Source organism: Diceros bicornis, chromosome 32, assembly GCF_020826845.1.
Source record: "Diceros bicornis minor isolate mBicDic1 chromosome 32, mDicBic1.mat.cur, whole genome shotgun sequence".
NCBI lineage: Eukaryota > Metazoa > Chordata > Mammalia > Perissodactyla > Rhinocerotidae > Diceros > Diceros bicornis.
The window spans coordinates 8,667,223-8,739,311 of NC_080771.1; the positions used below are offsets into that span (position 1 = coordinate 8,667,223).

General features: G+C 43.3%; 1 pseudogene; it reads right to left on the reverse strand.

The window, feature by feature from the left end:
- Positions 1-16,034: 16,034 nt before the first annotated feature.
- Positions 16,035-49,842, reverse strand: LOC131396002 (liver carboxylesterase-like; annotated as a pseudogene).
- Between the last annotated feature and the right edge of the window lie 22,247 nt (positions 49,843-72,089).

Here is a 72,089-nt window from a genome sequence, read left to right on the forward strand (position 1 = left end):
AGGAAGTGGAGGAGGCTGAGCCAGAAGGGGAATGGGCAGCCCTTCTGGGAGTGATGGGGGATCTGGCTCCACCCTGGCCCCTAGGCTGACAAATGTGGTGGAGAAGCCCCACAGGTGAGCCTCACTTGAGGCAACTGGTGGGCTTTTGAATGTCCTACCTTTGGAGAAATATAGCTTCATTTCTATCTCCTTCCAAAGTCACTGTTGTGTGCAGGTTCTCTCTAGGCATCAATCTGTTCACCTGTACAATGAGTCAGGAGTTTCTAAAAAAAATTTTCATGAATGGGATTCAAAAAATTTCAGAGTCTTCTGAAATTAAATGCATATTTTGGGGAGCATGAGTTCATGTTTAATTTTCTGGGAGAGAGAATTCATACAATCATCAGATTCTAAAATGTTTAAGACTCACAGATATATATATATTACATTTGAGGGCCTCTCTCTTCTGATGATACTTGTTGTCGGTCTCTGTTCTCCACCCAAAATAAGTGAGGATGACAACAGTGCTTATTTCTAAATTTCCATCACCCCATATAATGCTGACTTTTCATTTTAAACGGAGTTCTCCTGTCCTCCAGGGAAAATACATTTGCTGGCTTTCTCCAAGCACACCCAGTCTCATGTTCTCTGGTTCATTACGCCAGATACAGGTTCTATCTGGGCTCACTATCAAGAAGCAAAAAGATTACACATACGGTGTATGTGTGTTAGGATGACGAGTGGCTTCATGTGTCACATCTAACTACAGTCTCTTAACAAAGGAGGTTTTCTTATTCTCTTGTAATAAATAGGCAATGCGTCAGGGAGAGAGCTGGTCTTCATAAGAAAGAAGGGGAAGAAGTGTCCTTGGTTCCAGAGAAAAACTTTCTTCACCTGGACATGCCCAAACACCAAGGAAGTTTCTGGAGATGCTTAAGTCATCAAGGATTTGAACTCCTTATAACTTCCTTTTTGGTATACCATCAATAGCATGTGGTTCTCATGCTTATGGATAAAAAGTAGCTAATCCACCTGCAGACATCTTGCCCACCGTTCAGCCAGGAGGCAGGGAAATAAAGAGAGAGGGCAAAAGGCAGAGACCAGCTGAGTCTGTGTCGCTTTACTCTGGATAAGGGTAGAATTTCTAGAACACCATCCTATGTCTGCCTATATCTCACTGGCCAGATCCGTGTAGCAAGGCAACTTCTTTCTGCAAGGGATTCTTGGGGAACAGTTCAGAGTTTGTAACTGAGTACATTGCTTCTCTGGACAGAATCTGGGTCTCTTAGGAAGAGGACAAGAAATATATAAGGAGGATGCTGATCATTGCCTCCCTTTCCGTGGCTTCCTCACCCTGGATTCCATCATCTGCTGAGAAAGGTGGGGAGGGATGTTGTAGAAATCACCATTGTCTGAGCAGCCATAGATAAGGGCTTCTCTGTCCCATGGGCTCAGATCATTATTCTCTTGGGCTCCAGTTATGGGGACTCAGGACTCAGGTCTTGCAGGTTAAAGACAGACAGACCTGGGGTTGGCATTTCCAGAGGCATCTATAGTCTGGCTGAGTGGGTTGATATGTCTGCTGAGCAGAGCATTTCTCCCCATTCCACGTTCCCTCTCCCCTTCTCTGGCCTCACAGGACACCTTACAATGGAGGAAGCTGATTAAAACAGAATATGGCATTGTGGCCACCAGATGGCACCAATACAGGCTCCTGTTGCCAAGCAGAGGCTGAGGGAAGACAGAAGGACTAAGGGTCTTCACCTCTGGACCCAACTCAGAGACTATTTGAGCCCTCAACCAGGGAGTGAAAAGTGGTTCTTGTTTGGATGAGACTATCCATTTGGTTTTGTATTGTTATAACTTGGGTGGATTCATTCATTCATTCACTAATTCATTCATTCATTGATCAGAGTCATACCCAGTCCTACTATGTACGAGGAAGGAACTAGAGAACACAAAGATCAAATAACCGTGACCTCAGAGAACTGTCAGTCTGATGGGGGAGACAGCTGGTGTGCTGATCAGGGAACATACATTGAGCACCTACTGCATGATTTTTGGAGCCCTCCCATTGAAGGCTCCCCTTTGCCTTCAGTGTGAATCCAAGTTCCTCAGCCTCCCCGTCCTCATCTCACCCCACCTCTCTTCTCCAATCACCATAGACTAGCTGCAGGTGTGACCTCAAGCACACCCTGTGCCCCTGGGCCTCATGCCTGAGCCTTTCCCTGTATCTCTGAAACTGGAAAAGTCCTATCTGTCCCTCAAGATGTCACCCCTAAAAAAGCCTTTCCTAACCTTCCCCTGTCACCGCACTTACCTCAATTTGTTGACATAATTTTTCAGTGGGCCAGCAACTTGGGGCAGGAGGCACAACCACTTACTTCTCTTTATACCTCCAGTGCCTAGAAGTGTATCTAGCACATGGCTGGCCCTCAGTGGGTGGTTTCATTACAGAGATGAATGAGACAAGGCCATCTTACAACCTCCCAGAGAAATCATGTACAGAAGCCCCCTAGGGACATCAGGGAGGGGTCCCCACAACAGGTGTCCCTTGAGCTGAGTTGTGAGGGAAATTCCAGGCCATGAGATAAGCAAAAGCGACAGCACAGAGGCATGAAGCAGTACAGGCAGTACAAGAGTCTGCAGAAATTTGCAGGGTTCAAATGGACGGGCCACAGGGGAAAGTAAACCAGAAGATGAGGGCCCTCCTATGCTGGGATAAGGAGGTGGAACTGTTTCCAGGGGCCGTGGGGAGCCAGTTGGAAGTTTTCTATTGGCTGTGATGTGATCATACTTGGGTGTTATATAGTGTATCAGTGGGCAATTGCTGGGTAACTAACCACACCAGATTTTAAAATAACAACCATTTATGTAGCTCATGAGTCTGTGGACCACCTATCTCCTGTCAAGACAAGGCTCAGCTGATGTTGATCAGGCTCACACATGTGTCTTCAGCTGTGGTTCAGCTGGAGCCTGTCCTGGAATGGCTCCCCTCGATGTGGTCTCTCACTCTGCAGCAGGCTAGCCGGGGCTTGCAGACACAGCAGGCATTTGGGCTCAAGACAGCGAGTGGACACGTTCAAGTCATCTTGAGTCCATAGCAGAGAAATGGAACACCATCAATTCTGCCATATTTTACTGTGAAAGTGACTCAGGAGGCCAGCCCAGACTCTGAATGAGTGGACCTGCAGAAGCGCGTGGCAAGGGGTGTGTGTATAGAGAGGTGAAAACAGTTGTGGACCTTCAGATGCATCACTGTGGCTCTGTAGGGAGGAGAATAGTGGCAGGGAGACTAGTTAGGAGTCTTAGACCAGCTCAGATTACAGGCAAAGATAGATTCTTTGCAGAGAAATGCTAAGTGAGTGGTTTCCTGAGCACTTCCGAGGTGCCGGTAACTAGATTAGTTCTGTCTTAGGGGCTGGGGAGACCACCTGGGCCAGAAGGCGTTTAATCTCAGTTTGAAGGAGGAATAAGATTTGGGAAGATCCCACCCAAGCACCCCCTGCGTGGGTAGGATCTAGAGGCTTCAAGAGCTAGGGGACCAGTCTGAATGCTGCTCCTGGATGTGTCAGCTCAGGCAAGGTCACCACTATTTGGGGACATAGTGGGAAGTCTTGTCCTGGGGTGGCAGTCCTGGGTCCATCCCTGAAGCAGCTGTGGATATATGGACACTGCCCACAAGACGGCTCAGAGAATCATCAAATGGGTGCCTTTGGGCAGAATCAGTTGATGAAGTTAGAGATGAGGACAAGCCCAGGTAAGGATTTTAAACAATGTCCTGTGTAGGAAGGAAGGATTGTTTTGCACTTAAGGACTCTGGCTGTGGAGCCAGACTGCTGAGGTTCGTATCCAGCTCTGTCACCAGGGCCGGCTTCATGGGCGTGAGGCCTGTGCAGTCACACAGAGCCCCGCCCTCACAAGGCCTCCAGGCTTCACGGTGGCTTTAATGCTCTGCTGTCACCATCCTGAAATTCTTAATTTTTAAAATAGGGAGTTATATTTATTTTGCATAACAAAATTATGCAAATTACACGTTTCTGTTTCGCACAGTCAATTATGTAGCTAGTCTTGTCTTTCACTCACTAATTGAGTTTTCTTGGGCCTTGTGTTAACCTCACAGCGCTGCTGTGAAAATTATTTGAATTAATATGGAAAGTATTTTATTATGAAGACACATAATAAATATTCAATAACTTTTAGTTACTATTATTTGTATAGAGTTCAAAGATATAATCAACAGGTCACTGAAGCTGATGTCCAATTCCACTTTGGAAAGATCCATCTGGCTGGCCATCTGTCAGTCTGTCTATCTAGTCCCATTGCCTAGCACTTGCGAGGGGACCCTGAAAATGAATCTGACCTTGGTCCTGACACCGAGGAGCCAACAGTCTAACAGGAATGCCTCTGGTCACTAGCAACTTTGCCTTAGTTTTTATTCCTGGTGCCAACCTGCAGATGAAGCTGATGGCCACAAGGACTGAATGGACAGGGCCGTGTTCACTGGTTGTGGGCTGACCGTCCACTCCCTCATTCAGTCTCTCACCTCCTGAACCGAGCAGGTGAAGCTCGGGGCAGGGCCTGCAGTTATGAGGGACCAACTTCAGAAGACTGCCCTTCCCACAGTGCCCTTCTGAAGGGTGAGATGTCGGTTGATCTGCTGGACCCCGTGGGTGTGGGCACAGCTGAGCAGTCCAGGGCAGGACCCAGACCAAGAAGGACTAGTGGGTGGATCCACACCCTGGTCAGGGAGGATCTCTACTGGAGGGTGACTGAGACAACCCATCAGACCTCCTCTCTTAAGAAGTTTGAACTGAAACTGTGCAGAGAAAGCCCGAGGTCAGGAGAGGGGACAGAGTGTAATGCGAGGTAACAGTGAGCAGAAGCCCTGAGCAAACAGACCCAGAGGACATTGGCAGGAGCTGTAGAAGCAGATGATCCGAGGGGCTGAGTGGATGTGAAGGGGATATCCAGGTCAGCGGGTGGTGGGGGCCACTGCAGGGGAATTGACAAAATGACCATGTTGTCATAGCTTCCTCAGGTTCATCTCCCAGACAACATTCCCGTCTCCACAAGGCCTGGTCAATGAACTGCTTTCCTTCTTGCTTCCTGCATTCTTACCACAATCCCCGGATCACTGAAGAAATCCTGGATGGGCCTACATTTTCTACAATCTCCGGGAACCTGGCAAAAAACTCAATTACTCACCTGCTTGGGCCTTCAGCCATGCAGGCATGCATGCATTCTGCACACACTCTGTGCAGGGCATTGGAGATGAAGAGACCTATAGAAAGGGTCTGTGCCTTCAGGAACAGACTGAGCAGATCAGTGGTTCTCCACTGTGCTCTACACCATCTTCAAACAGGGAGCTTTTAAAAAATCCTGATGCCCAGGCATGTCCCCAGGAAAAAGGAATCAGAATCAGGATGGGGCCTGGGTGATGGCATTTTTTAGAAGCTGCTCCGGTGATTCCAATGGGCAGCCAGGACAGAGAAACTCTCATCTAATGGATTTCTTTCAGCCTCTGCAGGTTTTGCTTCTTTAATTCTTCCTTCATTTTCTTATCTCTTTCTTTTTCAAGTTTTTCTCTGCTTTCTTTTTCTGCTTTCCCTGTCTCTCTTTTAGGTCATGACTTGAACTAGATGAGGCATTAGCTTAGGCCTCCGTTTCCCCCAAAGATTAGTTAGTCATAATTTTTCAAGGGAAATATACATTCATGGAACTTTCAAAGCCCCAGACCTCTCACAGCTGCCCAGAATGTTGGGGAACCCTGTTTGATATAGTAAGTTTCTGTTGGAGGAGGTGGTCAAGAGGATATGATCACTATTGACCCTCAAACTGGACCCGTGCAATCAGAGGCTTCTCACCCCCAATCCTGTTCTTGGAATATACATTCTGCCTACTGTTTCCACAGTGGGAGCTGCTCCAAGGACATAACCTGGAGAGAGTAAGCTGTTGTTGACACCATCTGGACTGAATACATGACTAAACCTGGTTAAGGCCTCTACGCAAACTTTGAAGATTCTGGCAGGCAAGTACAGAGGTCTGTTTGTTTTGGCAGCCATCCAAGACAGGCCTCATAAGTAAGTTCCTTTGCTTATGAAAAGAGCCACCTCCAATCTGGAGTGGTCTGTCTCTTTCTTCAGTCTCTTCTTGCCTTCTACGTTTGGGGGCTGGTTTTAGATTATACCCAGGATGCTCCTCGGGTTGCAAACCAACAACTGGTGAGCCAGCCAGAAGACAGAAGAAATGGGCCTTGGGCAAGAGGCATCTGTGGGGAAATCCCAAGCTGGCCGTCGACCTCTATGTCGGGACAGGTGGCCCATATGTTAGCTGCTTGTGGACCACTGGATGAATGTGGGGATGCCCCCCTATGCCAGCAGCTCTAATGTGCTTGTTAGCGGAACTGCATGGAGCACGCTATGGCAGAGAAGGGAAACGAATGGCTGTTGCAGTGAGCTGGCCTCTCCTGTGGGCAGTTCAGCTGGCCGCTGTTGTCTCAAGAGGGGCTGAAGCTTGAGTTAGCCCGTTGGAAGAGGAGCTGGACTTAGAGAAGGCCGTGCACGTGTCCACTACTCCACTAGCTTCAGGGCAGGCGGACACGGTGGAAGAACCAAACAGTACGTTGGAAATCGTAGCCTGCCACTGTGCAAAGCTGGGCAGGCACCAGCTGTCTGAGCGCTGGCTACAGCCTGATTAGGATGCAGAGAGGAAGAATCCCTGGCAAAGTGAGCAGAGCAAAGGGGAGGATGTCGTGGCAATTGACAATGAAACAGACAGAGTGCCTCATGCCATCTGGCCTCTAATACAAAGGAATTAAAAATAGCAATTCCCTAGACTTCTGATAATAGAGAAATATAACCTAAAACCCACAGGAGAAAACTTGCATTCTTTCTCTGACCCTTGAGGTTGTAAATCACATCATGTCTTTGAGATATAAACACCACAGGAGATAACTAAAACACTGCCCACAGAAACTGAAAAAAAGAAAGGAAGGAAAGAAGCTTTTTAAAATACAGACTGCTATAGACGCTCCCTTGCCCAAATTTTAATCCACAGCCTTCACAGGATTATTCATCAAGGGCAAATACAAATCTTAAAACTCTTCTCCACAAATATTAGTAAAAAGCTTTAGCCATATGAGTGGATACCTGATTCACGGGTAAAGTTTTGGAATAACAGCTATGGGGTCTCTGTGTCTGTCTGTATGTTTATGTATGTCTATGGATATATGTTATGTATGTGTGATATTTTCTACCTCTGGAGTGTATTGACAAACTTTTTGTAAAAGAGCTCTATTTAATTGGCCTAAAGAAAAAATAAACTTTAATATTGATGATGTATTTATGTAAAACTGAAACTTAATTTTCTTTCATCTGCTGAAAGGAGAAAGTTTTTTTGGACTATTGGTCTTTTCTTGATAAGATTGTGAAAGGTTTGTCTTTACCTCATAAGTGATTTGCCTAGAATAAAAATGTATATTCTGTGTTTTATCAAAATAATTTCTTCTGCTTCATGTTGTCTTTGTCAGGTCTTTAATTACTTAAGAAAACGGCATCTTCTCTACTAATGAACTAAGTTTTTTTTTACAACTAAGTGATTTCCTGTATTTGCCTTTGAAGTCTTTATCCTCACTTTGGTTAAATGGATAACTAAGTGTTGTTGCGCAGTGACCTATGATCCTATTTAATCAAGTTTTTTAAACATATTGATATTTTTGACAAACCTTCCAAAAATCAAATACTAAATAAAGGTATTGACCTTGAACTAACTTTGGGATTTTCCAGAGGGCCTCCGAAACATCTCAAAAGATGTGTTCTCTCTCCTAATAAGAGATATTAAACTAATTAGGCTTATTTGATATGTCAAATAACATGGGAAGCATTGTCAAATAAAAAGTGATGCTAAACTATCTTTATTATCTTGTATAAATGTATGATATTATTCTAAATGTTCCTTCCAAAGCGCATCTTCAAGGAAATTCATGGAAAAGACTGACAATTACAGGTTTCTGATAACTAAGATCACTTTGCCTTCATGTGGGAAGGACTTTCAAGTGCTTCCCAAGGCTACCTGCACAGCCTACAATGTCATGGACAGTAGCCCAAGACCTGTCCCTGTTCTCTGTCCCCATATCAGTAAAATGGTCCCATTACATTGATGCTATAATGTTAACATGTGAAGACTTGCCTCTGCTGCAGTACACCTCAGCAGACTTCCCTGGAATATCTGTGACGGAGAGGATCAGTGGTGAACCCACAGAAAATTCAAGGCCCAGGCACTGCAGTAAAGTTTTTGGGAGTCATTTGATCAAGTAAGACGTGAATTGTCTCAGAAGCTGTGACTGATAAGGTGCAAGCCAATCCAACCTCTAAGAACAGGAAAGAGATACAAGGCTTTGCAGGGATTTTGGAGTTTTGGTGAACTTTTATTCACCACCTGGCACAATGCCTCTGTCTCTTATACTGCCTGTTGAATATAGCATGCGTGTGGAACCGGGAATCAGAGCAGCAAGCCACCTTTGAGGAGGCGACAATACTAGTGAAACAGATTAAAGCTCTGGGCATCACCCAAGCAGGGGTACAATTTCAGTTGATGTGTCTGTGATTCTGGAAGATATGGGTTGGACACTGTGGCAGACAACAGAAGGACAGCATACCCCTACGGCTTTGATCCCAGCTCTGGAAGGGGGCAGAAACCCAACATGCCTCCATAGAGCAACAGCTCCCAGCAGAGTACACAGTGCTCCTCCAGGTAGAGCTTTTCATGTAGGAACAGCATATCATGGTAAGAACTTCCCTTCCTCTCAGGGGGTGAGTTGAGAATGTGTTCCATCTACCCACCTCTGCCATGGCTCAAACTCCCACTTGGACTGGGTGGCATGCCTATTTGCAGCAGAGGAGCTCCCTGTCCACCAGCCCACTGTCTCTAGAAATGTGGGTGCTACTAGCCCTGCAGAGTATGTAGAGCCTCCTAATGCCCACCCCTATTCCTGTGGTGGCCCCTGTGTCCTGTAGAGGGACAATGGGGGAAATTATCACTGATGCTTGGTATACAAATACCTAGAAACAGGAATAAACCACAGCAGCCAGTGGGCAGAAGTCAGAGTGGTTTGGCTGGTGATCACTCATGAGCCCTGGCTGTTAACACTTTGCACTGATACTTGGGCTGTTCCAAAGGGATTACTCCTATGGCTTAGACAAGGGAAGCTGAAGGGATCATGAATTAGCCCTTGTGGTGTCAGGATATGTAGAAATATATTTGGCTTTACCTGTAAGAGCCTGAGGCAGTTCTCAATGTCTTCTGTATTCCAGCTCCTAAGGTGCTGACACCCCCTGGCAATCAGGGAGCTGATGTCCTAGCCCAGGTATGAGCCCTAGCATCTGACCTTCAGTAGATACAGCAGATAGGGTGCATAGAAAGAGCTGCCACCATAATGCCCAGGTGGGTTGGCATATTGCCCAAGATGCCAGATTGCCCTTGAAGTACAATGACTTGGTTAATGCAATAATAGTATGTCCTGTGTGGTTTAAACAACACCAAAGGCAATTGCCAAAGGAGTCTGGGGGCATCCACCAGATCCCTGCCATTGAGTGATGGGCAGATTGATTATATTGCTACTCTTCTTCTGAGTGAGGGTTCTAAATATGCTTTGGTTTGCGTGGACACGGCATCTGGCCTAACCCAAGCTTTTCCCTGTCATCAAGCAAACCAAACTGCCACCATTAAGGGATTAGAGAAGGTAAGTACCATGTATAGATACCCTCATCAAATAGACAGTGATCAGGGGTCACATGTCAAAAATCATGACATATAAGATTGGGCAAAAGTACATGACATTGAATAGAGGTTCCATCTCCCCTATCAACTACAAGCAGCAGGTTGGTAAAAAGGAAGAATGGAATATTAAAGCATCAGATTAAATTACTAATGGGTAAAATCACCTTGGCCAGGTGGACTAAAGTACTGTCTCAGGTCCCCAGTAGGGCCTTTTGCCCCCTATGCCAGACTGGGAATCCCTGCCAAGATACCTAATATCATAAAGGTATGGAAGTTACAGGAAACAGCCATTGCTACGACTCTCACTATAGATCTGTGTGCTATGCAGTTGAGGACGTCAAGCCCCATCATGCCTAGGAAAGGAGTTATCTATTGAAATTTGCAATGGGGCACCCCACTAGGATGGGTGAGTTACTTCACATCTCTGAGTGAGGGGGCACTGCTCAATCTCCACTAGGATCTGGTTGTCCTGCTGTGGGCTGCACCTTCTGAAATGCACTATACCCAGAATGGAACACCCACCATTGAAAGAGAGGAGAAGAGGGGTGTTCTAGTCTGGCATACACCATCCCCAGTCTGTCTCCTCATGCCTGACAGTGCTGCCTCTCCTGGCCAACATGTACGATATGCACAACCAGGTCAAGATCCTAAAGCTGCCAACCTCCCTGTCTTCAAGGCCAGGCGGGCACATTCTGTTTTCCACTGGTGAGATCATTTGGCTGCTATCTTTGTTTCCTCCATTGACCTGGGGGACATTATAGCACATATAAAGGCCTTTACTAAATTCACTCAGCAAGCCTTAAATGATAGCGAACAAAGTCTGCTCTTACAGAACACTGAAATGTCTCTAATGAGAAAAGCTGTCCTTCAAAATAGAAAGGCATTGGATGTTATTATTGCCTCACGAGGATGCACCTGTGCCATAATACAGACAGAATGTTGTATGTTCACACCTGATGAGTCTCCTGATGTATCATCTTTATTAAATCACATGAGGGCCAAGTGAATGCCCTGAGTGATTCAACCCCCAGCCTAGGGGACTTAATAAATCAGCAGTTTGGATCATGGGGCTCTTGGTGAAGAAAATTGTTTTGGGAATCATTATCTTAATCTGTATGTTCTCTTGCAACAGCCTATACTGTTGTTATGGTATCTGCCTCCAGTGCAGCCAGATAGCTGCCAAATGAGCTGCCTCCATGCTAGTGAAACTCCTTGCCGACTTCTCAGGGCACATTGCGGACGAGGGGTGTGTGAGATTGTAAGAGCCAGTCACGAGCGGTGGAGTGTTGGAAGAGGTGATCAAAAGGATGTGACCACTGGCTGACACTGAAGCTGGGCCTGGGCACTCAGAGGCTCTTTACCTGCCCCCCATCCTTGGAATGTACGCTCCGCCTACCATTCCCACAGTGGGGGCTGTTCCAAGGACACAGCCTGGAGAGACTAAGGTGTTGTCGAGACCATCTGGATGGCATCCCTGACTGAACCTACTTAAGGTCTCTGTATAAACTTTTAAGATTCTGGTGGGTGGGTATGGGATATACGCACATTGCAGCCACCCAAGACAAGCCTTATAAGTAAGTTCCCTTGCTTATTAAAACTGCCGCCTGCCAATCTGGAGTGATCTGTCTCTTTCTTCGGTCTCTCCTTGCCCTCCATGTACAGGGGCCTGTTTCAGATTACACCAGGGAAGCTCCTGAGGTTGCAAACCCTGGAGCTGTGGGGAGGGGGAGCAGCTGCTGGCAGATGCAGAAGGACAAGGAATAGAGAGTGTGCTCAAGAGGAAAAGAGCCAGCGCTGAGTGGAGGAGGTGAATCTGGGGTGGCCAGGCAGTGAAGTTGAAAGACCCCAGCTTAGGGGCAAAGTGGTCTCAGCGTGGCTCCAGTAGTTTTGTCAATGTTGTCTGTGTGACTTTGAGGCAGTTCCTTCCCCTCCATTTGTCCATATATAGGGGTGGTCATGTGTCTTCCCTGGAGCCCTTCTAACTTAAATGTGGTAGTGGACACTATTGATGCACTGCTCATACCCACTGTAAACTCACTGATCCCATAACCCTGGTGGCTTCCCTCCACAGGCACCTGTGACTCTTCCTGAGGGCTTTCTCCATGGACCAGGTCTTGGTGCTGAGAAGGAGAATCCCTTGATGATTGACAGCTGGGAGATGGCGTGTAAATATCCCACTTTCTCACTCTTCTGGAGGAGCTGTCCCAGCACTTCCTGGGGTCACTGACCTCCCAAACAAACTACTGCACTCAAATCCTAGTCTCAGGGTCTGCTCTCAGGAGGATCAAACCCAAGACATATGCTGGGCCTCTGTGATTCTGTTATTAGGTGCAGACACATTGAGGATTGTTATGTCTTCTTGTGTATTGAACCCTTTGTCATTATGTGATGCCCCTCCTTTATTTTTCCTGTAATATTCCTTCATCTAATATTAATATAGTCACTCCAACTTTCTTTTGATTAGTATTTGTATGGTATATCTTTTTCCTTCCTTTTCCTTTTAACTTATCTGTTTCTTTATATTTAAAATGTGTTTCTTGTGGATAGCATGTTATGAATCACCCTGCAAATACAGGAGGCCTCCTCCCCCTCAAAGTTTGGATAATATGTTGAGACTGGTGATGCTACACACACACCAAGAAAGCATGAGAAGTTTTATCACTTATTAGTTGAGGTCTCTGGGGAGAGCAGGGTGACCTCTCAAGAGGTTCTGAAATGGCTCCACAGAGCAAGGAAGGAGACAGGTTTGGGATTTACTGTGGTTAGGGCCTGGGCCTGTGGTGAGAATTCCCACATGGGCAGGATGTTCCATGGTTTGAGTCTCCTGCCTGCAACAGAGGAGGAAGCATCCGGGCTTTCTCATCAGCTTGTCCACACGTGGGGAGACAGGGGAGACGGAGGGATGAGGCTTTTCTCCACTGGAAAAATGGAGTCAGACTCCTCTTTACAGAGGATTCAGTTGGGTCGCGCTTATTTTTTTTGTCTAATCCGGCAATGTTTGTCTTTTAATTAGTGTGTTTAAAACACTTTCAGTTAACATAATTACAGATGTGGTTTGGATCACAATCTATCATCTTGGTAGTTCTTTTCTATTTGTTCACGTCTCCTGTGTTGCTTTTTTCCTCTTTGCTTGCTTTTGGATTGAGTATCTTTTATGATTCCATGTTGTCTCCACTATTGGGTCATTATTCATATCTCTTTTGAGAAATCATTTGTAGTGGCCCTAGTATACAATGCACATCTCTGATTAATCACATTCTACCTTCAAATAACCTAATACCACTTCACGTGAAGGGTAAGAACTTCACAAGAGTGAACTTTAACTTCTCTCTTCCTATCTTTTATGCTATTTTTGCCGTGTGTTTTGCTTTTACATACGCTCTAAACCCACAGTTCATCAGTGCTATGTTTGCTTTAGACAGTGATTAAAAAGAACAAAAAGAAATTTTAATTTCCCTATATTTTAAAGATTTCTGTACGTTTTCACTTCTTTGATCTTCATTTGTTTTTCTGACAAGTTTTTGTTTCCTAGCATATTTCTTCTGCATGAACAACTTCCTTTAACATTTCTTGTAGCATGGGTACGCTTATAAAATCTCTCTGTTGTTTTTCTCAAGTCTATTTTCCCTCCCTTATTTTTGAAAAATATTTTCACTTGATACAGAAATCTGGGTTGAAAGTTTTTTCTTGCAGTGCTATTTAAAGAAGCCACTCCATTATTTGCTGGTTTGCATAGTTACCAATAAGAAATCTGCTATTTTTCTTTTCTTTGTTTCTCTGGATATAATACCTTTTTCCTCTGGTTGCCCTCAATATTTTCTCATTATGCTTCTAGATGTGTATGCTGTTGTTTAATCCTGCTTGGAGTTTACTGATCTTCCTGGATCTTTGCTTTGATGTCTTTCATTATTTTTGGTAACTTCTCAGCCATTATGTTTTCAAATATCTTTTCTGCTGCTTCTTTCCTTCTGGGATTCTACTTACACGTATGTTGGACCATGACATATTGTCCCACATCTCTTAGATCCTCTGTCCTGGTTTTTTTTTCACTCTCTTTCTTGATTTTTTTATTTAAATGGGTAACTTATATTGACCTCTCTTCACGTTCCCTCATTCTTTCCTCAGCCATGTCAAGTGTACTGATAAACCCATGGAAGGTATTCTTCATCTTTGTTTTATGTTTGAAAAGTTTCTAACATTTCCATTTGCTCTTTGTTAAATAGTTTTTATCTCTCCAGGGATGCTACCCATCTGTTCATTTATGTTTTCCATATAATTATTGTAGATTGCTAGTTTGTATGTTCTAACACCTGAATGTGGATCTGTTGACTGCTTTTTCTTTTGTTAGTGGGAATTTTTTTTCTTGCTTTTTAGTGTGTTTGTAGTTTTGGATGAAGAATCTAGAGTCCTCCTCAACAGCATATGTAGGAGAATAGAAACTGAAGTAAATATTATTTAAGACTGGAAATGAGCATGCATCTTCTTTTGTGAGACTAATTGTATGTTTGTGTGTTGGGAGAATTGTGTTAATTCATCAGGAGTTGAGCAGGGCTTGGGTTTCATCGTGGCTATGGTCATCTTCAGTGCACCACCTGATTCAGATTCTTCTAGGGTTACCTTGTGCTTTGGCAAGGGCTGCTGAAAGGTTCCCCTCAATGTTCCGGTTCAACCCTCAGCTTTAGCCCTGCCCTGTGCACCCGCCCCTCAGAGAGGGTCTCTCTCCACACTTTCTCCTCCCTCAGTGGTAGATTTCTGCTGCTCAGTACTTGGTGTGTGCTAAGTCTAGGGGGTATCCAGGAGTGGTTTCTCTTTTCTTGGTCCAGCCTCAACCTTAGGCAGACCCTATGTCCCCTGGTTGTGGAGAGTGGGCTTTCTCAGTGATTCTGCCCCTCCCCAGGAGTAAAAGGCCTCTGATGACCAGGACCCAGGATGATCTCCTGTCCCTCTCCCAGGGGCAGATTGTTTTTAAATTTTCCTTTTCCTCAGCCTCAATAAGTTTTCCCCAGGACCTGAGAGAGGTGAGTTTGCTGCCCTTTTCCCAGTGGTTTAGGGTTTTCCTTCCTTAAGGGAGAAGTCTCTGAGAAGAGCTCCATGCCTGTACCCCTGAGACAGGCTTTCTCTTGTCTTAGTATCCGCTCCCTGTCTTTCTCAGGATCCCCTGATGGAGGTCCTTGGAGAAGAGTCTGTGTAATCTCCCCCATGGGTCTGAGGCTCCGGAAGACCTTGTACTCTCATACTAGCCCACAATTGGCCTTTAGCACTTGATTAGAATTTTTAGAGTAATTCTACTCACATCTATGGTGACCCCATCTTCTGCCTGTAGGCAGACAGTAAGTCAGCATTCACATCCCATCTCTCCTCCAAAGTCCCTGTCTTCCTGAGATTTCAGGATAATTGTTCATCTGCAATCTCAGCTCTTTGAATGGTGCAGGAAAAGTCATGATTTTGAGGATAATCCAGCTTTTTCTTGCTGTTAGAGTGGGAGTGACACTACTTAGAACTTTCTACATCCCAGCAGAAGCGAGAAGTCACCCCAGGGATTCTGAAAGAGGCAGTATTAGGGCAACAGGTTAGCAGCTCACTCCAAGGTGGTCACTGCTTGGACCTGAAGTGGTCCAGGCTACAGAAGAGGATCAAATGAGTTGTTGGAAGAGATATCCACTGAGAGGGGCCTGGGAGGATACTGTGTATATTGAAGAAAGAATTATAGACCTGTGGAAGGGTCAGTAGGGGCCACACAACAGTGCCACAGGGTCACCATGGCACCTCCCCCCTCTCCTTCTCCAGGTACATCCTCACTCTGTGCCACCTCCACCTCTACATTTAGCACCACATGGAAAGAGGGACACCATACTCTGGCCACCCCACATCCTGTTGTTGGAAGTTGTTGTGGGGCCATAGACATGGAGCAGATGCATAGTCCACCTTGGCAGCCACCAGGGCCTAGCCTGCTGGACTCTGCTTGTCCAGAGGCCAAGACAGACTCACCAGAGGCACCTTCCTGCTGATGGTGCCCTCTCTCTTTATCCTCCTCTCTCTAAGGAAGATGGCTTAATCTCCAGCCCAAGACAGACACTAACTTGGTCTCTAAAAAAACATTTATTCCCAAAATTGAGGCCACAGATACAGATATTCTCCCTCACTGGCCTCTGCCTACTCCCACCAGACAATTCCCAAGTCTCCACAATAAGATGCCTCTTTGGCCCATAAACATCTTCTGTAGAATACCTCTGTCTGTGTTCTCCCAGGCCTCTGAAGCCAGGTGGTCTTCCCGTTCATATTTCAGTGTCTTTCTGGGGTGGCTCTTCTGTTGCCTTCTTGACCAAGAGCTCTGTCCAGAAATCCACTTCCTTGTCTTTCAGCTTCTGGGCTGCCTGGGTGGTGATGCCAATCTGAAGGTACCCTTCCTTCTGGTCGTACATCGGCCAAGGGGGCAGTCCCTCCCCATTGGGGTTCCTGAGAATAGAATCATATAGAAATTCCCCAAAGCTACTGTGTGCTCTCAACAACCTTTTGAGATTTTCAAGGAACCCCTGGCTTCATCTCTTCCAAGAGGCTCATAAGCCTCCAGAGACAGGGAGCTCACCATCTCCTGGGCAGCCTGTCCATTTTTAGAGAGCTCTCACATTAGAGGCCACAGGGCCGAGAGTTTGACCATCAAACATCAGAAGCTGCCCCTTCCGGATAGATATGCCCTACCCCTTCCCAACCAACCCTGCTCCATCTTTTCCACCAGTCTCACCCATTCCGTGCAAAGTTGGCCCAGAATTTCATCACCATCTTGCTGAGTTCAATCTCCTCTTCCGAGGCACCCTCTGTGGGGAAGAAGACAAAAAGCCTTTGCAATTCAAAGTGTGGGTCATGGACCTGCAGCAGCACCACCACTTCAGAGCTTGGTAGAAATTCATAATCTGAGCCCTTTCTCCAGATCTACTGAGTCATAAGTTGCATTTTAATAAGATCCTGGGCAATTTATGTGCATTTTAAGCTGAAGAGTTACTGATCAAGGACACAGTGAAGGGCTGCAGTCAGTCCCTGAGTGAGCTGCCTTTGTCTTCTGTGTCCACCAGCCCCGCCTCTCTCCCCTTCAGGGTGGCAATGCCACACCTCAGGGTTTCCACTACAGTGACCTCACTTCCCAGGACTGCTCTCCTTTGCGTCTTTTCTCAGTATCTTCCATCTACCCACATATACATAGAATCTGAAAAATAACAGAGCTGCAATGGCTGTAAGGAGTCACCAACCAGGAAATGCCTTGAGGTGGGTCACACATGAGTTGTCTTTAATTGCATTTACTTAAGGAATTGAAGACATTTGTGAAAGTTATTTTTTTAATGTCATATTTCTAAATATATTAAATTTAATAAGATATGAGTTTTAGATAGATAGATAGATGGTTGGATAGATAGACAGACACAAATTAGCCCTGATTCAGGGTCAACACCCACTTTAACGTTACTCTCACTCACATTCTGATATGCTCTTGTGAGTGGGAAGTAGACGGTGGCATCCTAGCCCTGGAGCAGGGCCCTGCAGGTGACCCATTACCTGTCATATTGATGCCCGGGTATGGATCCTTGTAGTGACCATGAATGAGGGCACATGGATACACATTCTCTATCATACATCTTAGAGCAATAGAAAGGTGGGAACATTTGTAGTTCAACCCTGTTATGGTGAATTTGGGACACTAAGACCTGGAGAGATGGAGGAACTTGCCCAAAGCTACCAGACTGAGAACTGAACCCAAATTTCCTAATCCCGAGTTTGTAGACACCAAAGGGCCATCACCTTTTAAAAATGGTGCCCCGAAGACTGAGAAGATCTCATCCCCGTGGTCTCCTATCACCGTCTTGGGTCTCATGTCTGATGAGAAGCTTGGGCGATACTGAAACTCATACACATAGGTGGGGGCTCCGGCATCTGAGAAGACATGGATTCATGCACAGTTCATTTTACCTCACACACACCTGGATGTTATCAAGGTCTCCAGGGGCCTTGAGCACTCAGGGAATTGGTGGCAAACCTGGAGCCTGAGTACACAACAACAACAATATTAATAACAGCTGCCATTGTGAGTGCCAACTGTGTGCTGGACACCGTGTGGCTTTGTGGGAAACCTCTAGTTATCAGTATAATAGAGAAATAGTGTTTCAGAAAAGTTCCATGACTTGCTTAAGGGCACATAGCTGGTGGAGGTGGACTTGGATTTGAGCCAAGTGTTTGTTGAATGAATGAATGAAGATTGAATGGATGAATGAATGAATTTTGAAACCTTCGGTAAATCCATTCAAAATAACTATCATTTTGGGGGCATTGGATCAATTCACATGAACTTTTTTGCCTACTGATGCATTCACACTCAAGTACATCTACATACATACAGTTTACACCACTGTATTTCATTGATAATAGGCTAGTTTTCATTCCCTTGGAGAATGTCTGCAGCTCACTCTGTGTCTTCAATTCTGCCCAGTTTTGAGTGTTTCCAGTGTTTTTCTCACTATTCTGAGAAGAGTGAAGCAAATCCAAGCTGCTGGCCTAAAAGTGCAGATATTTAAATACAAACATATGCAGAGGGGGGACAATCTGTCTCTTCTGTCTCAGGAAACCACAAACTCAGCATTTCCTATTTCCCTGTCACCTCACATGTCTTGCCTCGTGCTTGGCCTGGGGAGTGTTGAGGTGATGAACAGAGAAGAAGGGTTGAGGAAGAAGAAAGTTGCCTCTCTCCTGCCTCTCTCCTCCTCCCCCTGCCTCCTCTCTCACCTCCTCCCTCCAAGCCCCAGAGATGTTAGCTTTCCTGCTGATGCTTCCCCGGAGCTGCCATCCCTGCTCCTTCATGGATAACTCATGGGCAACCCGGCCATGGAGATGGGCACTTTGTGTGGATCATGAGGCCCACAGTGAGTGACTCCAACGGGGGAAGGGTCAGGCCTCAAGTCAGCTGGCGGAGAAATGTTACAACTTTTTCACCCCTTGGGTACAGTAACAAATTTGGAAAAATGAAGAAAAAAGAGAAATGACCTCAAAGATCACTTAAAATCCACCACTTAGAAAGACCTCAGTTAATAATTTATCATATATTCCTTTTATATTTATAAAATTGGGACAACATTGTATATGTTATGATTACAATCATTTCTTCACATCATAGAATATCCATCCACAAAATGGTTTAACAATATGTTCCATCCTGGCATGAGGATGTAGAATAATTCATTTAATTACCTCCCTCATTCCCATCATTGCACCCTTGGTTTAGCAAGGGGAGTTGTTTTGAATAAGCAATGCTCTGTGGTTCTGTAATCCACTTGTTAATCCTCCTGCAAGCTCAAGCAGAACTCACTGAAAGGAGAGGGTTTAACTTTACATCTGCCACTGAGAAGTTTTGGAAAGGAACTCAGAAGCCAACCACACAGGAAAGACCTTTTTTTGTAAGCTAGAGAACTTATTTTTGGCAAGGTGCTGCCCAAAAGATACCCTTCCTCTTCTTTTTTTTTTTTTTAACATTCTGCCTAAAACTATTGAGATTTATAAAATTCCTACAATCACAACACAAGTCTTCAAAAGAAAGTAGGGCACAGATTTGGATAATGACAATTAGGAACAACAAGAGAAGGAGAGGGAAGGAGAACAATAGTAATCAAAAATACACAAATTGAAAATGTGATTTTCTTTTTAGGTGAGGAAGGGCTTATGAAATTGGCAGCATTATTTTTATTTTTTAATCTGAGTATCCCAAGTGGGAGAATTAAGGAATCCACACTCTTAAACACTGGAAACCAATTTCACAAGCAGTATCAAGAACTTAAAATACTCCTACTTCCCATCCTAGTAATTTCATTTCTAAAAACCAATCCTAAGAAATTTATTAGAGACTAGATTAAAGATTTGTGCAAATAAGACTGACCATAATGTTTTTGCACCAATAAAATATGAGCAGCCACACTAAATATCCAATAAAACAGGAATAAGAAAACTTTAATGCATCATTGCATGAAATAATGGATGTTTTTGATGAGTTTTTATTGACATTGAGGAAATGCCTGCAATATAGTGTTCTATGAGCAATAAATTAATTTTTAAATTATATGTAAGATTTGGAAATATTATTAGAAGAAAATATATCAAAAATTTATAGCAAATACTTGTAGGTGAAGGAGTTATGAGCAATGTCTGGTTTCTTCTGTATGTGTTCCCAGATTTCAAAACTTTCTACCACTATAAGATATTATTATATATTATTATACAGTAATTTTATATTCAGAAAAGTTCTTTTTTCTCAAAAAGTGAGTGAGAAAAATATGAATGAAAGAATAACCTTGATAAAATCTGTGTAGTCCTGTCAAAAGACCTTGAACTCAAGTCATGAGAGATCAGATAAAAAACACACAAGTCCAGTATGGCTGGACAGGAGGATGATGCAGCCAGGGATACCACAAATCAGACACATAGAAAGGGGAAAGACCAAGTTTATGAAAGAATACATTTGACCCCAGGTGGCCCCTGGCTGAAGAGTTTCATCAGGACACTCTGGAGGAGGACGTGGTAACCAGCACCTGTACTTTACTGTCCTGAGTGCTTTGGCATATAGTAGGTCAGCTGTAGATACTTTTTATCATTCTTATAACATCCCGAATTTATAACCCTTCCAGCATGGTTAGAAAGAGATGTCTGGACCAGAGAACCATTTCCTGGCTTGCAGACTAGGTGAAGGAGGGCTCCTAGAAAAGGAAGTGTCCTATGAGGACCTCAAAAAGACAGCCAGAAGGGACACCTCCTCTCTAGGTGAACTCATCCACCCCTGAAGTCACACCCCACCTACACACCTCAGGTCAATGTTGGAAGGCCCTGTAGTAGACCCAGCACACACTGGGATGGACAAAAGTCATCTAGAGATACTGAGATTCTCCAGACCACCTGTCTTCTCACCTCTCACTGCTCACTCCTTTTGTTTCCCTTGGTCTCTGGCAACCCTTCTGATCCTGTGTTTTGCTTCACTGTACCACAGCTTCCCCAGTTAACAAATTAGTTTGAAGCTAGCTCTGATCTTGGAAGCCTTCCCAGAAATGTCTTCCAAGATGTACTCTCTAGCCCCACAGGCCACAAAAACTTCAGTTGAGGAGTCACTGTAGCAGATGCTGTGGGTGCCTTGCCACAGGCCCTACTTCTGGGCATGACTTCCATCTCTGGCATCCGTAGCTCTTTGCCTGAGGTCTTTGGCCATCATAGACCACTCTGTCCATGTGTATAGCAGGTCAAAGCACCAGAGAATTAACAACCCCTTGGGAACAGCCTTCAACCAATGACTAGTGGGAGTTGGAGGATAAATACCCCAGCTCCCATGCTGCTCACTTGGGATAAGCCTGAGGCATATCTTCCGTAGTTTTCCCAGATCTCCCCAGCTACAGTATCCACAGTGGATACTAGCTTGCCACTGCAGCATAGATTGGCTTCCTTCTCCTTCCTGTGTCACTTCTGCACTCCTCTACTGGTGTTTCCTGGGATCACCTCTCAAATAAACCACTTGCATTCAGGACCTTTTCCCAGAGTCAGCTTCTGGCAGAAACTAACATAGGACGACATCCCACCCTAAGCCATATGGAATCAGCCTTGGAGGCTAGACTCTCAGCAGTCTCCACACATCTGCCTATGCTGAGGGGTGGGCAGGATAGACAGCAAAGCTGGTGGGATCAGTGTCCCTTTCCTGCCCAACCTCTGGGACTCACTTCTGTGGAGATGGGCCACAGTCACAGATGGGACACAAAACATCGCATCTCCGATCAAGTCCAGGAAGAGGTCTTTCATTTTGACAGGGTCATCGGTCCCTCCTAAATACTTCTCAGTAGCTGCTGGAGTCAGTTCCTCAGGGATGTTCTGAAATGGATCAAGAGTGAAAGTGACCACCACCCCTGGTGATTGACACGGCTTCTCTTCTTGTGTTAATGGTGAACCTCTTGATTCCTGTGCAACCACCCACCACCCTAGGGTAGCTGATGAAAAAGGAAGAAAAATGGGGGCAGAACCCTCCAGCACCAGTCCTCATTCTGCATTTAGTTGCTTTGTGATTTTGGGCAAGCCCCTCCCCTCTTTGGGTCTCTCTCAGTTTCTGTGATTCCCTAGACTCTTACAAGGATGGGGTGGGACTTCCACAAGAGTGACGTAGCCGTCTTCTGGTCCAGCTTGCCTTCAGAGAGTGGGTAGCCCATCATCTGTTAAAACAATGGTTAAACAATTGTGAATCATTTGGAATTAGCAGAAGAACAAAACTGACCAACTGACTAAACCAATGCAGGCTGAGGGTAACCTTGTCATGGCTTGACGGGCATGGGTCTTTGATGAGTTGGGCAAACTCAATGAATCAAATGGACTTATTATATCCAGAAACTCAAGGAGTGCAAAGAGGATAAAGTAAATGTTAAGACAAGCTGTCCCAGTCCTTTGCAGTATGTATGTGTATATATATTTCAGGCTAGAGTCCCCACAATGGTCATCAAGACAGTGAGGAAGGATTTAAGCCAGGCTAGAGTTGAAGTAGAGGGCTCTGAGTAGAGGACACAGACTCACAAATGCCCTCCCAGTCTCAGCTGACTGAGGAAGGCCCAAATCCTGCCATATGGCTCTGGTCCTTCAGAATAACCTCAAATGGTTCTGAAGTGAGAACTGCAGAGCTATGCACGTAACAGCTCCATCCAAACCTCTGGACGAAGGGACTTGACCAAACTCTGACAAGGCTTCTATCAGTTTAAGGCCCTGTCCCTAGGATGACCCAGCTTCTCTTAAAATGCCTGCCTGAGAAAGCTCCCTGCTGTCAGGAGAATTTACTGTTTGTTCCAGCCAAAACCTGGTGATAGGTTGATGGATTCCTGAACATCTTCTTAGAGCAGTTCCTTTAGAAATCTTGTAACTACAAATCCTTTCTCTGCCCTTTGAGATGTAAATCTACATCCTAAACTGTTTCCTCAAGGACCTGAGAGTCATCCCTTTGAAATGCAAACCGTCAGGGGATGAATCTTGTTCTCTCTCAGTCCCTGTGGGAGGATAAAGACCTAACTTCTTTGGGAACTTTGCTTCAATTTATACAACTGCCTCCTGTCATGAGACAGGAGAGTTTGTTTCTCCTCTGGATAGGCACCAATTAACAAATCCAGGTGGAACAGTCACATGGACAAACCCCCCTCCCACCCCGCAGCCTTTCCCTGAGCACAGCCAGCCTTTAAATAGGCTCCAGGCTTCTGTTTCAGGGACTTGAGCTCAGTTCACCATAGACTCTTTTCCCTACTGCAGTGGTTAACTGAATAAAACCTGTCCTCACCACTTCAACTAGTGTCGGCTTTGTCTATCTTTGGCAGAAGGGGAAGCCCTTCCTAGATTTTAGCAGTCAATGTTAACTCCAGAGGAAGCAAGCTCCTCTGAATCTTTCCACTTAGATGACTAGGAGCATGTGTGGGATGTATGGAGAATCTATGAAAGCACCAAGCCCAAGAGGAGAGGCTGCAGGATCCCAGGGCTCATTCTCCTTAACTCCTGAGCTCCTTCCCCTGTCCAGGCCTCGGTTCTCTTATTTGCCCAGTGATTGTCTCTACAGACCCCCCTGCATCGACATTTCAGGATTCTTGGATTGGGAGACAATCAGAGAGTGTTTGGGGAGAGGACCGTCCGGGGCCCCACACCCAGGTGACAACTGGGCCATCGCTGAGAAGGTTTCTAGGGAAATATCTACTTTCGTGAAGGGGTCAGTTGCTCTGGACCCCAATGGGTGTCTAGAGAAGGAGGAGCTACTGAGACCCGAGATCAGAGAGGTGATGTGAGGGGCAGGGGAGGTGAGTCTGATTCCAGCACATCCTCACCGTTGGAAGAAACCAGCCAAACTCTTGCTTGTTGATTCCGACGATGTAGGGAACAGTGTGAAATGTCTTTTCAGCCAGGATCTCTTCAGGCATCTTTTGCAGTACCACTCCATCAACCACAGTGGGCAGGAAGGGGTGGCTCTGGGGAAGAGGGATCATAGTATCTGCGCTTCCCCTCTTGAGGAAATGCTTGCCTCCCTGTCTCTGCCTGTCTAAGCAAGAGGCCAGCACCATAAATCTGCATGGATTTCATCTGTTTAGCTTGTTTATTGACTCTTCCCTCACTCCAGGAGGACAGAGATTGTGTCTGTTTTGCCTGTTTCACTGCTATATCCCTAGCTTCTGAATCAGGTCCTGACCCATAGTAAGTGCTAATTAAATCTTTGCTGAATGATTGAATGGATCTCATTTAATCCTCACAACACCTTTTAAGGTAATTGCTACTATCCCCAGGGAGAGAGCAGAAAGGACAGGATTGTGAGACATTACAGAGGTAATGCCATTGGAACCTGGCAATGCCTTGGAATGTAGGAGGGGAGGAGGACAGAAATGGGGAGGATGCCATTGGAGAAATGCGGCTGGGAGGAGGGAGGTATCCTCAGGACTGAGATTCTGGGCTCCCTTCCTGACAGCGCTGTAGACAGTGCAGCTTGTACAGCCAACCCACCTTGCAGCCTACAGGAGAAGATCTGGGCTCCTCAATGAAAGCTCCTGAAGAAATCCCTTATCTAATAATCTCTACCTCAACATATTGGAAGTTTCTAGTCAAGCCTTCTCCCTTGGGGGCATTTTTGGGAACAGGAAATGTAAACAAGAAGAAGGTAGGCTGGGTCCAAGTGACACAGTGTTGATGACTGGGAGCACTGGACTGGGAGTCCGGGGCACGGGTTCCAGTCCTACATCTGGTCCTCCTGGCTGTGTTATCCAGGGAAGTCACCTCCCCTCTCTGGGCCTCAGCAATATGAACACAAGGAGTTACTCTGAGTCCACAGGGAGAATTTTTCCATTCACATTTAACTGGAGCTAAGATGTCAAGACTCAAAACCTGTAACCAAGAAACCAAAGGACCTTACCTCTCTGGGGTCTCCAAGTAAATCAAGAGTGAAAAATTTCTGTGAAGACAAAGGCAGAGGATGTGGGTGAGGAGCTTCCTTGGAGTAAAGCTAGACACTGGCTCCCATGGGCGCAAGCACAGGGTGTGGGTGTAGGACGGGGAGGGGAGGCCTGGAGATGATGTCTGTGGTTGTGCCTGTCCCGCATTCCATCCATTTCCGCTTCATATTCTCCCAGGAAACAACACCCTAATTTTATTTTGAAGGACTTGCCTCTTCCGCACTCTCTGTCCATGAAGCCAGGCATCTGTATGTAACCTGTGGTATGCCATCTCCCTGACCACAGAGATGAGCACATGCCCTTGTCGGTCTAATAGAGTTTACCCCAAAACTTTAGCTGGAATTATTGGGAAAGAGGGTTTCTAAGTGGAAAGAATGTAAGTCTAGAGTGCTGTTGTTGTCTTTAACCTCCCCAGGGGACTAACCTGCCTAAGGGCGAAGCCAACACTGAGAGGTAAAAAGCTGAGGGATAGAGACAGATTCTTAATAATATCATAAGTGCATCTGGATTCAGCCATCCCTGAAGCCATCTACTCCTGAAATGTAGTTTAGTTTTGAGTTAGTTACTTGAAAATTCTGTAACAACACAATCCTTTGTCTGCTTTAGGCACTTTGAGATGAGACTTCTCATCTTGCATTAGAAAGACCTGACTCATTCAATCTCACAGAAATTCATCCCACACTAGTTTCTTCTGTGTTCACTAAGATTGCACTGATTGTAATGTTGCACTAGAGTTAATAGGTGTGATCGTATGCAGCAAATAATCAGTAAGGGTCCCACCGTTATGGGTTGTAGCCCTGCTAGCCAGGTAAGGGTGTGTGTGTGTGTGTGTGTGTGTGTGTGTGTGTGTGTGTGTGTGTGTTTGAATTGGGAAAAGTGGATAATCATGGAAACACTTTCATATGATCTCAGAAAATTTCAGAAACATAGCATGTGCTCTTAGTTTTTTTGGGTTGTCCAAAAGTCACCAACTCTCTCCTTAAAGGCTGGGTTCTCTTGTGCTGCATGAAGAATTATTGAAATCTTTGCCTACCAGGCATCAGAAAAAATTTGCCTTTTAATTGTTTGAACACATTGGTCACCTTATTTGAGCCTGAGAAACCAGGATCCAAGCCCCAAGGCTGCACTGGCTTCAACCCATGGAAATAGAGCGGAGTCCTGTGCTAATGGCCTGTCCCTGAGGGTCCAGGAGTATCTTCAGGAGACCAGGGTCCAGACAGAGAGTCCAGGGGCTCAGGCCCTTGGCTCACATTCACACCCTCCCCCAACAAAGAGAATAGTTGTCATATGCTCTAGATGTTGTGTTCTCTAGGTCTCTGTCCTGCTGTAGCTTCCCAGTGATGATCCACTGCCATAGCCATCCATCAATCCTCAAATATCATCTTTTCTGTGAAGTATCCTTGTGACTATCATGAATGCTTCCCTTCTCTGTACTCCCAACAAACTTAACCCACGACGTATATGAGTACATTTACCTTCAATTTTTCCTTGTGAGCAGGGACTGTATCCAATCCATGTCTGCATCAACCTTCCTGTTACCCACACATACATTTAGAACAGTTGGATGGGTGGACAGATGGATGGAAGGATGGATGGATACGTGGATGAATGGAGGGAGTTGGTCAATCCATGTAGTACGGGAGTATTGGATGGATAAGCAGATAGGTGGATGATAACTAGCGTATTGGTGATGGATGGATCACTGATTTTAGAGGGATGGATGACCGAGTGAAGATATATGGTGGCTGGATGGTGAATGAATGATTGATAATAGATGAATGAAAGTTATGGATGGACTGATACTAAATTGATGAAATGCCATTGATGAACTTCATAGATTGGTGGATGGATAGATGGATACTAAGATGATGAATGCGTAAATGGATGGATGAATGAATGAACGTGTGTTTATCCTAGAATCATAATTGAGGTAGAGTCTCGGAAAATCTAGAAAATTGAGCCACCACTGGGTTATAATTGAAGAAGTTTCTAAATTAGCCAAGATAAATTGTGACAACCTTTCTGAAATCTTCCTTAATATCCCCATCACCCAAATTCAGGATGGTAGTTACCTCTGGGAATATGTAATCTTTAATTTTTTAAAAATATATCTGAAAACAAGAAGGGCAAAATACTAAGTTTCAAAAGAGCTTGGGGATTATTACAGAATTCTTCATTAAGTTATTTTTTGACTTCGCTAACATTTGAGATATTTCATAATAAAAAAGAAAAAAAAAAGAAATTTCCCATTAAGATCCAGAGGCTGACACTGCTCCTGAGAGGTGACACACTATCCTGGGTAGTTTTTCCGGGGCAACGGGACAGCTGAAATGATGAAGTCTGCGGCCAAGTTTACGGGGTTGGGGGGGTAGTTTGTGTGGACATGAGAACAGATGCACCTACCATCTTCTGCGACGTCTCCAGGAGCTCGTCTTCCGTCTTCTGGCACAGGCACTGAACAATGACAGCCGAGGTGGTGGTGTTACACCCAGAAAAGACAGCAATTTTCTGCAGAGATCACAGGGGACAGCAAAATTCAAGAGCTGTGTCCTTTCCCTCAGTCAATAAAGAAATGTTCTATGCCAAGCTCAATTTCTAATGGCAGCAGGGGGGTGGCAGAAAATGCTCTAGACCAGCAGGTGTGGGTCCTGGTTCCAGTCATGACAATGACACCACCTCTGTCTCTGTCACCTTATCCCTGTTAAAATGAGCACAGTGATCTCAGAGCTGAACATCTAAGGAGAGGCAGCATGGAGTGGGGCTTAAGAGCATGAAGTCCAGAATTACACTGTCTGGTTTCAAATCTCTGCTCATCCACTTACTAGTCATTTGACCTCGGGCAAGTCACTTGCAAAGTGACCAGAGGAGAAGATGCAGGTGGAGAGAAGGCAGCCTCCATGATGGTGGGGCCATGGAGAGTGTGTAGGGATCCCCAGAGCCTAGGACAGTGTCTGATGCAGAATCAATGCTCAGTATGTACTTGCTCAATAAATAAAAAGGCATAGAGAAAAATAGAGAAGAGAGAGAGAGAAAGAATGAGAGAGAATGAATGAGAGAGAGAGAAAAGAGCAAGAATGAGTCTTAGATTCCCTTCAATCTGCCAATTTCTGGTTCCAGTTTGATAGAGAAATCCAGCCCCATCTCTGCCACCTCTGTTTCCTTTAAATAAATTCCCAGTCTTGACTTAAGCCTAGTCAAGTGGGCTTCTGTTGTTTATAACCAAGGAATTCTGAAGAACAGTCTGAAAACTCTAAAAACTCCTGGTATCTTCTTTTCCTCTCCTCCTACTTTCCAGCCCCTTTAAGTCTGGTTGCGGCCCCCACCACTCCAGGAAGCCAGCTCTCACAGCCCTACCAAACGCCCCACATCACTGACTCCAGTGGGCGCTCCTCAGCGGAGCCTCCTGTTACTCACACTCTTCCTTGGCTTCCTAACAGCCTCCAGATAAAGACAAAGTCCTCACAGGGTCCTGTGCAGCACGGCCCCTGCAGTGTCCCCATCCTCAGCTCACTACAGGTCCCCTCTGCTCCTTCTGCTTCATCCACATCACCCTTTTTCACCTTCTCTCACTGGAGATACTTCCTCCTGAGGCAGGACATTTGCACATATTGTTCCTTCTTTCTGGAATATTCTTTTCTCACCAAGCAAATAACTTCTCATCCTTTTCATCTCAACTCATTGATCGCTTTTTTCAGGAAGAATTTCCTGATAACCTCCCCCTACACGCGGGACTAAGAGCTACTTTTGGATTCTGTTATGACATCAGGTACCTCTGCCTTATTGCTCTTGTCACTGCTGATAATTTATAATTTGTGTGAGTATGTAATCATTAATCTGACTCCTCCATTAGGATGGAAGCTTCATGAGGTTGCTAGACATCTGGCTCTATCAAAATTATTTGTTGAGTCAATGAATGAATCAGTGAATTAGTTCTCCAGGAACCACCCCCAGTCACAATGCCCTCAGGGAGGGACCCCATGGGGCCCACATGCTGCAAGTGGGTTCACCAGAACTCAGACTCTGAGAGAGACAACACACAGTGACACTCCACTGCCCACTGTCCTGCCTGGCCCTCACCTTGGCACACATTGAGAAGTATGGTCAGTGGACAGTGCCTGGCACTGGCAGTCCAGAATCATGAACTTGCGTCCCAGCTCTGCCTTGATCATCCTCTGACCTTGACAATCCGCTGTCACTCTCTGCCCAGTTTGCTCAGCTGGATAACTGGGAGGTTGGGTGAGGGGCCTCCTTGCCCTTCCCGCTAAGCCATTCTCACTTCTGTGATTCTTTGAAGATATTAGCTGGATCCCACAGCAAGAAAGGCCCCTGAGGACTCCAGGAGAGCAGAGCAAAGGGCGCAGGGGTGGTCCAACGTGAGACCTACCTAAGCTGCAGCCTTCGAGTCCTTCTTGACGACGGCAGTAATGAGGGCCACTCCACTCTCAGAGATGGCCCAGTGGAAGAGGTTCTTGGCCAGTGGAGATAACACCTGGGAGGAGAGGGAGAGGAAGAGAGTTTATGCTTACAAGGAGGGGTCTTCAAGAGCTACCCCCATCCACAGCTCTGCCCTGGACCATTCCCCTGGAGACCCTGGGGCTCAGTGGACAAGACAGGTCTTTACCTGGCCTGGCCTGTTCCCCAGGCTGACTCTGGGACCCAGCTTCTTCAAGAAAACCTCCTTCAGCTGGGGGGAGCCAGGAGCAGAGTGAGGGACAGACAGGACATGTGTGGCATGTGCTGATTATAACAATCAAAAGTATCTGAAAGATGCTTAGAAATTCCTAGCAACACTTTAAAGACATAGTTCTGATTCTGCATTTCCATTACTCAGAATATTTCCTAAGAAATAAGATCATGGACACACACGGATTTTAAGAATGTTCATGCTGTTTATAAGAATAAAAATTGGAAATAATTCAAAGTTCCAATATTATGATAATGGGTAAGTAGCTATTTTTCATTCTTACCATGGAACACTATATGACTTTAAAAAATAAAATTATGAAAGAGTACTTAATATTTATGGAAATAGTTATGGTGTATTTTAATGTTAATGAAGGTTTTTTTTTGTTTGTTTTAAAAATCCTAGATAGATAGATAGATAGATAGATAGATAGATAGATAGGGTGAGCTATGTAAAAAAGTCTAGAAAAATACGTGTCCAACTGTCCATGGTGAGTATCCCTGGATAGTGGGATTATGGCTTTTCTCTTTTCTGGGGTTATCTGTACTTTTTACTGTAGCTTCACTTAATAAGACATAAAAAATATTTCCCTCCGAGTATTCAACTATGAAATCAACACAGGTTTTGAAAATACACTAATAGCGCTGACCCTCTGCTCAACTCTGAGGCAGCTGGAGGGTTCCGTACAACTCCTGGCATCTTCTAATCTGGTTTTCCATCTTTGCTTCCCTCAGTGTATCCCTCAGCCCCATTCCCCACACCAGGATCCCAGGTCATGACTTTGTCCCACATCCACAGTCCCATCTCTCCCCATCCCACCTTCCAACCCCTCCTCCCTCCCACCCATGTTCCCCAGCCCAGCTCCATCCATCAGTCCCAGAGACTACCTCTCTCCCTCTTGGCCATGGACATACATTCAGACCATCTCAGAGGAGGCCTCTGACCTGTTCTTAGTGCTCATGTCCCTCTGACATGAAGATCCGGCTTCAAGCCAAACATGACACTCTGCCCAAATCTCATGGTTGACTCCTCTTATTCATAACTTATACCCACCACTACTTCCCAAGAGAAGTGAGGTGAGTTATATGTCAAAACGATTAGGAGGGAGAGACAGATCTCAACCAAGTAAGAAGAGGAGGAAGGCTACTGTTGCAGCTGCAGCTGGAGTTTCTTATGGCCCCAGGACGCTAAGCTGAGCTCTGAGCTTCGTGGATGTCAAGGAGAGCTTGGCCATTAGCTCTCCACAATCTGATGCTGTGCAGGGTGGGGTCAGCCTTGAATCCAGATCTTGTAAGTAATGGAGCCCATGGCTAGATTGGTCTCCAAGTGGTCCCATCAGGAGCCACATCAGCCACAGGAATACTTACAAGAACAGAGACACTTTCACCTCCCGCCGACTCTCCAAAGATGGTCACGGAGCCTGGGTCCCCTCCAAAGTTGGCAATGTTCTCCTGGACCCAGCGCAGTGCGGCCACCTGGTCCAGATGACCCCAGTTTCCCCGGCTGTGCTCATCCCCTGTGCTGTGAGTAAGAGACCAGGGTGGAGTGGGAGCAGAGACGTCATGGCAGGGCTCTCAGGATCATAGATGGGGCTCTAGGTGAGCCTTCTGGAATGAGACAGGGCTTCCACAGCCCTGACACAGAGGTCTTCACCTGCCATCCTCTCCTGAGCATTGTTCTGTTTTGGGCTCTACAGTCCTTCATCCCCATCTGTCTATTGAGCATCTACCATGTGCAAACACTGTTCTAAGAGCCAGGAGACCATCTGAGAACAAAACAGGCAAACCTCTGACTACACAGAGCCCACACTACAGATCACAAACAAAGAAACAGATAAGTATAGAATAGCATATCAGGTAGTGAATGTGCTTTCAGGAAAATAAAACCTGGTAAGGGGAAAGGCAGAGGTGGGACAGTGGGGCCCTATTTCAGACCACATGAACAGAGAAGACCTCTTAGAGGCTGTGGCATTTGAGTAGAGACCTGACTGAGTGAGCACAGAGCCTTGCAAATATTCAAAGAAGGGAATTCCAGGTGGAAGAAACAGAAAGTGCAAAGGCCCCAGGGTCCAGTGAACAAAATGAGTGCAGCACATACAGCTAGAGAAGACCTTGTGGGCCTTGGCGAGACGTCGACGTCATTGTAAGGAGGGAAGCCAGCACAGGGGGAGGACATGACTCCCTTTATGTCTTAAATTATGACTCTGGCTACTGTAAGGATCAGACAAAGTATAAAAGTAGCAGGGTTATAAAAGTAGGAGGTTGTTACAATAATCCAGGCATGAGACAGAGGGCTTTGATTAGGGTGGGTGCAAGAGAGGAGGTAAGAAGTGGTTGGATTCTGAATACACTTTAAACGTGGAGCCAAGAGGATTTTCTGACCTACTGGATGTGGAGTGTAAGAAAAAGAGAATAGTCAAGGCTGACCACAAGACCTTTATCCTGACAACCAGAAGGTTGGAGCTGCCAGCAGCTGAGCAGGGGGCACTGTGGGGAAAGTAGGAGTGTTCTTTGGAATGAGGGTCAGTGGGAATCAAGGGTTAAGTTTGTCCCTGTGAAGTGTGAGGCGACCTTTAGACGTCCAGTGGAGACAGCAGGAGGTAGAAGGAGGTAGACAATGATGTGCATCCGGGTTTCAAAGAAGAAGATGTGGCTAAAAATAGCGAGCTGTGAAAGTGCCCCCAGAGGTCACTTAGGGCACCAGTGGAGATGGAGAAGGAGACACACACTGAAGCTCAAGGATGGGGAGGAGGAGGGTCCAGTGAAGGGGCTGAGAAGGGGCAGTCTGTGAGGTAGGAGGTGGCCAGGAGCCAAAAGAAGGTAGCATTTTAAAAATATGTGAGTTATCATGTGTGGATGCTGCCAAAGTTGGGCCAAGAGCTGGTGGGTCATTGGTGACCTTGACCAGAACAGTCTCGTGGCGTTGCTGGGGTCAATACCTGACTGGCATGGGTAGAGGGGAAGGTAGGAGGAGCAGAAGCATGGAGAGCTAATGTAGCAGTTTATCTGTGATGGGAATCAGAGGAATGGGCCGTGGGTGAAAGAGATGAGCAGTCTTAATGAAGGCTTTACATCCTGGGTCATGTCTCACCCGGAATAACTCTTCTCTGGCTCCATAGGTCTTTCCAGGGAGTAGCCCACCCCTTCCCCAGCCTGCCCATTAGCCATCTCAGGGTCAGAGATCCTGGGGCTGGTGCATTCAGAAAAGGCTCATAGTAACTGTGTCCTACAGGAAACCTGCTTCTGTTTCCATGGAGACTAGAAGGAGAAGACTCTAGCCTTGACTCATGAATGTGCCAAATACAGAAGGAAATGGGATGAGTGGACCTGACATTCCTTGGGATGGTTGCCCATTGAGAACAGAGACTGTGACAACCTCCCTCCCAGCTTCCAGCCACCCCTTCCTTCACCCACAAGCATTCACTGAGCTCCCACCATGAGTCTGCTCCTTCCTTATGTTCCCACAAGTTAAGATGTGTAAGCCTCTGACTACTGTGCTGCATGCTAACTGGCATTTTAGAGGTTGCAACGTGCTGGGGCAGCATAGGAGAAGAGGAGATGAGCATTTCCGAGGAGGTAACGTTTGAGTTAGCCAGCCCTGGAAGACTAGTGGTTAAGATTCAGTGCTCTCACTGTCATGGCTCAAGTTCATTTCCTGGTCGGGGAACCATACCACCCGTCTGTCGGTTTTCCTACTGTGGTGGCTGCGTGTTGCAGTGATGCTGAAAGTTATGCCACCAGTATTTCAAAGACCAGCAGAGTCATCCACGGTGACAGATTTCAGTGGAGCTTCCAGACCAAGACAGACTAGGAAGACGTACCTGGCCACCCACTTCTGAAAAAATTGTTCATGAAAACTCTATGAATACCAGTGGAGCATTTTCATTTTCTGAAACAGCACTGGGAGATGAGAGTTTTGTGCAAAAACGACCCAGCAGGGTTCTGCTCTGCTGCACAAGGTCCCTAGGAGTCAGAATCAAACCGATGGCACTAAGACAAACAACATTTGGGTTGGGCCTTACAGGATGAATAAAAGTTTTTCAGGTAGAATAGGTGTTATAGGCAGGGGGAACACTGCAAAAGCTCAGAAGCATGTAGGTCAGCGTGGCTGGGGAATGAGAGGCAGGTGGTACCCAATTATGAAGGGACTTAGGTGCCTTACCAGGGAATTTAACAAAGATCCCCTTGAAGACTGACATGACCAGAGGTGGGTCCTAGCACCCTTGCTTTGGGGACAAATGTGCGGTGAGAAAAGTCTAATATCTTACCTGAAGAATCCCCAGATGCCCAGGCGGTACTGAATGGTCACCACCACCACGTTTTCATGGGCAGAGAGAACCAGCCCATCATAGGTTGATGCTCCACCTATCATCAGACCACCTCCATGGATCCACACCATCAGCTGGACAGGGAGACACCATACTGGATACAGGAAGCAGAGCTGGGAAGGACCTCAAGAGGTTGTTTACTTTGGTTGCTTACTTCTTGGCCATAACTCAAGGAGGCCACTACCCGAAGTCCACTAATCCCCAGCAAAGTTGGAGCAGGCAGTCGCCCTCATCCTCTACTCTGGGGCCCCGGCCACCACCCCATTCAATGCAATCTCATGGCCCCTGCCTGTCCCACCAGCCTCAGTGCCACCTCCTCCCAGGCTCTTCATGCTGAGAACACCATCATGGGCACATTCAAGGCTAAGGGTGTCATCTTCTCCCCAACACTCCCGTCATCCTCATGCCTGGACCCCTCCCCCAGCTCAGCATGCTCTGCATGCCGCAGCCCTTGTCCTTCAGCTCCATCTAAGTTAAGCAGTGAATTAAACTTCCCTCATGTGTGAATGATCATCTCAAGAGGCACACACGCCCCCAGTGGTGTGTCTTCCTAATATGCCTTCCCTCTGCCTCCTCCTGATTCCTCGACTCCCCAAATCCCACTGATCCTCCAAAGCCCAGCCTAAAAGCCACCTCCTCCAAGAAGTCCTCAATCCTTTGGCTAACATGATCTGAGCACCTACTGTGTGCCAGGGACTGTGACAGGAATTGAGGATCAGAGTGCTCACAACAATTCACGACTCATGGTATTTAAAAGGCTCACACGGCAGGGAAGTGAGAAAGGGTATAACAATAATACTGCCATAATTTTGTTAATTAAAAAAGCTTGGAACATGAACTATGTGCTAAGTACTGTTCTAAGTATAAAAATAAACCATCCACAAGGTTGGGACTACTATTGTCCCATTTAACAGACAGGAAATCTGAGGCACTTAACCTGCCGGAGGTCATGCAGGTAACGAGTGGTGGAAGCAGGACTTGAACCCAGGCAGTCTGGCTCCAGAGTCCACATGTTGAGCTGCCCAGCACACTGCAGCCAACGGCCACAGTGCGGTAAGTCAGCTGTTAGGGAAGGAGTAAGATCTTCCCTTCAACTCTAACTAACGTGTCAGGAGTACTGTCTTTGTGTACCGTGAGAGGCACTGAGATACAGCTTGATATTCATCATTGAACCCTCATATGTGATTATTCTAGTTTTGAGGAAACAGAGCCAAGTCTCTCAGTTAGTAAGAGGAAGAACCAGGATTTAAACCGAGGCCCTGCAGTTCCAGAGCCTGTGCCCATAAGTAGAGGTTCTCCTGCCTCCAGGATCCAAGCATCCCTGTTCCTCCCACTCGTCTGATCTCTGCCTACCTCTGGGTGGAGGGACTGAATTTGAGTCATCTCAGAGTGAAGGCTGAGCCAAAGTCGGGTCAGCAGTGATTTGCTGCAGTTAGTCCCTGTCTGTGCAGCCCAGATGGTGAGATCCTTGAAGGCAGGTGTTGCGTGTTAATGGTTTTATGTTCCTTCTTTCTCCTAATCCCCGGTTCTAGCTACGTATACGGGACACTGGGTTCTTAACAGAAGAATGAGTGAATGAATAAATGAATGAATGAATGAGTGAACCCTTGTCCCCCCCTCTTTGGGCCAAGCATGTACAGTGCTGCTTCTAGTCACAAGTTCACAGATGCCTCCTCCACTCCTGGGCATCATGCCAGGTGTGTCCTGGGAGATGGCTGGTGCTCACACCCCTCCCTTCTCCACCCCAGCCTCCCCTCCTTTTCCAGCAGACCCTCCCCACCCTCCAGCCAGGTCTGGAAGCCTGCCGCATCTCTGGGCCTCCCTTTATTCAGGAAATGCTGACTTACAGGGTTATCAGCCCATGCCAAAGACAGTTAGGGAGGGAAATGAGCTACAAGAAAGTCTCTGATAGTTGGCCAAAGGTAAGGGAAAGCGCTTCTTGGATTTACCCAGGCTCTGTCCCCCACACCTCCTACACAGAACTCTGAAGTTGTCAGGAATGGGCCTCTGTGTGCAGAGGAAAAACCACACACAGTCTCCTAGTCTGCGTAAAGAGCACTGCTTTGAAGATCAGAATTCTCGCCTGCTCTCATCCTGCCAACCCTACTGTGTAACCTCGCCTTCCCTCTCTGGGCCTCAATTTCTCTATGTGTAAAGGAAGGGTTGTGTTGTCAGCTTATTCTAAGATCCCTTCAGTTCTAACCTTGTTGGAAATTATGTCCTAGCTGCTCTGGGTATCGGATTCCTAACCTATCAACTAAGGGTAATCATTCATCTTCTTCTATTAGCGTAAGAGAAGTTGAAAAATTAAAATGTACATTACAGATCTACAGCAACTCCCCCCGAGTCCCTACGTCTGTAACTAGGAAAAACTTAAGTATGGAGAACTTATGTTTCTTTTGAACCTGCTATCTGGCTGTGGTGGGAAAAGGAAGCCCTAGGGCCCCTGAAACAGCCATGGTGGGTGATGCCCCCACCCCAAGCTGCCTTCATCCTCTTCCAGTCTCCACCAGAAGATCCCACAGCGCTGGAACTCGCTGCTTACCGGCAGCCTGCTTTTGTTCATCAAGTCAGCGGGAGTGTAAATATTTAGGTAAAGACAGTCTTTGGAAAACTGGAGAGAAATGTTCTGCTTTCTGTTGGTAAAGAGGTCTGAGAGCATCTTCCCTGCCACCGGGTCCTGGGAGCACCTAGGATCGACAGGGAGAAAGAAGAAGTCCTGAGGTTCAATCAGAGCTAAGCAAGGAAATGTCCCCTATGGTCAGACCAGCCTTGGACTGGGAGGTTAGGCCTGTAATCGAGTTGTTCTTACCAAACTCGAGACACTGGAAAGGGCTGGAGGCTGTCTGGGGATCTAGGTGGGGGGTCCTGGGGCTTGGTAAGGTCTTCCAGGACTGTATATAGTGAGGAGGCCTGGGCACCTGTCCCCTCCCAGACCCCTCGGGATGCCCTGGGTCCAGGAGAGGAGGCTGCCTATGCAGCTGGGAGAGGACAATTTCCTTCATGCCCTTGACACAGCCTGGCTCCCCTGGGCTCCGTATGGTGGGCTGCAGGGTGAACATGTTCTCACCAGGTAAACCAGGTGTTCTCGTCCAAGGGAAACTTCCATAAACCATGGGAAGTCACTCAAATGGCAGGCATTTAGGGCATACAACGGGTCAGGGGTGAAATAGTTTTGGGGAAACACCAGGATAACTCTGTTCTAGTCTGCTGCAGCCACCAATTTGCTATGTGACCTTGGGTAAATTCCTTCCCTGCTCTGGGCCTCCACCTGCCAGATCTAGGTGAGAGGAGTGATTTCTATCAGGGTCTACATCCCCGAAATGATAAGATTCTATTATCCTCCAACCCAGGCAAGCACTAATGGTTGCCCTAATAAAGAATTGTAAAGATCCAATATCGACTATAATTGTTAACATTTACTGAGTCCTCACAGCATATCAGGTGCTGTACTCCTTGTGTATTAACTCATTTAATCCTCAGATCACCCCCATGATATAAGTTCTATTATTATCCCCATTTTACAGTTGAGAAAACTGATGCACAGAGAGGTTAGAAAACCTGCCCAAGGTCACACAGCCAGAAAGATTCATACTGTGGAGTGCTTATATTTCCAAGGACATAATAAGCTACATTTCTGAATCTCAATGTACTCAGAAGGCAGGCATCACTGCCCCCAGTGTGTAGATGAGGAAACTGAGGCACTAAGGTGCTTGGATGACACAGCTGTCAAGGGGCAGAGTCAGAGGCTACAAACACGACTTCCTGACTTCCATCCGGGGGGAACTTTGCTCAGATCACCAAGAACAAGGGGCATAATATTCATAAAATAAGAAATTCAAAAGTCAAAAATGGAAAAAGAGTTCAATGTCACTAGCATTCAAATAAATGCAGAATAAATAGCAAAATTACGCATATAATTATGATAATAATAATTATTATTCTTATTTTGCCTATCCAATAGCCAAAAAAACATTTTTAATAACCCCAAGCATTGCCAAAGTTCCGGTGAATGGAAGTTTTCATATATTAGCAGAAGGAGAGTAGGTGGAATATTTCTGGGGGAAAATTTAATAAAAGGTGTATACACTTTGATTCAAAAAATCATTTCTTGTGCTCTGAGGCTTTTTGAAGATGGCGGCGTAAGCAGACTCTGAACTCACCTCCTCCCGTAGACACAGCCGTTTTATAACTACTCGTGGAAAAATTACCCCTGAGACAGAACTGAAAACTGGATGAGAGGAACTCCTGCAACAACGGACAATCCTAACTGAGGTGGAAGAGGCAGAGACTCCCTTCCGGAGAGGAAAAACACCCCCTTCACAAGCCGCCAGCTTCACGGCCGCCGGGAGCAGCTCACAGGTACGCAGCCTCCATGGAGGCGCGGGGCACTGAGCCGGGGAGCGCCCCCGCTGTGGGCATTTTGTGGACCCAGCACAATCGAGACCAGCGACATAATATCTGACTGTGCCTGCTACTAAAACACTGGGGAGTACCCCCAGAAAACCCGGTTCACAAAGAAACTAAAACTGGCTCTTAAAGGGCCCGCGCGCAAACTCACCCGTTTCAGAAAGCATCCTAAAATCACCAGAAACAAAGGTGTACAGTGCTTTGGTGAAAAGAGACTCACCTAATAGGCCCTGAGTGCATCTTGGTGAGAGGTGAGACCTCTCCAGGGACTGGGACATTGGCGGCGGCCATTGTTGTGGCCTGGTGTGGGCGTGCTGACAGAGACGACATTGGAGTTCTCCCTGAGGCCTGCTAGCCCAGGGTCTGCACCACCCACTAGAGCACCGATTTAATCCAGCTCAGCCAGGGCAGGCAGCCCACCCTAGAGACTGGCCCCACCCAACAACAAGCCCTCAGGCAACTTGTGGGCCTGCATAGATTGGTGACTGGATTCTCTGCAGCCTGGTGACTGAGCCGACTTGAGCAGGGCAGGGTGTGCACAAGGAGCCGGTGGAGAGTGTGGGGCAGTGGCAGAGTGTGTGGGGCTCCCGCCGTGGAGAGACTGGGTCTGCTTGGGGAGGTCGAGGCGCTCACATGGGGCAGGACTGTGTTGACTGTGTGTGTGGACCTGTGGGCGGCAGGGCTTCTCAGCCGCAGAAGACTTGTGCTTCTCAAAGACCCACATAGGAGGTTTGCTCCACCTTCCAAAACCTGAAACAATTGGGTGCTCCTGTGCCTGAGGCCAGCCCCACCCAGCTGCAATCCTCAGAGAGCTGACAAGAGACCTAATAGGCTAGAGGCTTACAGAAATTGTAAGGCCCTGAGCCTAACAACCTGCCAGGCTGGGGGCCTACTCACTTAAAAGAAATACTGCAACACAAATGTGGTATTAGAACTTGCAGCCAACTGTGCTGGGGCTCCCCACACCTGATAAAGAGACTGAAGGGCCCACAACAACTACAAGCAGCTGAGCATTACAACAGCTGGCCAGGAGCATAACTCAGCCTCCCTGGGCGCCTACAGAGAGAGCAAACAGGCCACAGCAGAAGGATACACGTAGCCCACATAGGGGTCACCCCTGGAACATTGAGAACTGAGGGAAGCACACTGGAAGCCTCCTAAGGCATCACTTACATAAGGTCACTTATCCAAGAGCAGGAGACGTAGCTGACCTACCTAATACGTAGACACAAGCACAGGGAAAGAGGCAAAATGAAGAGGCAAAAGAATACATTCCAAGTGAGGGAACAGGACAAAACCCCAGAAAAGGAACTAAGTGAAACAGAAATGAACAACCTACCTGACAGAGAGTTCAAACAAAGAGTGTTAAGGATGCTCACTGATCCGGGGAGAAGAATAGATGAACTCAGTGAGAATGTCAACAAAGAAATGGAAGATATAAAAAAGAACCAATCAGAAATGAAGAATACAATACTGGAAATGAAAAATTCATTAGAGGGACTCAAAAGCAGAGTAGAGGATACAGAAGAACGGATCTGCGAGCTGGACGAAAGACTATAAGAAATTACCCGAGGTGAACAGGTAAAAGAGAAAAGAATTAAAAAGACTGAGGACAGTCTAAGGGACCTCTGGGACAACATCAAGCACACTAACATCCGTGTTATAGGTGTCTCGGAAGGAGAAGAGCGAGACAAGGGGTCAGAGAATCTATTTCAAGAAATAATAGATGAAAACTTCCCTACCCTAAGGAAGGAAACAGACATCCAGGTACAGGAATCACAGAGAGCCCCAAACAAGATAAACCCAAAGAGGCCCACACCAAGACACATCATAATCAAAATGTCCAGAATTAAAGATAAAGAGAGAATCCTGAAAGCCGCAAGAGAATGTCAAGTTACGTACAAAGGAAACCCCATAAGGCTATCAGCTGACTTCTCAGCAGAAACCTTACAGGCTAGAAGAGAATGGCACGATATATTTAAAGTGCTAAAAGGAAAAAACTTACAGCCAAGAATACTCTACCCAGCAAGGTTATCATTCAAAATGGAAGGAGAGATCAAAATTTTCCCAGATAAGCAAAAATTAAAGGAGTTTGTCACCAAGAAACCAGTGCTACAAGAAATGTTAAAGGGACTGATTTAAGGGGAAAAGAGAAGACCACAAATAGGAAAAATTATCTATTTCCATGATTAGAATGTAATGGATACAAATGCACAACAAAGAGGTTAGATATGATATCAAAAACATGAGGGAGGAGGGGAGTTAAAGAGTACAGCTTTCAGACAGAGGTCAAACTAAAGTGACCATCAATTCTGTATAGAAGAAGAAAGGAACAGAGAAGGACTACTAAAACACTGAGGAAAAAAAAAAAGTTAAAAAATGGCAGTAAGTACATACTTATCAATAGCTACTTTAAACGTCAATGGACTAAATGCTCCAATTAAAAGGCATAGGGTGGCTGACTGGATAAGAAAACAAGACTCATATATATGCTGCATACAAGAGACACACTTCAGACCTAAAGACACTCACAAACTGAAAGTGAAGGGATGGAAAAAGATACTCCACGCAAATGGCAATGAAAAGAAAGCTGGGGTAGCAGTACTCATATCAGACAAAATAAACTTTAAAACAAAAACTGTAAAAAGAGACCAAGAAGGGCATTACATAATGATCAAGGGAACAATCCAACAAGAGGATATAACACTTGTAAATATCTACGCACCCAATGTAGGTGCACCTAAATATATAAAACAATTATTAACAGACATAAAAAGAGAAATAGACAATAACACAATAATAGTAGGGGACTTTAACACTCCACTTACACCAACGGATAGATCATCCAAACAGAAGATCAATAAGGAAACATTGGCCTTAAACGACACACTACAACAGATGGACCTAGTAGATATATACAGAGCATTCCATCCAAAAACCGAAGAACACACGTTCTTTTCAAAGGCACATGGAACATTCTCCAGGATTGATCACATTTTAGGCCATAAAACAAGTCTCCATAAATTTAAGAAGATTGAAATAATACCAAGTATCTTTTCTGACCACAACGGTATGAAACTAGAAATCAACTATAGGACGAAAATCAGAAAAGCCACAAATACATGGAGATTAAACAAAATGCTACTGAACAACGACTGGGTTAACGAAGAAATCAAAGAAGAAATGAAAAAATACCTAGAGACAAATGAAAATGAAAATACGACATGCCAGAATTTATGGGATACAGCAAAAGCAGTTCTAAGAGGGAAGTTTATAGCGATACAGGCCTATCTCAACAAACAAGAAAAATCTCAAATAAACAATCTAACAATGCACCTGAAGGAACTGGAAAAAGAAGAACAAAGCCCAAAATCAGTAGAAGAAGGGAAATAATAAAAATCAGAGCAGAAATAAATGAAATAGAGACCAAAAAAACAATAGAAAAAATTAATAAAACCAAGAGCTGGTTCTTTGAAAAGATCAACAAAATTGACAAACCTTTAGCTAGACTCACCAAGAAAAAAAGAGAGAAGGCACAAATAAGTAAAATCAGAAATGAAAGAGAAGAGGTTACAACAGACACCTCAGAAATACAAAAGATTATAAGAGAATACTATGAAAAGCTATATGCCAACCAATTCGACAATCTGGAAGAAATGGATAAATTCTTAGAATCATACAACCTTCCAAAACTGGATCAAGAAGAAGTAGAGAATTTGAATAGACCAATCACCAGTAAGGAGATCGAAACAGTAATCACAAACCTCCCCAAAAATAAAAGTCCAGGACCAGACGGCTTTCCTGGTGAATTCTACCAAACATTCAAAGAAGACTTAATACCTATCCTTCTCAAACTCTTCCAAAAAATTGAGGAGGGGGGGAAGCTCCCTAACTCATTCTACGAAGCTGACATTACGCTGATACCAAAACCAGACAAGGACAACACACAAAAAAAAGAAAATTACAGGCCAATATCACTGATGAACATCGATGCAAAAATCCTCAATAAAATACTAGCAAATCGCATACAACAATACGTTAAAAAGATTATACACCATGATCAAGTGGGATTTATTCCAGGGATGCAGGGATGGTTTAACATTCGCAAATCAATCAACGTAATACACCACATTAATAAAATGAAGAATAAAAATCACATGATCATCTCAATAGATGCAGAGAAAGCATTTGACAAGATACAGCATCCATTTATGATAAAAACTCTGAATAAAATGGGTATAGAAGGAAAGTACCTCAACATAATAAAGACCATATATGAGAAACCCACAGCTAATATCATCCTCAATGGTGAAAAACTGAAAGCCATCCCTCTAAGAACAGGAACCAGACAAGGATGCCCACTGTCACCACTCCTATTTAACATAGTACTGGAAGTCTTAGCCAGAGCAATCAGGCAAGAGAAAGAAATAAAAGGGATCCAAATTGGAAAGGAAGAAGTGAAACTGTCACTATTTGCAGATGACATGATTTTATATATAGAAAACCCTAAAGAATCCACCAGAAAACTTTTAGAAGTAATAAACAAATATGGTAAAGTTGCAGGATACAAAATCAACATACAAAAATCAGTTGCATTTCTGTACACTAACAACGAAGTAGCAGAAAGAGAAATTAAGAATACCATCCCATTTACAACTGCAACAAAAAGAATAAAATACCTAGGAATAAACTTAACCAAAGAGGTGAAAGATCTGTACACCGAAAACTATAAAACATTTCTGAAAGAAATTGAAGAAGACACAAAGAAATGGGAAGATATTCCGTGCTCTTGGATTGGAAGAATTAACATAGTTAAGATGTCCATACTTCCTAAAGCCATCTATAGAGTCAATGCAATCTCTATCAAAGTTCCAACAACATTTTTCACAGAAATAGAACAAAGAATCCTAAAATTTATATGGAACAACAAAAGACCCCGAATAGCTAAAGGAATCCTGAGAAAAAAGAACACAGCTGGAGGTATCACACTCCCTGATTTCAAAATATACTACAAAGCTGTAGTAACCAAAACAGCATGGTACTGGCACAAAAACAGACACACAGATCAATGGAATAGAATCGAAAGCCCAGAAATAAACCCACACATCTATGGACAGCTAATCTTTGACAAAGGAGCCAAGAACATACAATGGGGAAAAGAAAGTCTCTTCAACAAATGGTGTTGGGAAAACTGGATAGCCATATGGAAAAAAATGAAAGTAGACCCTTACCTTACACCATACACAAAAATTAACTCCAAATGGATTAAAGACTTGAATGTAAGACCTGAAACTGTGAAACTTCTGGAAGAAAACATAGGCAGTACACTCTTCGACATCAGTCTTAGCAACATCTTTTCAAATACCACGTCTGACCGGGCAAGAGAAACAATAGAAAAAATAAACAAATGGGACTATATCAAACTAAAAAGCTTCTGCACAGCAAAGGAAACCATCAACAAAATGAAAAGACAACCTAACAATTGGGAGAAGATATTTGCAAACCATACTTCTGACAAGGGGTTAATCTCCAAAATATATAAAGAACTCATGCATCTTACCAACAAAAAAACTACCAACCCAATTAAGAAATGGGCAAAAGACCTGAACAGACATTTCTCCAAAGAAGATATACAGATGGCCAACAGACACATGAAAAGATGTTCAAAATCACTAACTATCAGGGAAATGCAAATCAAAACTACAATGAGATATCACCTCACGCCCGTCAGAATGGCTATAATTAACAAGACTGGAAACAACATGTGTTGGAGAGGATATGGAGAGAAGGGAACTCTCATACACTGCTGGTGGGAGTGCAAACTGGTGCAGCCTCTGTGGAAAACAGTATGGATATTCCTCAAAAAATCAAGGATAAAACTACCATATGATCCAGCTTTCCCAAGGCTGGGTATTTATCCAAAGAACTTGAAAACACCAATTTGTAAAGGTACATGCACCCATGTGTTCATTGCAGCGTTATTCACAATAGCCAACACTTGGAAGCAACCGAAGTGCCCATCAAGGGATGAATGGATAAAGAAGATGTGGTATATATACACAATGGAATACTACTCAGCCATAAGAAACGATGAAATCCAGCCATTTGTGACATCATGGATGGACATTGAGGGTATAATGCAAAGTGAAATAAGTCAGAGGGAGAAGGTCAAATACCGTATGATTTCCTTCATTAAGTAGTAGATAATAACAACAATAAACAAACACATAGGGACAGAGATTGGATTGGTGGTTACCAGAGGGGAAGGGGGGAGGGAGGAGGGTGAAAGGGATAATTCGGTACATGTGTGTGGTGATGGGTTGTAATTAGTATTTTGGTGGTGAACATGATGTCATCTATGCAGAAATAGAAGTACAATGATGTACACCTGAAATTTTTACAATGTTATAAACTAATGTTACTGCATTAAACAAAAAATTAAAAAAAAATCATTTCTTGTAACTTAGAAAATATTAATGAGTGTACATAAAGATTTAGCTGCAGGATGTTCATCGAGTGGTATTTATATTATCAAAAACATTAAAGGCAACTTAATGGCCCCAAATAAGAGATTGGGTAAATAAATTATGATTCGATACCTAAAGTAATGCAGGTGTTAACTCTCAGGCTGTGATATTTAATGTCACAAAATGATGTTCACGATATACTTATAAGTGAGCAAAGCAGGCATCCAAACTATCTGTGCAGTGTAATGGGCTATTGTGACTTATAATAAGAAATATATATTTGGTCTTCCTCCAGTTTCTGGCACAGGATCCTAAAACCCTTGGAACTTCCTAAGTGATGAGAGTGACAAAGATGTCTTTTGTTATATTAATGAGGTGACTTTTGGACCTCAGCTAAGGATGGGGCTGGTTGCCAGGAGAACCAACCAGTAATGAGAAGTTTGGCACTTTCAGTCCCATCCCTCCGACCTCTGGAGAAGGGAGAGGGGCTGGGAGTTGAATGAGAGGGGCTGGGAGTTGAATAAATGGTCAATGGTCAGTGATTTAATCAACCGTGCCTATGTAATGAACCTACATAAAAAACCAAAGCACAGGGCTTCGGAGAGCTGCCAGGTTGTGAACCAGAAGGCTTCCTCGTGTCATCCTGCAGGGCCCCCAACTCCATGAGGACAGAAACTCCTTTCTTCAGGACCCGCCATATGTATCTCTTCATCTGCTGTTGATTCGTATCCTTTAATATCCTTCGTAATAAAAGGGTAATCTAATGAGTAAATTAATTTCCAGAGTTCTGTGAGCCACTTTGGAAAATAAATAGAACCCAAGGAGGGGGTCATGGGAACCTCTGATGTATAGCTAGTGGGTCAGTGCCACAGGTAACAACCCAGCCTTGTGAAGGGCAGCTGAAGCAAAGGGCAGTCTTGTGGGACTGAGCCCTTAGTCTGTGACATCTGATTCTATTTCCTGGTAAATAGTGTCAGGATTAACTTAATTGTAGGACAGCCAGCTGGTGTCTGAGAATGGCTTGTTGGTGAGGAAAAAACAACTCACACTGGAATTGCATGCAGAATCTTATGTGATTCTTTTTATAAGGGAGAAAATATGCAACGGATAAAAGACTGGAAAAACAGAACTAAAATATGGAGAGCAGTTCTCTCCAGGGGGTGAAATCATATAGGATTTTCATTTTCTTACCTTTCCTTTTCCATGCATCCTTGCTTTTCTGTAATAAGTATGTATTACACTTGCAATCAGGAAATAAAAACAGTGAATACTACTTTAAAAAGGGAGGATGAGTGGAAGGGGAGAAGAGGAAAGAAAAATAAAAGAAAGAAAAGAAAAGAGAGAAGAAAAGAAGGGAAGACGTGGGACCCTGGAAATTACCAGAATGCCTTTCTGGGAAGAATAAGGTCTGAAGGGATGCACATAGGCATCTGAATGCCCTGAGGTGAGGCTGAGGGGCTGATTTGCCCAATTTGGCCACAGTGACTAGGACACACCAACCATTGATGTGCTCATGGCTAGGTGGCTAGACACATTGGAGAGTTGAGAACTCGCCTGGTCAACACCCCAAAGCACTCCCCACACACACCCTCCTGGCTCAACCTACTTGCCAACTATGGCAAAGTACAGACAGGAGAACAAACAGAACCACTACTTCTGATCCCCCTCACCTGCTCACTTTTTTATTTTCTTCAAAGCGCTTCTCATATTCCAACACATTACTTAATTCATTTATTAATTTGCATGTTGTTTATTATCTGTCTCCACTGCTAGAATGTAAGCACCACGAAGACGAGATCTTTGTTCTGTTTAATATTGGATCCCAGGAACCTAGAATATGCCTGGCACACAGTAGGTGCTCATAAATACTTGTTGATTAAAGGGCTCTAGAATGCTGTGAGAGTTTTGGAATGTCTCTGGGGATCTACATTCTGGAACAAAGTATAAGCCGCTCAGAGGATCACCTTGGCTCCTTCCTGCATCACTTTGAGGCAAACGTCACACTGAAAGACGCCAAAGCCACCCCAAGCTTACATAGGAGGGTAGGAGGTGGTGTTCTTCACGACATGCCATGGTTCTGCAGGCTGTGGCGGAGCAAACCTCAGGGGTCCAAGAGGGGGCTTGGCAAAAGGGACGCCCAGGAAAACGGCCACAGGCTGTGCAAATCCTTCTAAGCTGACATACTTCCCCAGGACCTTGCCCTGCACGGTGTCCACAACAGGCGGTGAGGATAGGTGTCCTGCTGGACATGGAGAGGAAATGAGGACACGTCAGAGGTGGAAGGATGGAACTGGATCCAGGTGGGTCTCCCACTTTCAGAACATGACCTTGAATGAGTGACCTCAACTCTCTAGGCCTCAGTTTCTTCTTATGTAAAAGAAGAATAAGGTTAACTGTCCTTCCTAAGTCATCGGGATATCTTAAGGAGCAAATTGGAATTGGAGGTAAAACAGCATCGAGTGAAAAGTAAATGCAAGAAGCAGGGCTGCTGGGAGTGAACAGACACTGGGTTTCCACTCTCAGGAGCCTCTGGAAACAATTATCCACTAGGATTCTGGCACTGAGCTGCATTTTGGATGGGAGGATGAACAAGAGGTGGCCCCTCTTCTCAGAAGCTCTGAACCTTGTAGGAAGAATGAGCCACATACATACTTGACCCTCCTGCTTGGAAGAAAGTGGTCAGTGTCCTGAGAGAGGCACGAGTAAGGTCCTACAGGAGTTAGAAGAGGGAGCGAGGCCTTCTATTGGTGGCATCATGGAGGCCGTGACCTTGGAGCGGGGACTTGCAGCAAGGAGAGGACTGAGCAAGGGGAGTTGGAAGAGGCGGTATAAAGGTATTAAGCAGAGAAGAGAATGTGCCGAGGCTCTGAGACAGCAAAATGCAAGGCCTGCCTGAGGAAGAGTGATGGACCATTTGAGCCAGAGGGAGTCTATGGGGAGGGGGAGATAACCCTGGGATGAGAGGGGTTCATGTCTGGGAAGGCCTCGAATGCCAGGCTAAGGGTTTGGGCTTTACTTGGTTGGTAAATGAGCAGCAGGGAACAGTTCTGGAGTGCGGCTGAGTGACACAACCAGATTGAAGACGGTTCTTCAGGTGGCTCTGAGCAGGGTCGTCCAGAGGGGGAGAGACGGGGGCCAGATTCCTCTCTGTTCCATTCTTGTGGAGCAGACGGTGCTTCCTCACTGAGCTGAAATTCACGTCCCTGCAGCTGCCCCATCAGCCCTGGTTCTACCTGCTGTGGGACCATCCTGAGCTGTCATGGGGCAGGCGGCCTTTCAGACACTTGATCGTGCCCATCCCTCAGGTAAGCTCTTGTGTGTCTTCAATTTGTTTAAGCATTCCTCATAGGAAATGACGTCTGGTCTATTGTCCTCCCAACTGTTCTCTTTTTGATGTAGACATAAGGTCAACATCTCCCTCAAAGTGTGTGGGCAGAGCAAAAAGGGATGATGTAGATTTGTTCTTATACAAGAATATCCAATGCTCCCCTTCTAGAGAAATGAAGTGGAGAGAAGCCAGATGCCAAGGGTGAGAAAGTGGGTGATAGGGTGAGAAAGTGGGTGATGGGGTGAGAGGCATCAGCAATAATGGTGAGAGCAGCAGTTACCACGTATGTTATAGGTAATGTTTATATACTGAGCACTTCCTATGTGCTGGATGTGCATTGCAGGTCATTTAAATTAATCTTCACAAGACCCTGGCTAGGTAGGTGTCCATATACCCATTTTACAGATGAGGAAACTGAGGAAATGGAGGCAGCCAGTGTGGACTTTCTGAAGACGGAAATGGGATGGACTTTCTAAAGGAGGACCAGTGGTAAAGGAATAATCTCTCCTAATTTTGCTTTTACTCCACCCTTACACTCAGTTCCAGGCCTCTCACAATGTGATTCCACCAGAAAGCAGATATAATCCAGATGGGCCTGGGCTGTCAGGACACTGATGGCCAGAGCACTGGCTCTGGACTCAGGAGTCACAGAGAGAATCCAGAGCATTATTTCCCAGCACCTTGGACAAGGCCATTTCCCTGTCTTAACCTCAGTTTCTCCAGCTATAAAGTGGCACAGATGCATTCTGAGGACCCCTGCTGCACCCTTGTATTAACAATGTCTTTAGTGTCTGTATTTGATGCTTTGACATCTGGGGTCTTGCCGACCCTGGAGGGACTGCCCCTCACAGAGGCAGCCATTCCTAGAGGTGGGAATCAGCTTGTCCTTCCAGCATGCCACAGCCCACACCCCAATCACCCTCTTTATCAGGATCCTTCCCTAAGCACACAGGGCCAGGTACCTGACAAGTGCAGAAAGCCCCGAGCCTCCAGAGCTTGTTGAAATTGTTTAGTTTGCCAACCCTGAACCTGCTTATCCTGCCTCACCCCTTCCTCCCACAGCAACCAGGATGAAGACTCTTGCCCAAAATTCCTCCTCCTCCCTCTGCCTCCTGACCCGCTGGGTTCTTCACCTTGTGGCCGACCATGATGGTGACATGACCCCTCCCCTTGGGAACTGTGAGTAACAGACTGTCTTTCCAATGGCAGTCGGCTCCTGGTCTGTTGGTCTTACCATGCCTCAGATTTTGACTAATACTCTATATTTTAAAACAATCCCTTTTATATATGAGTCTTTATTTTGCACTTTCTCCATATCAGGAACTATGCTCTTTAGAAAAAATGACCCATTTCCTCCTCACAACAGCCCAATGAGATAGGTACTGTCCTCATCCCTATTTTAGAGGGGGAAATTGAGGCACAGAAAAGTGAAGTCCCTTGCCTAAGGATACACAGCTAGTAAGTGCTGAGCAGGAACTGGAACCCACGTACTCTGGCCCCAGAGTCCATATTAATATCTGCTAAGCCACTCTCCAAGATTTGGCCATATCGGGACTAATCATCAAGGGAAAATAAACTGAGCTTTCCAAAGTTCTCATCTGCGAGGCGTGAGGTTAGCTGGTTGTTCTCCTGTGCTGGGAGCGGGCAGCTGAGGTCTCAGTGTTCCTCCACCTTAGCTGGGTGACTGGGCTGGGCACTCCAAGTCTGGAGGGCACTCTGCTGTGGATCCAGACCTGTCATGTCTTTGTGTCATCAGCATCTCCCTCACTGGTCCCTGCACAAAGATTTCTAATGTGCCCCGCTATTTGTATTTCAGAAGAACTCACCCCAAGCCGTGGAAGTGGCCAGGGAGACCAGGACCAGAGTGAAGAGCCACATCGTGGAAGGACAGCAGCTCCTGGGCCTGCAGGTCTCAGTGCACCTGGGAGGGGCTGGGCAGTCCCGCCCCCGAGCCCCAGCTCCCGCTCCGCCCATCGGCTTCCGCCCTCCCCCAGTTCCCGCCCCGTCCAGCTCCAGGACCCTAATTCTTCTCCCCTATGTCTCCTGCCTGCTCCAAACTCTCACCTCATTTCTCGCCCTATATCCTGATCAGGAGACAGCATAAAATCTCTCTCGCTTCCAAATTTTGCTCTGGGCGTCTTTTGGGGCCTCTAAGCCACGTCCACCCAGAGTTTACCCTCTTTTATCTAAACAGCCTGAACTAAACTCTCTGATTACAGATAGCCGCAGACTCTTCAAACAACTTGTTACATAAGGGTATCTCCCTTCCTGGACCTTAACCTCAGTGTGCAGTGAGCTTCCCAAAGATAGGGGCAGGAAACAGATGCCTTTAGGCAGGGAGAGTTTTGGGTCTGGGGTCCCCAGAACAAGCTTGAAAACTTTTAGAGCAACTCCCAATCCCACAGCTGCTCAGCTGGGAAACTGAGGACAAATCTCTCAGCTTCCAGGGGCTTCTATTTCATAGACTTCTATGCTGCCAAGTTTGCAAGCATCTTAAATTGCATCCAGTCTCCCCTCTGATGCCTAAATTAACTTTACAATATTCCTGCCAATTGTGTTAGCCTCCTGTTGCACACCTCCAGGGTCAGGGAACTCACTATCTCTCCAGGCAGGGATCTTTGGAGAGAATGTTTTTACATAAACTAACTCCAGCTCTCCGTAGTCTCTGGCTCTAATCATCTATCCTTCCTTCCATTTATTCATTATTCCATTTATTCACTCATTCTCCAAACATTTACTAAATGCTTTGCACTATGCTAGATGTTATGGATACAGAGAAGAATTCAAGGCACAATCTATCTTCTCAAGGAGCTCACTGTGTAATAGATAAGACAGATAGGGGAGGGGGGGATTGCAATGCATTGTCAAAGCACCAAAATGCAAGGATATAAAGTGCTCTGGGAACACCTGGAAAAGTGTCCCTTACCTGCTGGGGACAGGAGGAAGATGCTCAAAGCCTATTTCATAGACTCATTAAATGTCCAACAATAGGGAATTCATTAAATACACTCTGGTACAGCTGGCTAAGGAAATACTCTACATTCACTCAAACTAATGATGCACACCTCTATTTATTGAAAAAGGAAAGACAGTCATGATCTACGTGAAGGGGAAAAAACAGGATATAAAACAGTTATGGCTGCTTTGGGATACAGTTTAGCAGTTCCTCAATAATTAAAAACATAGTTACTATATTTCTCATAAATTCCACTCCTAGATATGTACCCAAGGTAATTGAAAACATGTCCATACAAAATTTGTACACAAACAGCAGCATTATTCATAATAGCCAAAAGTGGAGCCAACCCAATGTCCATCAACTGATTAATGGGCAAATAAAACGTGATCTATCCATACAATGGAATATTATTAGGCCATAAAAAGTAATAAATTACGGATACTTGTTACAACATGGATGAACTTTTAAAACCTTATGCTAATGAAAGAAGATAGATACAAAAAGCCACATATTATATAATTCTATTTATAATAGATGTCCAACATAAGCAAATCCATAGAGATAGAAAATAGATTAGAGGTTGCTAGGGGATGGGGAGATGAGAAATGACTACTAAAGGGTATGGGATTTCTTTTTCGGGTGATGGAAACCTTCTGGGATTAGATAGTGGTGATAGTTACACAACTTTGTGAGTATACTAAAATCACTGAATTGTACACTTAAAAGTGGTGAATTTTATGATGTGTGAATTATATTTCAATAAAATAAGGAATTATTTTATAAAAATTCAGTCATGTATAGTATCCCATTTTATTAAAAATGCATATCTTTATTTATGTAGAAAAAATTCTGGAAGGTTATATATATAATTCGTATTACATCAGCCATTTCCTGGCGACAGTATTCTGTTTTTACTTACTAGTATTTTCTACTTTTATTATTTCAGACATTCATTTGACTGTGTGGCAAACCCTGTGTTGAATGTTTTGTTTGCAGAATATCACTTAGGTCTCAAAGTAACCTCTTGAGTTGATACTGTTATCTCCTGGGGCTCAGCGTGGTCAAGGAGCTTGCCCACTGTCACACAACCAGTATGAAGAAGGGCTGAGGATTGAACAAAAGCTGCATAATGTTACAGGCCAGTCTGCTGTGGTGTCAAAACTTTCTGACAAACCGACTTTGTTGGTGCCCTAAGCACATGCTTGGTCCCCCTGTGGATGGGCTCAGGTGGTCTCTCTCTTCTGGGATCTCCCCCACATTGGCCCCTTCAAAGTACCGCACCTTCCTGGTGACCCCTCCTGGGTCCTCAGGCTGCCTGGAAGGATGGTTGGAAACAGGAGTGCTGGGTTCCTGGGAGAGGTAGTGACCAGCTGGTATAGGTGCTTCCTAATGTCTCTACCTGCATGGTTCCCTCTCCCAGTGTGGACTTTTCACTGAGAAAGCACTACCCAGCTAGGAACACATGCCCCAGTCCCCCTCACATTAACTGGAGTCATGAGATCTGTTCTTGCCAATGCAGAGGGGGCAGACATGAAGCATGGTTGTTTCCAGGCCAGCACAGCAAAGAGGCAGCTGTGCCTTCTCCACGCTCACACTGTTTTCCCAGTGTCATTGGCAAGCCTGCCTTTGTCCAGGCTGGACCAATATTGACATCAGGGAGAACTGGGCATCCAGCAGCCATAAAGCACAGGACAATCCTAGAAAAGCTCACGGTTTCCTGTCCAAGGCCATAGGTTACAGCTGAAATAAAGCTTCTGGAGACCCCAAATTTAAAAAGGGATGCTCATTTACATTCATTCTAGCCACTGTGGCAGGTGAGAGAGAGGGAGCCCTGTGGTGGGGTGAGGACTTTGTGACAGCATTAGGGTCAGTATCCAGAGGTGATCACTTCTGCAAAGATTGACCTGGGCTGAGGTTCCTCTCTTTTATCCTGGAAAAATCATGGGTCATTAGGAGCAGTGTAATAAAGAGCATCCCTATTTCTATCCCCATTGGACAATCTACGTGGTCTTCCTAAGCAGACAACAAGGTTAGTTCTAATCACTTAGCACACAACACACACACACACACACCCCTACCTGTTAAGGCATAACCATCCTGACTTTTGCCCTGGTTAGCTGACCTTTGCAACCTGGGAACACAGCCCTGACTCTTAGCCTATGAAGACTGTAGGATGCTGACTTAGCACAGTATAAAAGGCAGAGATGAATTATTCTCCCAATCCCATTGTTTAATCACATGCCTGCTTGTGATACCAACTAATTCCACAAACACAGGCAGCCACTCCCTGACCTTGCCGTGTCTGGCTGCAGCCTTGAAGCCCCTTCCTGGCTCATGAGGACTCTGCAGAAGTGGTGGGTGAGGCTGGAGTCCATGAAGCCTAAAGCCAGATCTCAGTTGTGCTTGACGTGTATAATCTCCCTGCGTCACATTAGCTGTAAGCGATCCAGCTCTTCTTGTTTCAGTGGCAGTTGACTGGGATTATCACTGTTCCCTCGGGGAACTCCCTGAGGTTTCCCGTGTGGAACTACATGGTCTGAAGAGGAAACTCCTAGGAACTGGCCTTAACTCCTAAGTGGTTGGGCAGGTCTCAGGAGAGAAGACGCCTCTGGGGGCTCCAAATTAGCCCCCCCAACCTCTCCATCTCCATCAGTTTACTCAATAGATACATGGAGAGAACATGCTAGAACAAGCACTGGACTAGTAGGAGCCCCTGTCCTACTGGGCCCTTCCCTTGACTTTGTCTATTAATCACGGGATTAATCAGACAGAGCCTTCATGGTGGGGAACACGGCACTGGGAGACCTGAGTTCTGGGAACCCCACTGGGTGATTTTGGGGGTCCTTTCTGGGAATGTAGTGGTGAGAGGCAGGGGGTGGCTATGGGTTGGTGATCTCTCATGCAAAGTCCAGACTTGATTAATATTCTGTGAATCTAGAATTCTATGATATTTTCCAATGCAGCCTAGACATAGGCAGTGTTTCTGGAACCTCGGTCATTTTCCTCCTAATATCGTGTTTTGTTGCCATAACACCATACTATCTGTACTATTATTAACAGTTTTCTTAAATGAATTAATTCTTTTTTACTTTATGACACTCATTCAAACAGTAAATTTTACCCTATTTCCATAAATGGCAGACCTGAGTAACTTGCCATGAATTAAAGGTGTTAAGAAACAAAATTCTGCTCAGTAAATTTTAACGACCCTATTGGCTTTACTCAGTGATGCATGAATTGGGCAGCATCCCATCTAGAAGACAGAAAGGATCTCCAAAGAGCTATACAAAGTGAAAGACTTTTATAGGCAGAAGGGGTGGGACAAGGAAGTTGCTATCAAAGGTGTATTGTTTGTGGCAATGTCACTTTTGTTTGGGGGATGGCAGGCATCTTCTCAGGGAGATCACCTCACTGGTGCTGCCCAGGTAATTCCAGATTGACAGGTTTGAGATTCCACTCCTGGGAGAGGTTGAAACTGCAATTAAGTTAGGTATTAAGTCTCAGTTTGGTAACATGGGCTTAGCACAAGTGACCCCATGTTGGGCACGTTGTCTCCTTTTTAACAAATCTCCCTTCTGATCAGACTCTCAGCTTAAGTGAGAGATGTGATCAAAATTTAAGGCATTAGTGTCACTCCCAGCTCCCACTCTGAAGTTCTCACAGTTTTTGCTGATCCTATATGTGCTATTCATAGGTCATGACATTTTTTCTAAATCTATGTACTATCAAATGTCTTGACTTCAGGTTCACATTTTTTAAGTTGGTTATTCTCTTCAATAATTTTCTGATGTTCCAGTGTTAGGGAGATCATTTGTTTGGTTGTTAGTGGCTGCAAACATCCATTTATTAGGTTTTTCTTGGTTTTGATTTTTGATGAAGAAGATTAACCCTGAGCTAACATCCATGCCCATCTTCCTGTATTTTGTATGTGGGACTGCACCACAGCATGGCTTGATGAGTGGTGCATAGGTCCGTACCCGGGAGTTGAACCTGCGAACCCCGTGCTACCAAAGCAGAGCACACAAAATTAACCACTATGCCAATGGACCAGCAACAGGCAAACATCCATTTAAACGTTTTGAGAGAAGACAGTGCACCAGGGAGACTACTATGATTATTATAAGCAAGATAATTCATAGTATCTGAAGTGTACTTTGGACCCATGGTCCCCAAGACACAAACCAATCAAAATCAAATAGGTTGAAGAAAGGCCCCACTGAGGAAATCATTTTCTCAAGCCAAGTGTCTTGTTCAGTAATCTTATGTAGCTGAGTCTCAACTTCCTTAGAAGTATTAATCTAGCTCCAGCAAATGGTGTTAACCACAGCATAGACACCTAGTTGTTCAGCTAAAAGATAATCAAGAGCAATCCTATTCTTAAGAGCAACCTCGCCCAGAAAGTCTAAACATTTTTGTTGGATGCTTTAGCAACATACTTTGCAATATCTTCAAGAGTTAAGGAGAGGTTCCTGATCATAGCCTCATCTGCACTTACTCCTAGCCAGGGAAGCAGTGATCTACCAAACGAAGCTAATTTTGAGTCATGAATGCCCCATGGTAATTCCTATTTGAGTGTGTGACTCAGGGCTGGAAAGGTGACAGCCAGGGTGGCCAGTAATATTTAAGAGTCTGTTGACTGCACAGGTAGTTTTATTCTGATTACCCTTGCTTAGTGTCCCTTTCTTTGTGTAGAGCACGGACACAAGATGGTTCTGCAGTTTGGGATTGTTAACTAGAGACAGGCAAATGGACCCCCAGAGTTAAGGAGTCTGACACAATAGAGATGGGCCTGAGTTTGCTCCAGAGAAACAGAGACATTAGAAATCACAGAGAAGTTTGTGATGGACAGAACTACAGAATCACCAGAAATGTGGCAAATCCAACAGTTGTTCTGAGGTTAGATTACCCCCTTTTGCAGTGGCCTGAGATATCAGTATCTTTCCAGGTCAGAGCAAGACAATACATGAACGAAAGAATCATAAAGACCTTCACAGTGTAAGAATTAGGAAAAAGATGGTCAGAGAGGAAACGAGGAATGGAAAGAAACTTTCTTCATCTGGTCTTAGGTTGTAGCAATTTACCTCAACGTCAGTTACTTCTCTTCCTGGTCAAATTGACGCTTAGGTCTCCTGTTGGTGTGTAGTATCTAGAGTGTGAAGGAGCCCTTTTTAATTGGGAACTGTGAACCCAAGGTTCATGTCGCTGAGGTTTGTCTGCCATCTGGAGAGTGAGGTGGAGCTGGCATAGTCCCTTCCAAGGAGATCCAAGGTCAGTCTTGATTCTTAGTGATTCCAAATCAGAAGAGTAGGAGAAAACTGGAAACATTAGTTTGGAGAGTCATGCCAGATATTTGAGGAAACCAGAAGAATTCAGTGTCCAGTACAGCTTACAGGTATATAACAAAAACTTAAAGGCAATTAACTGGATTAGAATCTAATATCTATAGGGGTGCAAACACAACTGTTCTCTCTACAATCATTTTTTTTTTACCAAACATAATCTCAGTAAAACTAATTTGTTTCCATTAAACTTGGCCTGATTATTTATATAAGTGCAGCAAGAATAGTGACTAACCATGTAAGGTCCTTTTAAGACTCCTTTGCCTTAACTAACGGATCTGAGAGTGAGCTCTTAAAAACCTCTGAGGCCAGGAAGCCAAGCCAAGATTTTACCTACAATACCTGTAATTTGAGTTAATTCCTCTCTTCTAGAGGTCCCCCAAAATATTCTGACGTGCCTGTGCCTTCCAGGAGATCACCTTCCTTACTTACCTGGTAACACGGATGGGAATCCTATAATCAAGGTACCAAGCCAATTTTTTTAAGGGGCTGTATTGGTTCCATAAAGCCAACCTTAGCTCCTCAAAGCTGTCTGGTCATATCTGAGTCTATGTATAGCTCTCTCAAATTGACATTCTAGTCAAAGCCTTGGTAATATAACCAATGTTTCCACTTGTTTCCTGTTACAAGGAGAACAGATTATTATTGAATTTATGGAAATAACCAACTGTATTGCCATGAAAAGAACACTAGCGATTTCCATATTCTGGAAGGATCAGGTAGGCAGGAAAAGTAAATGTTTCATCTTTTTTTACAGAGGTATGCTTTACCAAATTGCTGTAAGTTACAGGTAGCTTAAGAAGGAAAGGCTTCCTTAAATCTGGAAAAACAAAACATTAATAAAACAGCAATATTTCAAACAAAAAATCCTAAAAGCTATAATTATCTTTCTCAATTCATTCAGTCCCACATAATTAATACTTATTCTATTTGAATCAAGTTTTTCCGTTAGTTCTGGAAATTCTTACCCAGTTCATTTTTATTATCTTAAAGTTATTAGAAACCTGTACTTGTTAAAGTCCTTTGTAAGAATCTCCTTGAAGATAAAGCCATTTGCTGGAATCATTTTTGCAAAAGCTTCAGAATAAAACAATAACTAAATTACAAAAGATCTAAAAATGACCATTGTTAAAGATCTGATGAGAGTTCATTATAATGCAATTGACAAAGAAATATGATTATTTCTGTGACATACAACATCTTAAGGTAATATCTAAAATTATGACTGATAACATTATACCAGAACAAATCAGAATGTTAGGAATTTCAGATAATTTGTGAAACATTATATTAACAAATACCTATAGAAATATAAAGAAGGTTTAATACCACTTCGAGTATGACAGTGCCTCCCAGTAATTTAACATATCAAATAAGCCTAATTAGTTTACATTTCTCTTTTCATAAGGAAAGAAAACATTATTTTCAAATGTTCCAATGGGCCCTCTGGAAAATCCTGAAGTTTGTTTGATGTCAAAGAGATTTCATTTAGAATTTGATTTTGCGAAGTGTACCAAAAATATCAAAAGGTTTAAAAACACTTGCTCAAACAAGATCATAATTCACCGTGAAACAATACTTAGTTATCCACTTAACCAAGGTGATGACTAAAGACTTCACAGGCAGGTACAGAAAGTTACATAGCTGTAAAAAAAACCAAACCAATCCAAAAAAACCCCAAACACTTTAGCTTTTTAAATAAAGAATCAGTTTTCTTAAGTAATCAAATGTCTGATAAAGACGATATGCAACACAAGAATTTTTTATTGAAGTATGATTGACATACAATAATATATTAATTTCAGGTGTACGACATAGTGATTTGTTATTTTTATACATTACAAAATGATCATTACACTAAGTTTAGTTACCATCTGTCACCATACAATGTTATTACAATATCATTGCCTATATTTCCTATGCTGTTCATTACATCCCCATGACTTATTTATTTTATTACTGGAAGTTTCTACCTTAAACACAGGAAATTATTTTAATAAAACACAATCTTTGTTTTCCAGGCAGATTACTTAAAAGGCAAAGAAAAATCTTTCACAATCTCTTATTATCAAAGCAGACCAATCACGCAAAAAATTTATCTTTTTAACAGACAGAAAACCAATACTATTTTGGCACCAGTGTGCTAAACATTTTTTTAAAGTTAAATAAATTCATTCGAATCTTAGGCAGCTTGATGATGCATAAAATTCCTTTCCCCCACATTCTTTTCCACAAATCATCTATGCTTTTTTTCCTATTTTCCCCTTTTTCTCATTCTAGAACAATCAAGCATTCTACTTTCCTTATGTACACTTCATACAATTGTTTTCTTTCACCTCGATTATTTCTAAGTAGTTTTAACTGGATATATTGATTACAATTTTCAATCATTAATTCCTATTTAAAACTAAGTAGTTAACAATTAGTGGACTATCTCTTACACTAACATTCTGTGGATTGGCAGACTTATAAATACATTTTATAGTTTCTAGAAGTATATTCTTCCTCATAGTAAATTTTTCAATGTGACACAAAACATGTTTACTGATAGACCCAATATCTTTAGTTCCTCTGTAAAAGGAAGCCAAAAGTGGGTAAACTTATGTTCAGTAATTAATGTTTTAATATTTTTTGACATGATGTTATATTTTTTTCAGTTATTTTATTGAGATCATAATGGTTTATAACACTGTGTACTTTCAGTTGTACATTATTATTTATCAATTTCTTTATAGACTTTATTGTGCTTACCACCAGTAGTCTCATTTTTGTCTGTCACTGTACGTATGTGCCCCTTTACCCCTTTCACCCATCCACAGCCCCCTTCCCCTCTGATAACCACTAATCAGTTCTCTTTATCCATGTGTTTGTTTATCTTCCACATATGAGTGAAATCATGCAATATTTGTCTTTCTCTGTCTGGCTTACTTCACTTAGCATCATACCCTCAAGGAAATGTTGAAAATGGGAGGATATTGTCTTTTTTTATGGCTAAGTAGTATTCTATTGTATATATATACCATATCTTCTTTATCCATTCATCCATAGATGGGCACTTATGTTGCTTCCATGTCTTGGCTATCGTGAATAATGCTGCAGTGAACATAGGGATGCATAAATCTCTTTGGATTGCTGATTTCAAGTTCTTTGGATAAATACCCAATAGTGGGAAAGCTGGATGTTATGGTACTTCTATTTTTAATATTTTGAGAAATCTCCATACTGTTTTCCGTAGTGGCTGCACCAATTTGCATTCCCACCAGCACTTCATGAGGGTTCCCTTTTCTACTCACCCTTTCCAATATTTATTTTTTGTCTAGGTAATTATAGCCATTCTGACCAGTGTAAAGTCACACCTCAATGTAGTTTTTATTTTTTAATTTTTAATTAGTTTATTTTTTTATTGCAGTAACATTGGTTTACAACATTGTATAAATTTCAGGTGTACATCATTATACTTCTATTTCTCCATAGATTATATCATGTTCACCACACTGATATTAATTACAATCCATCACCACACACGTGTGCCTAATCATCCCTTTTGCCTTCCTCCCTCCCCTCCTCTCCTCTGGTAACCACCAATCCAATCTCTGTCTCTATGTGTTTGTTTGTTGTTGTTTTTATCTTCTACTTAAGAGTGATATCGTATGGTATTTGACTTTCTCCCTCTGACTTATTTTGCTTAGCATAATACCCTCAATGTTCATCCATGTTGTCATAAATGGCTGGATTTCATTGTCTCAGTGCAGATTTGATTTGCATTTCCCTAATAATTAGTGATGCTGAACATCTTTTCCTGCATCTGTTGGTCATCTGTATATCTTCTTTGGAAAAATGTCTGTTCATATCTGCCCATTTTTTGATTGGGTTATTTTTTCTTTTGTTGTTCAGTTGTGTGAGTTCTTTATATATTTTGGAAATTAACTCTTTGGCGGATAGCTGAATTGCAAATGTTTCCTTCCAGCTGGTCAGTTGTCTTTTTGTTTTTTTCATGGATTCTTTTGCCTTGCAGAAGCTTTTTAGTCTAATGTAGACCCATTTGTTTATTTTTTCTTTTGTTTCCCTTGCCTTACTAGACATTGTATTTGAAAAGATGCTGCTCAGACTGATAACAAATGGTGTCCATCCCATATTTTCTTCTAGGAGTTTTATCCTTTCAGGTTTTACATTCAAGTCTTTAATCCATTTTGAGTTAATTTTTGTAATTTGTACAAGACAAGGGTCTACTTTCATTCTTTTGCCTATGGCTGTACAGTTTTCCCAACACCATTTATTGAAGAGACTTTCCTTTCTCCATTGTATGTTCTTGGCTCCTTTGTCAAAGATTAACTGTCCATAGATGTGTGGTTTTATTATTGGGCTTTCAATTCTGTTTCATTGATGTGTGTGTCTGCTTTTGTGCCAGTACCATGCTGTTTTGATTACTGTAGCTTTGTAGTATATTTTGAAGTCAGGTATAGTGATGCCTCCAGCTTTGTTCTTTTTTCTCAGGATTACTTTGGCTATTGGAGGTCTTTTGTTGCCCCATATGAGTTTTAGTATTCTTTTTTCTATTTCTGTGAAGAATGTCATTCGGATTCTGATTGGGATTGCATTGAATCTGTAGATTGCTTCAGGTGGTATGGACATTTTAAGTATGTTTATTCTTCCAATCCATGAGTGTGGAATGTCTTTCCATTTCTTTATGTTATCATCGATTTCTTTCAATAATGTCTTATAGTTTTCAGTGTATAGGTCTTTCACCTGTTTGGTTAAATTTATTCCTAGATATTTTTTTCTTTTCGCTGTGGTTGTAAATGGGTTTGTATTCTTGACTTCTCTTTTTGCTAGTTTGTTGTTAGTGTGTAGAAAATTCAATAGATTTCTGTAAGTTGATTTTTACCCTGCAACTTAGCTGTAGTTGATGATTATTTCTAATAGGTTTCTGATGAATTCTTTGGGGTTTTCTATATATAGAATCATCTCATCTGCAAACAGTGAGAGTTTCACTTCTTCCTTTTTAATTTGGATTCCTTTTATTTGTTTATCCTGCCTAATTGCTCTGGTCAAAAGCTCTGGTACTATATTGAATAGGAGTGGTGAGAGTGGGCACCCTTGTCTTGTTCCTGTTCTCAGAGGGATGGCTTTCAGTGTTTCTCCACTGAGTATGATGTTGACTGTAGGTTTGTCATATATGGCCTTTATTATGTTGAGGTACTTTCCTTAAATACCTATTTTGTTGACAATTTTTGTCATAAATCGATGTTGTGTCTTGTCAAATGCTTTCTCTGCATCTATTGAGATAATCATATGAATTTTATCGCTCATTTTGTCAATGTGGTGTATCACATTGATTGATTTGCTGATGTTGAGCCATCTCTTTGTTCCTGGAATAAATCCCATTTGATCATGGTTTATGACCCTTTTAGTGTATTGCTGTATTTGGTGTGCCAGTATTTTGCTAGAATTTTTACATCTATGTTCATCAGTGATATTGGCCTGTAATTTTCCTTCTTTGTGTTGTCCTTGCCTGCTTTTTGTATCAGGGTGATGTTGGCCTCATAGAATGAGTTAGGAAGCATTCCGTCTTCTTCAATTTTTTGGAATAATTGAGGAGGATAGCTATTAATTCTTCTTTGAATGTTTGGCAGAATTCTCCAGAGAAGCCATCTGGTCCTGGACGTTTATTTTTGGGGGAGGTTTGATTACTGTTTTAATCTCTTTACTTGTGATTGGTTTGTTCAGATTTTCTATTTCTTTTTGATTCAGTTTTGGGGGGTTGTATGAGTCTAAGAATTTATCCATTTCTTCTAGATTGCCCAATTCATTGGCATATAGTTTTTCATACTATTCTCTTGTAATCCTTTGTGTTTCTGTGGTATCTGTTGTAATGTCTCCTTTTTCATTTCTTTTTTTTTTTAAAGATTTTATTTATTTATTTTCTCCCCCAAAGCCCCAGTAGATAGTTGTATGTCATAACAGCACATCCTTCCAGTTGCTGTATGTGGGACGCAGCCCCAGCATGGCCGGAGAAGCGATGCGCGTCCGGGATCCGAACCAGGGCTGCCAGCAGAGGAGCGCGTGCACTTAACCACTAAGCCACGGGGCCGGCCTCCTTTTTCATTTCTAATTTTATTTATTTGAGCCTTCTGTCTTTTTTATTAGTGAGTCTGGCTAAGAGTTTGTCAATTTTGTTTATTATCTCAAAGAATCAGCATTTTGTTTCATTGATCTTTTCTACTTTTTTTTGTTTGTTTGTTTCAATTTCAGTTATTTCTGCTCTAATTTTTATTATTTCCCTCCTTCTGCTGACTTGGGGTTTTGTTTGTTCTTCTTTTTCTAATTCTGTTAGGTGTAGTTTAACATTGGTTATTTGGGATTTTCTTGTTTGATAAAGTGGGCCTCTATTGCTATGTGTTTCCCTCCCATATGAGTTGGTACGGTGTGTTTTCATTTTTATTTGCCTCAAGTTATTTTTTTATTTCTCCTTTAATTTCTTCAATGATCCATTTGTTGTTCAGTAGAATGTTTTTTAGTCTCCAGATCTTTGTCAATTTCCTTTTTTTTTTTGTTTTTGTTTTTGTTGTAGTTGATTTCCAGTTTCATAGCATTATGGTCAGAAAAGATTCTTGGTATGATTTCAATCTTTTTAAATTTATAGATGCTTGCCTTGTTTCCCAATATATGGTTTATCCTTGGAATGTTCCATGAGCACTTGAGAAGAATGTATAATCTGCTGTGTTTGGATGGTGTGCTCTCTATATACCTATTAAGTCCATCTCATCTAGTTTTTCATTTAAATTCTCTATTTCCTCATTGACTTTCTGTCTTACATCAACGATCTATCCATTGATGTAAGTGGGGTGATAAGATCCCCTACTATTATTATGTTGTTGTTAATATCTCCTTTAGGTTTGTTAATAGTTGCTTTATGTACTCTGCTGCTCCTGTGTTGGGGGCATATATATTTATAATTGATATGTCTTCTTGGTGGAGTGTCCCTTTTATCATTATATATTGCCCCTCTTTATTTTTCTTAACCTGTTTTATCTTGAAGTCTTCTTTGTCTGATATAAGTATGGCAACACTTGCTTTCTTTTGTTTGCCATCAGCTTGCAGTATTGTCTTCTATCCTTTCACTCTGAGCCTGTGTTTGTCTTTAGAGCTGAGAGGTGTTTCCTGGAGGCAACACATTGTTGGATCTTGTTTTACAATCCATCCTGCCACTCTATGTCTTTTGATTGGAGAATTCAATCCATTTACCATTTAGAGTGATTATTGATATATGACGGCTTAATGCTGCTATTTTATCACTCTTTTTCCAGTTCTTTTGCATTTGCTTTGTTTCTCGTCCCATGTGCTTTGGACTACTAATTCAGTTTGGTAGTTCTGTATGACGGTTTTCTTAGCCTTCTCTTTATTTGTTGTATGCATCTCTGTTGTGATTATTTGTTTAGTGGTTACCATGAGGTTTGTATAAAAAATCTCATAGATGAGATAGTCCATTTTCTGATGGTCTCTTATTTCCTTAGACTAAGTCAATTCCATCCCTTTCCTCTTCCCCTTCTAAGCTATTATTGTCACAATTTATTCCATCTTGTGTTGTGAGTTTTTGTTTAACGTAATGAGGTTATATTTATTTTTGATGTTTTTCTTCCCTTAATATTTGGTGTTATATTGAAGTGTTTGCTAACCTATTCTGATAGACAGCTGCAAGTTTTCTGATTTTGTCTACCTATTTTTCACCTTGCTCAAAGTTTTGTGTCCCTTTCTCTTTTTTTTTCAGACATGATAGCCTTCTTGAGCATTTCTTGTAGTGGGGGTCTTGTGGCAATGAACTCCTTGAGCTTTTTTTTCTCGGATAGTTATTATTTCTCCATTATATCTGAAGGATATTTTTGCCGGATAGAATATTCTTGCCTGAAAGTTTTGTCTTTCAGAACTTTGAATATTAAACTCTATCCTAGCCTGTAGACTTTCTGTCTAGATATTGGCTAAGAACCTGACTGGGATTCCTTTGTATGTTATTTTTTTTGTCTTGCTGCCCTTTATATCTGTTTTTTTGTCATTGACTTTTGCTAGCTTTACTACCATATGCCTTGGAGAGGGTCTTGTTATGTTCATATATTTAGGAGATCTATTGACATCATTCACTCGTATTTACAGCTCCTTCCCCAGGTTTTGGAAGTTCTTAGCTATTATTTCTTTGAACAAGCTTTCTTGTCCTTTTCCCCTCTCTTCTCCCTCTGGAATACCTATAATCCTTATGTTGCATTTCCTAATTGAGTCAGATATTTCTCAGAGAATTTCTTCATTTCTTTTTAGTCTTAGTTCTCTGTCTTCCTCCATCTGAAGCATTTCTGCATTTCTGTCCTCAATAATGCTAATTCTTTCCTCCATATTGTCAGCTCTATTCTTTAAAGATTTGTTTTTCATCTCCAACATTTCTGATTGGTTTTTCTTTATAGTTTCAGTCTCTTTGGTGAAGAAGTTCCTGATTTCATTGAATTTTCTATCTGTGTTTTCTTGTAATTCATTGGACTTTTTTATTATAACTATTTTGAATTCTCTGTCATTTAGGTTATTAATTTCTGTGCCTTCAGGATTGATTTCTGGGTGCTTATCATTTCCCTTCTGGTCTGGAGATTTAATATATTTTTGCATACTGCCTGAGAGTGTGGGCTTATTTTTCCTCATTCTGAAAATATCTGGTTGCAGCTTCCACCTGCTGCCACTAGATGGGGGTCAAGAACTGTGAATTCTGAGCCTGCTGCGATCCACAGGTGCTCTGGCTGATTGATTGTGCCGGAGCACTAAGCAGGGTGGGGGACCCTCTATCATCTGCCTGATTACAGGGGCTTCTCTTGCTTCTCTCACTATCTGCTCTCTAGGGGTGCTAGCTTGATAAAGGCACCCCCGCAACTGTTCAGTCCCCTCTGTATGGGACTTTCCCACAGGCTGTGAGAGAACTTGGAGAGTGACAGTTTTCCTGTGGAGCGCTGCCCCTGCCACCTCTCTCTCTCTGAGAGCCGAGCGGTCCCGGTCCCAGGGTCACTGTCATTCGGGATGGGGAGGAGTTCTCCTTACCTCCTTCCACTTCCTCTGGGGATTCCAGCAGCTCCACCTTCAGACGTAGGGCTGTGTGGGTTTCTCAGACATCTTTTCTGTTGTGTGAATGTCCTCTGTTGGCATATGAATGTCCTTTTTGTTGTATCTTAGGTGGAGAGTCTATGGGGAAAGTTCACTCCACTGTGATGCTGACATCACTCCTTCATTGATCTTTTTAATTTTTTTTTTGGTCTCTAATTTATTTCTGATCTGATTTTTATTATTTCCCTCCTTCAGCTGTCTTTAAGCTTTGTTCTTCTTTTTCTAGTGCTTTTAGGTATAGTGTTAGATTGTTATTTTTAAGATTTGTCTTGTTTTTCTGAGGTAGGCTTGTATTGCTATAAACTTTCCCCTTAGTACAACTTTTGGTACAAATCCAATAGGTTTGGCATGTTGTGTTTTCATTTTCATTTGTCTACAGGTATTTTTTATTTCCCCTTTGACTTCTTCATTGATCCAATAGTTGTTCAGTAGCATGTTGTTTAGTCTCCACATATTTGTGACTTTTCCAGCTTTTTTCTTGTAGTTGATTTCTAGTTTCATAGCATTATGGTCAGAAAAGATGCTTAATATATTTCAATCTTATTAAGTTTATTGAGGCTTGCTTTGTTTACCAACATATGGCCTATCTTTGAGAATGTTCATGTGCACCTGAGAAGAATGTGTATTCTGTTGTTTTTGGATGGAATGCTCTCTATATATCTATTAAGTCTATCTGGTCTATTGTTTTATTTAAGACCACCAATTCCTCGTTGACTTTCTGTCTGGATGATCTATGCATTGTTGTAAGAGCACTGTTAAAGTCCCCTACTATTACTGTGTTGCTATCAATTTATCCCTTTAGGTCTCCTAATATGTTGTTTATAAACTTTGGTACTTATGTTTTAGTTGCACATATATTAATAAGTGTTCTGTCTTCTTGGTGGAATGTGTTTTTTATTATTGTATAGTGTCTATGTTTGTCTCTTGCTATCCTTTTGTCTTGAAGTCTGTCTTATGTGATATAAATATGACTGCCTCCACTTTCTTTTGGTTGCCATTTGCTTGGAGTATCATCTTCCATCCCTTCACTCTGAGCCTATGTTTGTCTTTAGAGATCAGATGTGTGTCCTGGAGGCAGCATATTGTTGGGTCTTGTTTTTTAATCCATCCAGACACTCTGTCTTTTCATTGGTAAATTCAACCCATTTACATTTAGGATGATTGTTGATATATGAGTGCTTAATACTGCCATTGTATCTTTTGTTTCTGGTTGTTCTGTATTTCCACTGTTCTTTTTTCCTTGTATTTCTTTCTGCCACTTCAGTTTGATTGTTTTCTGTGACGTTTTCCTCAGTTTTCTCTTCATTTATGATTTGTGACTCTGCTTTAATTTTTTGTTTCATGGTTACCATAAGGTTTCTATAAAAGATGTCATAGATGAGATAGTCCTGTTTCTGATTGCCTCTTATATCCACTAGCCTATGCAGAGTCCGTCCTTTTACTCTTCTCCTTCTATGTTTGTTTTTTTGTCACAAATTATTCTTTTTTTGTTTTGTGAGTTTGTGACAAAATTGAAGTTGTTATAGTTATTTTGGACGCCTTCTTTCGTTTTGTCCTTTATGTTATAATTGTTTACTAACCAGTTCTGATATAGAGTTGCAATTTTCTGATTTTGCCTGTCTATTTATCACCTTGCTCAAAGTTTTGCAAACCTTTACCCTTTTGTATCAGATAGGAGGGCTCCTTTCAACATTTCTTGTAAGGCAGAGCTGAACTCCCTCTGCTTTTGTTTGTCTGGAAAAGCTTTCATTTCTCCACCATACCTGAAGGATAATTTTGCTGGATAGAGTGTTATTGGCTGATAGTTTCTGTCTTTCAGTATTTTTAATGTATCCTTCCATTCTCTTCTATCCTGTAGTTTCTGATGAGAAATCCACTGAAAGCAAGATACAGGTTCCTCTGTAGGTTATTTTTTTTTCCCGCTCTTGCTGACCTTAATATTCTTTCTTTGTATTAACTTTTGACAGTTATGATATTATGTGCCTTAGAGAAAGTTTTTTGTATTGAGATAATGAAGAGTTCTATTAGCTTCATGTACTTGTATATCTATTTCCTCCCCAGAGTTTGGGAAGTTCTTAGCTATTATTTCTTTGAGTAAGCTATCTGATCCTTTCTCTCTTACTCCTTCCTCTGGCATACTTGTAATTTTTATGTTACTTTTCTTAATTGAGTCAGATATTTCTCATATAATTTCTTCATTTTTTAAAATCATAGTTCTCTCTCCTCTTCAATCTGAATCATTTCTAGATTTCAATCTTTGAGCTGACTAATTCTATCTTCCATATTTTTAGTCCTTTCTACCTTATTTTTTGTATAATTAATTGCATTCTTCCTCTCCAGAATTTGTGTTTGGTTTATTTTTAGAGATTCAATCTCTTTGGTGAAGTACTCCTTCTGTTCATCCACTTTATTCTTAAGCACACCTTTTTTACATACTCGCTATAAAATGGACACATATTCTTCATCTTTCTCTTTTTAATACAATTGCATCTAGGATATAGTTCCACATTGCCATCAATGCAGTTTTCATTTATTATTCTATAAATTTATAATGTGTAAATATGTATGTATATGCAATTATATATAAATATATAATCACATATCTAATACCCTACTAATAAATCTTTATAGAGTTTTCAATCTTTTTCTGGTAAAATAATGCTTTGGTGTGCATGTATATTTTTGCACATTCAAAGGTATATTTCACAATAAAATCCAGGAAGTTGAATTGCTAAGCTAAAGATTATATGCATTTTATATTTTGATAACATTTTCCATTAATATATGAGGTTATCTGCTTCCCCACACCTGGCTGAATATATTATGTAAAATGTCTTGCAGTTGCCAATGTTGATCCATGAAAAATGATTCCTCAGTCAAGGTTAGTTTGTAATCCTCTTGTTATGAGTGAGGTTGAATGGATTTTCATATTTAAAAGCCACTCATGTTTCCTTTTCCATAAACTGTCTATTTATATTGATTACTCAGTTTTCTGGGTTGTTCTTTTCTCATCGATTTTAGGAGCTCTTTAGACATCAAGGAATTTAACCCTTGATATTTATGTTGTTCATTTTTTCCAGTTGAACAGTCCATGTGCCCATTACAGAGTACAGACTCAGTGATGGTTGTTGAATAATAATAATAATAGTAACATTTATTAACCACTCACTGTGTGCTTTATGAAATTTGTTTCACTGAATCCTTATGACAACCTAGGAAGTACTTCTGTTACTATCTGTATTATTAGATGAGAATGAATAAATGAAATAATGAATAAACCACAGTACACCAACACATTCTGTGTGAAAGGCACTGTTTTCATTGTCGAGAGACCTGCGTGAACTGGGTAAGAGTCTCTATTGTGCAATTTTTAAGAGACATTTCCTCTTGTGCAGTTCCCATAATTTTTTCTATTGATAACTTCATGTGATTGACTTATTATTTTAAGCATGGAGCAGGTCATAAATTTAGGGATAAATGATCTAACCTCACTAGTGACAGTTCATAGCATTTACATTAGATACCCTGAATACAGACCACTTTGGGCTGGAATTATGAAAAACGTGGTTCTTGCCTTTTAAAGCCCTGGGCAGTAGCCTCATGGGAGTTCTGGGAAGTGCAGGGCTGATGAGACCAGTGGTCTGAGAGAGGGAAGAAAGTGGCTCTAATTTTCAAAAACATTAGATGCCTGAATGCCCACAAGTGCCCACTCCTGTGGGCTTTAGTACAAAGAGAAACACTCATCAAGCAAATGTTGGCAGCTTGTTTTCACCTTCCTCTCTAAAAATGTGAGTGGAGGCATTATCCAGGGAAGGATTGCATCCGTAAACCACAGATTAAATACCAACCCACCAGTCCTCCTGGGTTCCTGCACAGTGTTGGGGCAGGTGAGGAGCTTTGTACTCAATGGGGAGTCATGTCTTCTCCCCAGCTCATCCCCAGTTCATGTTCCTGCAAGAGCAGGAGCCCCTGAGACCAGTTTCTTACTGAACATGACAGTTTCACCCTTCAGGAAGGCATCTCCAAAGACAAAGTGTATTTCATCAGAGTGATCGGCTTTGTCCAAAGCCAGCTTCACGTCCTTTAAGCTCTGGGGTCAGTGCTGAGACTCATAGATGTACACAAGTGCACCAACATTTGTAGAAAGTAGGAGATGGCCATAGGCCGGCATGTATGCAGGATGGAGCAGGGGCTGGTCCCACATTCCCACCCATCTAATTCTGGATTCACAGACCTACAGATGGGACAGCCTGGAGACACGAGGTAACCTGAACCAAGCTACCTTTCCTCTTCCTCACTTGAGGCTAGTGTTTCCTACTACAGCAGCCCTCACAAGCCTAGTGACAGACAGCTCACTATGCCTCAGGCAGTCTGAGAGGCCAGTAGTCTACTTCTGTAAAAGTCCTTTCACACTGAGTCAAGATCTACCTCCTTGTGACTTCCTCTCACTGACTCTGGGTCAACCGTATGAAGACAAACTAAACAATTTATTCCCTGCTTCCAAGATGTTCCATGCATCATGCATTCCTTCACCTCTCTTCTACTGAAGGTCTTTGCTCTGTAATTTCCCCTCTCTTTCTCTGCATCATCAGTTTTTCTCTACCATTAGTAGCAAACATGCTTATAAAGTTTCCCATTAAAACACACAAGCATACACGTGCACACACAAACACATGCATGGGCACACATACACAGGCACACACAAACATACATAATCTTGGTCTCAGGTTCTCATCCAATGACATTCTTATTTCTTTAAATCTCTCCCAGCAAGACCCCACAATACAGTTGCCTTATACTCACTATCTATGCTTCCCCTCACCTCACTCTCTCTCTCTTTTAATTGAAGTATGATTTATGGACAATAAAAAGCACAGATTTTAAGTGTACATTTTCATGAGTTTTTAAAGAGGAAGATTGGCAACAGATGTTAGCCCAGGGCCAATCTTCATTTCCAAAAGAAAGAAAGAAAGAAAGAAAAAGAAACCGTTTCAGGAGTTTTTTACAAATGTATACACATTCACATAACCACTACCCCAATCAGGATACAGAACAATCATGTCCCCTCAGAAAGTCCCCTTGTGTCTCCTTCTAGTCACTCTATCAAGAGACAATCAATGTTTTTGTTCCTATCACCATAGATTAATCTTGCCTGTTGTTGACCTCCACATAAATGGAATAACACAGTATATATTCTTCTGTGTCTGGCTTCTTTTGCTTAGCATAATGTTTTTGAAATTCATCCATGTTGTTGCATGTATCAGTAGTTGATTCCCTTTTATTCCCACGTATTGCCTGAATATACCACAATTTATTTCTCCATTCATCTGATGATAGAGATTTGAGTTCTTTCTAGTTTGAGGCTTTTATGATGAAAGCTGCTATGGATATCCATATAGAAGTCTTTTGTGTGGACATATGCTTTCACTTGTCTTCTATGAACACCTAAGAGTAGAATGGTTGAGTAACAGGGAAGGTATACATTTAATTTATAAGAAACCGATGGTTTTACAGAGTGGTTGTACCATTTTACATTCCCTATAGAAGTAACTATATGATAGTTCTGAACATGCCACACCCTGGGTAATACTTCTTGGTACGGTTTGCGTTTTTAATATTAGCATTCCAGTACATGTAAATGGTTTCTTCATTTGGAATTTTATTTTGCATTTCCCTGATGACTAACAATGTTGAGCATCATTTCATGTGCTTGTGAGAATGGGGTGAGAAAAGAAAGGAAAGCAGGATCGGCTGAATTCTTGAGAGAGGCAAGGCAGCAGCCAGGATACTTGAGTCCTGGGCTGCGGGAGGTCCAAAATAGCCTGGGTCCTGAGACTGGGTGCAGGGAGTCCCTCATTCCTGCGTCCCACTCTACCTGGTCCCCTCCAGATGGGAGGCATGGAGGTGGTCACCAGGGCCTGGCTGATGACTCCAGATCCTGAAGCAACCCCAGAAAAGCTTCATATTTGTTGCCACCTTTAGAACCTTCTTTCTGGCCCTGTTTTGCATAACCAAATTAAGGAGGGCTGGGCTCTGGGTCACATGGTGCTTGCGGGGCTGCATTTTATCCAGTCAGACATTCCCAACCTTGAAGCTGTGGTGCGTAGGGCTGGTGTAAGCTCAGGGGGAACCATGGTGGCACCCTGCATCCTCATCCCTGTGGACCAATCTCCTAGAGGTACACTCCATTGTCTTCTCCCACCTCTAAGCCTGAGTATTTCTAGGCAACCCTTTTAACTGCTTATTGCTTTGAGGGGCAGCAAATGTCCCTTTGAAACACATTTTATTTCGTACTGGCTGAAATACAGGCTGTCAGACCCACTGACTCTCAAAGGCCTTTGTTAGAATGCAAATATGTAACAGCAATACAGTAGCACCACAATCCTGTCACCTGCATTCTGAAACTGGGTTCTGAGTGAGTGGGACAGGGGGCAGGTAAGTTTTGATGGATGCAACAGGTCGTAGCCATTTCTAGCCAAGATATGCTCAGGCTTTCTCTGTCCATGCCCCAGGGTGGAATATATGTGCTGACCCTGCTGCACAGGTTTGTGGCAGGGACTTCCATCCTATTTGCTATGCTCATGGAAGCCACAGGTGTCTCCTGGTTTTATAGTACATGCTGGGCTCTGTGAGTGTATAAAAGCCTGGGCTCCAGTGCTCTTGGAGCCTTTCTACCTGGAGATGCCAAAGGGCTTTCCATTACCAGGGCAGCCACTGG